Source organism: Alnus glutinosa, chromosome 1 (genome assembly GCF_958979055.1).
Source record: "Alnus glutinosa chromosome 1, dhAlnGlut1.1, whole genome shotgun sequence".
Classification (NCBI taxonomy): domain Eukaryota; kingdom Viridiplantae; phylum Streptophyta; class Magnoliopsida; order Fagales; family Betulaceae; genus Alnus; species Alnus glutinosa.
In genome coordinates this window covers 15,706,423-15,778,511 of record NC_084886.1, presented here as the reverse complement: position 1 = coordinate 15,778,511, position 72,089 = coordinate 15,706,423, and the positions used below count along the sequence as shown (strand labels likewise).

Here is a 72,089-nt window from a genome sequence, read left to right as displayed (position 1 = left end):
CCGCTAATTAGCGGCGCTTATAAGCTATACAAACGCCGCTAACATGGTAGCGGCGTTTACTCCATAAGCGCCGCTAAATGCGCGACGCTTCACCCAAAAGCGTCGCGAATTTATTTTCTCGATTGGACTATCGCGGCATAACACAAACGTCACGAATTAAATGTCGCAAATTAGTTAACGACGCTTATAGAGAATTAAACGCCGCTAATTAAACGACGCCAAATTGTCTTTTTTTTGTAGTGTATAGGACACCGTTGGAAGACCTGATTAGATTGATGATTAAAGTCGTTTCACATATAACTACTACTACGAGATATGTTATTTGCACAATTTTTATACAATAATTGAACAACAATACTGATGTGTCCAGTATTTTTTTAAAAAAAAATAAAATAAAATAAAATTTGTTGGACACATCAACATTATTGTACAATTGTTGTGTAAAATTGTTATGCGGCTAACATATTTCAACTACAACCCCTTGCCTGGAATAATTAAATGTAACATCCACATGTTGGTGTCTATATTTTTTTTTGAAACTTAAATGAAATACATAAATAATAATTCCCAGAGCACTAACACTCATTAATAACTTATACAACACGAGTTGTATAACTGCAATCTACGGTATTGTTTGTAAGGAATTCAATATTTTTATTTTTTTATCTAAGTTTTTTCTGAGGATTTATATATATAACAGTTTTCTATTGTTAAAAAAAATAAAATTAAAAAACTTATACATAATTTTTGTTCATATGTTCTATACGTAACATCAAAATGGCTCTAACCTAGTCCTGACCCTAATATTAAAATATTCAAGTGTGTCTTTGTCCATGGGTCTCCAAAAGTTATGACTCCAAAATCGATCCTACGATGCGTACTTACCCTCAAGCTCATTAATGCCTACCGCTAATATATATAACTGTAAATTTAAGCAATTTTACAAAATTATGTGTGCAGATGTAACCCTAGCTTGTTGAGACAAAGCTTCTATCTCTTTTGTTTAACTAGAAACATAAAATACGTACAAATCTGTACGTATTTTTCTCCAGAAATCAAGGTAAAACTTTTCTTAACATAGATGTTCACTTTTCAGAAAGCTTAATACAATGAGACGATTTTTGCGGTAACTTAATTTTGTGTAAAATGTCTTTCCTTCAAATCAAAATGAGAGAGATTTTTCTACGAACTTGAAAGAGTACACTAACACTGAAATTATTACTAGCTTTTCTATCAAAACGTCAAACCGGCCACATGCGTGTATATACTGATAACATGCTTTACAAACTCAACTATATATATATATATATATATATCCTTATATTAAGTACTTAATTTTGTTCGGGCTTTTGATCTTAACTCTTCTTCTAGCTTTCTGAATGTTTTAACCATTTCTAAATTAGGGTGATTTTTTCCTGATCGCACAGAAAACATCATAGAAAATCGTGACCTACACAACTACAAATCGTGACAGTACACCAGACCGTCAACACAAGCGATTCCCACACGACTGCGCACCAAATCGTCACCATGAGAAATCCACCACGCAATGAACACACGCCAAACCATCACCATGGGCGATCACTTATAACTCGAGACCATGATCGTACACCTGACTGTCGCCACTACCGATTCCTCTATGCCTACACATCAGATCGTCTTTAAAGGGGTGTCGGGTTCCTACTAACTCTTTAACATTTTTTTTTCCTAGCGTTTCTTTTAACATTATTTTATTATATACTTTAAAATTTAAAACAAAAAACAAACAAAACCTAAACTTTAAAACCTTAATTTCTTAACTGCATAGTCATGACCTTCATCCATATTCCAACTACCAAAAGGACCCACCATTCATGCCCTACATCATTCCCCCTCCAGTTTGTTGTTGTGTGATATATTTAAAGGAAAAATATATCAATAATAAATTAAATTACTTGTAATAGAACGAATTTTTGTAGAACAAGACTATAGAAAGGATTTCGAATCTCAAAGACTAGTTATTAAGTTTATAAAGATTAAAAATAACTAAAGAAAAGATTTGTTGATTTTGTTTTTTACGAAAGTGCATAAAATAAACATAAAAAATAATTGAAATATAAGAGAGAGAGAGAGAGAGAGAGAGAGAGAGTAGTATTAACTTCACTACTATCCGCACTATATCAATGGTTAATCATATTTAATCAGGGAAATTCATTTTATAAATGTTATAAATAAACAAGAAATTACCTTATTAAAGAATAAGTATAATCCATCTTCGGTTGGCACGGACCGTCAACCTAACTACTAAGATGCGTTACGACCCTTCTTCCATAGGTATGGATTATCTAATTCTTTAATAGGATACATACAATTAATAGAATAGTATAACTCATCTTTGGTTGGCACATACCGTCTACCTAAATTACACTAGACTTGAGTATAGTACGATTCGTCTTCCTTAGGCATAGCCTATCTAATTGTTTCGATCATATATCAATTAAAACACGTTGTATAATCATTATTCTTATAATCATAGAAAATAAAAATTATTTGAGTTCAATAAAGGTGTAAGACAAAAGAAGAATTTCACAAAATATTGGTTTTGAATTTCAGAACAATTGTATTAAAACATGAAGAACAATATCAAATTGTAGGAATTCTCATAATTATACAACCAACATGCATAAACTGAAAAACTTTAAATTGAGACACAATCGAACCATTGTGCTTCGATAGGGCTACTTCAATACCCTACAAAGGGTTTTAGCCGCTCATGACACTGCTGCGATGGCCTCCTGTCATGATTACTCCTCTTCAACTTTTCAAGCCTTCAAGAAGTATTTTATTGAATTTGATCTAGGTAGCAATGTGTATTTCTTCAATGTTTAGAAGCTTATTTATAGAGATTAGGAGAGGCCTAGAAGCCTTATGAATCCTAGAAAAATCGTAAATAAGTCTCCTAGTCCAAGTAGAATAAGAAAAACTCTTTTCCTTTTCTGAAATTTCAATTCAAGTTGAAAAATGACTCATGTCGTGTACTGTAATCCTGCATACGCTCGAGCCCAAGGGATATGCGCTCGAAAGTATGTGAGCTCGAGCCTAAAGGATGTACACTCGAGCGTATGTGTGCTCAAGCATAGGTAGTGGGGTGCTCGAGCGCTGGTGCGCTCGAGCCCTTCTAATGGTGTGCTCCATCCCAGGGTCTTCAACATGCTTTCAAAGTGTCATTTTAAACCCAATTTTCATGAAATTCTCGCATCTATCATATAAAGTTCTGAAACATGAAAACAAAACAAAATTAAATAAATAATAATGCAAATGAATTAACATATAAAAGTTAAGAGGCTTGAATGTGCAACAGAGTAATATTACATACCACACAAATATCCCACAAATATTTCATAAAACTAACGTGAGAAGTCTACCAACCCTTGGATTAGCCATGTTGAAATATATATATATATATATATATATATATATGGCTACTAAATCTTGTCACTAATCAACTTTGTGAGTTATATATGATATGTAACATTAATTATTTTCTATTAAATAAAAAATTTAATAATCTAAAGGGTTGTTAAATTGGGTCCAGTTTAGTGGAAAAACTGTCCGAGTTAATTCTCGGTCTAGTTACTTTTTATTATTATTAAGGGGAAAATACATATATTCATTTCAAACTATCACTCAATTGTCAATGTATTACTCAAACTACTTATTGTGTCAATGTCCCTCCTAAATTATCAAAAAAAAAAAATTATTATTATTACTTTTATATACTTTTCAGTTTGGGCCACCCTTGGTTTTTCATTTTTCTCGTTTTTAATTTTTTTTTTCAATGTTTCGATTTTATTTTATTTTTTTTATCTTTTTTTTGTTTAATTTTTTGTTTTTTTTAGTTTTTTTTTTTTTTTCAAATTTATAAAGATAGATTTGTCTTATTGAAAAAAATCTAGGGTTATTTTTGTCTTTTTATTGGCTTTATGGGGCACATTGACTTTTTTTTATAGTTTAGAGGGGATAATGACATAATTGGTAACATTGACAATGGAATGATAGCTACATGAAAATATGTATACTTTTTTCTATTAATTTAAAGTTTGGGCCTCTAAAAGTTAGATACAGTACAAGAAATAATCTTCATTCGAAGTTGTCCCAATTTCCATTGATTGCGTTTGGCAGGTTATGTTTGGGAAATCATCTCTTTTTTTCTTCTTCTTCTTCTTCTTTCTTTTTTTTTTTTTCTTTTTTTTTTTATAAAAAAAATCAACTCCAAAATATTTAAGTTTTTATATCACATAAATCACTTTTTGATAACTTCACTTTTTATATCACATCAATTACTTTTTTCTTTTTTCTTTTTTTTTTCACTTTTTCTTACAAAAAGTTCAAAACTTCTCCCTACTTTATATCACAATAATCACTTCCTATTATTAAAGTGTCTTACATCGCCAAGAGATACATGACCTGAGAACTTTATAAACCATTGTGTCCCATTCTCTCTCAATAAATCTTTTAAGAGTGAGTAAGACTCATAGACTTTTACATGGTATCAGAACAGGTTTTTTGGACGATGATGAGCATTCCATTCCGATGTTGAACACATGTTTGGCCAAAGTTGTAACACGTGAAGGAGCGTGTTAAAGTATCCCACATCTTCTAAGGAACCTGCTCTAACACCATGTGAAAGTTCATATGTCTTACTCACTCTCAAAAGATGTCTTGAGAGAGTACGTAAGGGACACCATGACTTATAAAGTACTAAGGTTATGTATATCTTGGCAATGTAAGACACTTTAACACGCCCCTCACGTGTGGCAACTTTGGCCAAACATGTGTTTAACATTGGGAATGAAAAGTTCATCATCATCCAAGGAACCCACTTACCACCTAATTGACAATATCACCCCAAAGTTTCAATTGAGACAATACCCCCACAAAAAAAAAAAAAAAAAAAAAAAAAAAAAAAAAAACTACCAAAATATTGTTAATTTCCCTCAATGCCAGTAAAAAGACAAAAATACCTTACAATTTTTTTAATAAAACAAAAAATACCCCAATAAATTCAAAAAAAAAAATTGAGAAAAAATGAAATTTTTATTGAAAAAAAAAAAAACCAAAATTTTTTTTTTTAAAAATGAAAATTTTTAATTTCTTAAAAAAAAGGAAAACTTTTAGTTTTTCATTTAATATTTAATTTTTTCCACCCTTGATTTTTATGTATTTCTTTTTTAATTTTTTTATATTTTTAGTTTTTCTTTTTTCTTTCTGAATTTGCAGTATTTTTTATTTTATTGAGGGTATTTTCGTCGTTGGAGAGAACATTGACAATTTTTGGTAATTTGAGGGGACATTATCAATTGAGTAGTAGTTTAAGAGGTACGTGAACTTTACCCTTAAAAAAAGGGTTAAATACATTCCACTCCATGTGGTTTAACTCCTTTATTTTTTACCTCCTGTGGTTTATTTCATATCGCAAATGATACCTTAATTTTGGTGAAAGACAGAGATCGTAGTTTCGTGCAAACTTCCGTCCAAAAATTAAAGAAAGTCCAAGTTAGTGCCTCAGCACCTCTCAAGTGTTGACACGTGTCCCATGCATTAAAAAAATGAAAAAATTGAAAATAATAAAACTTTTAAAAAATAAAAACATTAACAAATTAAAAAAAAATGAAAAAAAAAATTAGAAGTGGGTGGCTCGAGCTACCCCCATGGCCGGTTTGAGGGTAGCCGAACCACCCCCATGACCCAAAAGGGGTGGTCAGAGAAAATGGAGGTGGTCAAAACCACTCCTAAAAGCCTTGAGCCACTCCCATTTGGCCTGGGGGTGGGTACGACCACCCCCAGGCCGGCCAATCTAGGGGTGGCCAAACCACCCCCGTGGGCCATGGGGGTGGTTCAGCCACCTCCACAAGGTCAAAGAGATAAAATAATAATAATAATAATAATAATAATAATAATAATAATTAAAAAAAAAACTTTAGGGGTGGCCAAACCACCCGGTTGATCTGGGGGGTGGGGGTGGTTCAACTATCCCACAATGCTAAAGAGCCAAAAAGGGGGGGGGGGGGGGGGGGGGGGGTGGGGAGTTTGGCTCGCCGAACCACCCTTGTGGCCCATGAGATGGTTCGACCACCCCCACAAGGACAAAGAGCAAAAAAAAAAAAAAAAAAAAAAAAAAAAGCTTAAGAGGGTTTGGCCCTTAGGGTGGCCGAACCACCCTTGTAGCCCACGGGGGGTGGTTCGGCCACCCTTAAGGCTTTTGGAGTGGTTTTGACCACTCCCATATTCTTTTTGGGGGTAGTTGAACCACCCCTTTTCGTCAAGACCAATATACTATTTATAATATAAAATAAACTATAAAAGGGACAAAAAAAAAATAAAGTCGCTAAAACAACTGAAAACAAAAATATATTTCAACCTAAAAAAAAATCTAGAACCCAAATGCTGACTGACGTAATTCAACACGTTTCATTATTAATCATAAGGCTATGAGCGTTACACGAAGCACTTTGGTACTAATTAAGAAGTTACCAAGGATTAATTGCAGCAGACTCACAGCCGTCCTAGAAAGTAGCTCACTTTCTAGCTTGAACCCGCCAAACTTCGCAAACATTTTTCTGGTTCAGTACGATCTTTTGATTTTCAAAAGGCAACGTTGTACGTTGATATTCATTATTATAATAGAAAAATAATGAATAATTCGTTTCTTTTATTCTAATAGAATAGTGAAGTGTTATAAAAGAAAAAAATAAAGAAAGTGTATTTATCCTTAAGTTGTCGGATCAAGCGAGAACAACAATGACTTTATGCCTGTCAAAATCAGACCATTAATGAGTATAAAATGCTATGACTCATAAAATTTGTATAAATTGTCGCAAAGTTGTTGTATAAAAAAATTGGAGAGTGATTTCTACAATTCTTTTTTTTAAACAAAAATTATGTAAAACTTGTACTTATAGGCCTTGTTTGCTAAGAGAATTAAAAATTCTCCTTCTCCCTCTTTACTTATCCTAAAAACAATTAACTTCAAAACATTTTAATTTTATATCACATTAATAATTTTTTTATTATTATTTAAATAAAAAAAATTCACTACAATACAAAATTTTTTCATTTTTCTATATAAATTCTTTTTACTTTATATCATATCTATCACTTCTAAACCCCACTACCAATTCTCTTTCCCTTACCAAACAAGGCCATAATTCTCTGATTCAGAAAAAATGGTGATAGATTTTGTATAGATTTTTTTATTCAAATTTTGAAAAAAGTTGAACAATGAAAAAGCTCTTAATTAAAAATGAAAAATATGAGGGACCTCAAAAAAATTGAAAAAAAATAGCTAGCAATGCTCTAAAAAACCCTTGTTATTATCACAAAGAAATATGATACATTGTCATCCCAAGAGACACAATTCTTAACAATCTTTGTTCACATGACAACTTTTTAAAAAAATTTTTTTTTTATTATTTTGTTAAGAAAAAAACTCTAAAATTAGCTAGAAGACTACATTGACACATAGATAAAATAATCAAAAATTGTGTCTTCAAATGACAAAATAGCATATCTCTATCACAAATGCAACCAAAATAATGCTACTATAGCAAAAGAATTTTAAAAAACTTGTGGCACGTAAAATGCACAGCAAGTAGGGATCATATATATATATATATTAGAAAAAAAGACTGATATTAGAGTTATTACAATTTTTACTACGTACAAAATTATTTACAAATTGATGTGATAATTTAAAATCAGTAAAATAATTAAAAAAAAAATTAGAATTATCAATTTCTCTTATTTCTTTAAATAGATATCTTTCAGGCAAAATTTTCTACGTACAGTATTAATTGTAGAATAATTATAGGACAAAAAGTGCTTAAAGACAGTGCATGCATGAGGTATATATGTTTCCAAAAATTAAACAAAAATTGATCGGACCATTAACGGTGCATGAGTTAATTTCCACCAATTAATGTCAATAAAAAGTCAAAAATACCTTATAATTTTTCAATAAAACAAAAATATTCTTATAAAATACCCCTATGACATAATTGTGATGATGTAATTCAACACGTTTCATTATGCCATATGACATAATTGGTACTAATTAAGAAGTTAACAAGGATTAATTGCAGCCGACTCACAAGCCGCCCTAGAAAGTAGCTCACTTTCTAGAGCCCGCCAAATTTCACAAACATTTTTTCTGGTTCAGTACGAAGTTTTGATTTTCAAAAGGCAACGTTGTACACGTAGATATTCATTACATAAATTACGTACGAACTAATTAACTCCAACCCTTTTATCCCGGAAAGAAGAACAACCTTGAAGAACTTTCAAACTTTTTAGGCTAAAAGAATAATAAATCAATCTGACAAATTTGTGGTAAAATTAATTCTACATCTAACGCTAATTAGTAATTACCTCCATATATAGAGATATTTATGTCACTGACATATTAGCAAACTGTTGTTTCAACCTTCCTAAAGCTTGATTTTTCAAACCAGAGACGGAGCCAAACATTTTAATGAGAGGGGGCCAAATAATTTTTTTTCTTAAGTAGGGTTAAAGTATAGAGTAATGCTACACATCATCCCTTTGCCCTCCTTTTGTCCCTCCAAAATTGATGTAACTCTTAAAATCACCATTGAATTTTTGATATATGACTATTAGATTTTGATCCAATGGTGATTTTTAGAGCCACATCAATTTTAGGAGGACAAGGGGATGATGTGTAGCATTTTTTTAAAGTATATATATAAATACAAATTTTAAGTAAATTAAACATAACCCAATTTTGATATTTTTATTATAACATTCAAATTAAAAAACAATAAGCAAAAGTAAAAAGAGTTTTTAGAAAGAAAAAAATAATAAATAAAAAATAAAGAAAACCGCTGTCCAAAGATTCTTCAGAAAAAAAAAAAAAAAAAAAAAAAAAAAAAAAAAAAGGTCTCAGTTATTTTTTTCACACATTCTTAAAAAATCGAGCTTGGTCAAGCTTGTGACTCCTCAAATCCACACCTGTCTTCTTCTAATGCACTACTTTACTAAACCCTTTTCGTTTACCTTCTCAGACATGTTAATTGCTACATGTGAACTATTAAAGGAAAAAGTTTTGACAATAGTTGAAAAGATGATAAAAGGGAAGGGGCCAAGGAAAAAAAAAATCTTGCTAGGGGCCTATAAGCAAAAAAAAAAAACCTTAATTTGATTCATCTAAAAATAAAATATCTTAATTTAATTTTTTTTGTTTACCTTTAAATTTTATTTTATTTTTATTTTTCTTAAGAGTTGAGGGGGGGGGCCATGCCCCCACCGGACCCCCCCCCTCAAACTAAATACTGAACAAATATGACGTTCGTAATGTGACAAGAAAACATAAATCATTTTGAAAGAGAAATTAATTAAGCATCATATGGTTGTTGGAAAATTCTCTCCCTCTTTTTTTTTTTTCTTTCTTTTTTTTTTTTTTTTTTTATTTTTTTTTTATTTTTTATTATACCGCAAGTTAAAACAATGAGAAATGTTACATATATATATATGCTCGTAGTATTTATTCTCTAACGTGATAGTGAAAAATAAAAATCACCATTATATGCTATATATACTTTTATTTATTATTTTATATCCAATAATGATTTTCACTGCCACGTCATAAATTAGGTACTTGAGAGTTTGTGTAGCACTCCATACAAAACATGTATTAAGCCAAACACCACATTTAAAATCACTACAATCCTACAAATTAAAGCATAAAACAAAACAAACACAAGGGATTACTTGGTCATGATGAAATTAAAACATTTTGAAGAACTCTTCAAAAGTAATTAAATCACTCTCGGAGCAGTTAATTTCAAAAATATTTACTTTGGAAGATTTACGTTACTAATAAAGTCAACATGCAAAACCTATCTCAATTTATTATTTTTCAGCTATTTAAGTTTTTAAAATAAACAATCATTTTTCGTGATATGATAATAAGTAGTAATTGTAATCTTTACGTTTATTTATTACATTTATTTTACACCAATTATCTAATCAAATTTTAATTAATTTTTCATGTCGGCTATTTAAAAAATTAAAAAAAAAAAACTATTTAATAATATCACATCAATAAATATATAATAAATCGGTGTTGGTGTGAAAAGTATAATTATTAGTTTCTCTTATTCTACCTCCCTTTTAAAGTTAAAATGTTTCGCATTTTGATGTGAGTTTATACGGAACAAAAAAAAAAAAATGAGGTAAAAGAATAATGAAGTATTTATCCTTAAGTTGTCGGATCAAGCGAGAACAACAACGACTTTATACCTGTCAAAATCAGACCATTAACGAGTATAAAATTCTATGACTCATAAAATTTGTATAAATTGTCGCAAAGTTGTTGTACAAAAAAATTGGAGAGTAATTTCTACAATTTTTTTTTTTCGAAATATATATATATATATATTGATCGGACCATTGAGATATGTTTCAATCCATATGCTTTCCAGTTTCCACCGCTAGATGATTATTATCAGTGGACCAGCTTAATTAATTAACTTGTTGCTTGTGACCATATTCCGGTACCGGTGCTGACGGCTATAAATATGGGCCAGGCTATTGCACAACCCAAGCCAACTTCGATCTCTTCTCTTCCGCAAGCCTAAAAGTTTCTGTGAACACAAGACTATGGCCAGCAAGTTGCTCATTGCCGCCGCAAAGCCAGCCATTAACGGTGAGCTGAGCGTACTAAGCATGTCCGACGAGCAGATCATGAATCAAATTTATGCAACCCATGTTCATGCCGACGAAAAGTTTGACGCTGACTCTCTATTCGTCGTCGTCGAAAACGTTCTTAAGCGTGCCACCCTTATTGTTGACAATGTTGTGATGGTGAATATATATATATATCTTTCTACCCTACGTAGTCTTTATAATAATAATTTTTTTTTCTTCTACTCACATTTCTGATCTTCTGTATATTAATTGCAAAGGTTGGGATACACTGTAGTACTACTGGTAACTCTTCCTATTTCAATTAACCTCCTCAGCCTTGTCCTCTTGAAATGGCAGAGAGCTGAGCATTAATTGAGATTTAACAAATTTATTCTGGAAGTGAGAACAAAAATAGATGGGATAATTTTATTTATTTTTTTAGTTTAAATTGAGGCAGGAACGAAGAATACGTATTCCATTTCTTTAATATATATCTCCATATGCATATCTTTTGAGTTTTCTCATTAATTGATAAATACTTGATCACTTACTGTAGGGTACCCAAGATCACCTGGAGAATTTGGAGGACAAGGCGCCCAAGGCCAGCTTTAGTCCACCATTGTGCACCCTCAAACAACTTTCTTCTGAGGTAATTAATATATATATATATATATAAGTAAGAAAATTTTATTAAAAAAAAACGTAAGACGCTCTTAAGTAGATAGGTAGTATACACAAGAATAATCTAGCTAACCCACAAAATAAACCCAAAAAAACTCACAAAGACCCACAACACTCAAAGCACATATAGCCTACATAAAACCCAAAAAACAGAAGAAGCCTCTATCGTACACCCAAACTAGCCCCGAAACTACCCCAACCCAACGAACCCCCCCAAACCCACTAGAAACCCCAAACTACCCTCTCAAAAAACAACAAAAAAATCCAAAACCCGAGCCGACAAAAGCCGAAAAAGAACAAACCCAAAATACAAAGAAAAAGGCAGCAAAAAAAAAAAACCAAAGACGGTGGTGCGTGGAGCCACACGTGCATCGGCACGTGGCGTCCCTCACGTTGGCGCGGTGCGAAACTAGCCAAAAAGACCACTGGAAGGAGCGAAAAACGCCGGAGCTAGAAGCCACTAGAAAGGTGCGTGCTTGAAGAATAGGTCCCAAATGCTATAGATCTAGCACCCAAAAATCGAAAACTCCCTCGACCACGCATGCCGAAACAGCACGTGGCGGCCACCTGCAACTGCGCCAACGGCTAGGAAGAGCTGGACCACAATAGGTAGTCCCCCGGTGAGGCACGTGCACGGAGAGGAGGTCCCAAAACCCTAAGATCTATAACCCAAGATGTGAGTGAACCAAATAGCACACACAATAGCACAACGACCATCCATAGAATTGGCGTTGACAAAGAGGACCAGAACAAGCCAACGAGGTCTCGGGCAGGACGCAAGCGCGCCGGAAAAGACCCTACCACCGAAGATCTACTCCCAACAAGAAGAAAAACCCAAAACTAAAAGACCTAAGATCGAAAAGAAGAAAAATAGAGGACCAATACCGGATGGGAACCGTTGTACATCTCCATACAATTTTTCTTTTTTATCAAATCAATCATTGAATTTGTCGAGATTCATATGTAAGTGCATAAGTTTCACAAATTTAATGGTTAATTTGCAAAAGAGACGGACAATAGGATGATAGTTAACATATCTCTTTTTTAATATATCAATATCTAACTTGTTGCATGAACTAGTATGAATATGAATGTGATCACTCTGTTGTACAGTTCAATTAGAAGTTTTGACAATAATAAATATTGTGTAATTCAGATGGCATGCAAGGCTCCGGGTGAGGAAATTGCGCACAAAACTACTATGTCGATTCTTAACAAACTCTCAACCTATTCATGGGATGCGAAAGCAGTGCTGACGCTTGCTGCTTTTGCTTTGGACTACGGAGATTTCTGGCTCTTAGCCCAACTTCACTCTTCGGACCAACTCGCCAAATCAATGGGGATTCTAAGACGAGTACCTACCATCTTAAAGCGTCCAGTCCTTCCGAAATACGGGAAAGAGATTGTTGAAGTTAACAATCTAATCAAGGCCACATTGGAAGTCATCGAGTCCATCTTTGAGTTGGAGAAACTATCAATCTATGACACAAAGGATGTACCAGCATTATCAACTGCCATGGACCGTATCCCAGTGGACGCCTATTGGGCTATCATAACTATTGTAGCTTGCATGACACAAATGTGTTGTCTCACTAGCGATGAGTAAGTTCATGTCCTTGACATATGTTATATATACTGAAATCCTCCAAGTAGAATTCACTACCACATCACAGTTATAAGCTGTCTGTTATGCTTATTGTCCGATTTATAGGTTTCTAAATGCATGGTTGCCTAATTTCAGGAACAAGAGACAGGAATTATCTCCTTTTGCTCAGAAAATCAATATCACCCTCAACTTTCTAAAGATGCAGATAAAACTTTGCCATCAACAAATAGGTTAGCCACTAGGACGATTTTCATTCACACTACCTTGAATCTGTAGCATATGCAATACAATGTCTTAAAAATGGGTGAAAGTGTTGACCAAGGATTCTTATTCACTACAGATGAACTTGAGGCTTATAGGAAACTCAAGAAACTCTTGCGAACACCTACCGAAATCATGGAGGTTTTCAAGGCACTGGTTTTCGCCAAGGATAATGTGCAACAGCTTATTGATGGTTCTACAAACAAGTTGGTTAGTCTTGTAGCATACTTTTCTAGCGTTTTTTTTTTTTTTTTTTTTACATTACTTTAGGGGGGGGGGGGGGGGGGGGTATTTAACAGTTTACCTAATTTTCATCATTATGTTCCACAAACAGGTTAGCATTGATGTGCTGAAAAAGAAGAATGTAGTATTGTTCCTCTCGGGCCTGGACGTCTCAATTGATGAGATCTCGATCTTGAAGCCAATTTATGACGGAATAAGGAAGAATGAGCAATATAAAATTGTATGGATTCCAATTGTGGAGGAATGGACTGATGACTTGCGAAAAAAGTTCGAGATTCTGCGGAATAAGATGCCGTGGTACATAGTGCAATACTTTTCACCAGTAGTAGGCATCAAGTTCATTAAGGAGGAGTGGAACTTCAAGAATAAGGCAATCGCTGTGGTGATGAACCCACAAGGGAAAGTGGAACACCCAAATGCACTACACATGATTCGGGTATGGGGAATGAAGGCCTTCCCTTTCACTACCATAGCTGAAGAAACTATATCGAGCAAAGGGTTTTTGATGGAAAGCATTTGGAGTGACAGTAATCCGAACCTAAATGCATGGGTAACGTTATTTTCACAATCCTAAATGCATATACATACATAAATCACACACGTGCACATATTCATGCATGCAAATTTAAGGAAACTTCATAATTTGAGGTTTGGCAATATATATATTTTTATCAATCAGATCCAAGAGGAGAAGTACATTTTCTTCTATGGAGGTAAGGACAACGAGTGGATCCAACAATTTACAAAGAAAGCAACTGCCCTGGCGAATGATCCAGTTATAAAGGGTGCAAGGATTTCAATAGAGTTGTTTTGCGTTGGGAAAGGCAGCAAAGGGGAGGATGATATCGGCATCCTAGGGCATTTCTGGAATTGCATAGAGAGCTTTTTCTTCTCAAGGACTCACAAGAAGACCGACTCGGATCCTCTAACGCAGGAAATCCAGAAGTTGCTTTCCTACAAGAATGAAAGTGGATGGATTGTGCTCAGCAAAGGGTCTAGAGTGGTTGCAACTGGTCATGGGACAACAATTATGAAGGTCTTGGATGAGTTTGAGAAATGGAAGGGGTACGCTCGTGAGATTGGCGTCGAAATTTGTTTCAAAGAGTACCATGACAAGCTTATTGAAATGGATCGCCCATGCTGTCGTTTTGACGTCCCAATCACTGCTGGAAAAATCCCTGAGCATATGAAATGCCCTCACTGTCCCCGCGTTATGCAGACTTTTATCAGCTTCAAGTGCTGCCACCTTGACGGTGCTCCGAACGCACTGCATTAGTTGGCCGCGTCTGCCGACCAATGTTTTCACCAAATAATAATGTATGTCTTAAGTTTGTTTGTGACGAGTGTTTACTAGTACTATAAGAAAATCTACAATAAAGAGCATCATGATTACATTTGTAATCCGATGCTAATGTTACCGAAGACTATCTATGTACTCATCGTCTGATGTTCATGTAGCAATTGAAAGTCGTTTTCCTTTTTTTTTTTCGCTTTATCTTCTGTTTAGGTTTCTTCATGGGGCATGCATGTACTTTCACAGAGAAAGTGGTTTAACGTAAGATTATAATAAAGATATGAATGGTCACTAACTTGCTTGCTACATAACAAATTCCATAATATATACTTACATGCATGGTAGTTGTTGACATTTGGGAAAGGTTTTCGAGCAGTCAAAATCGAGTAATAAGACTGAAAGAACAATATTAATTTTTTAATTGCCTCCTTATTTAAGAGCATTCTTAGTAGCCTCACCAAAATAGTTTTTTAGCTATTTTGGTGAGCTAATTTGATGAAAATCCTGAAAAACAACTCCTAGCAGTCTCACCATTTTAACTAAAAAAATTTGATGACTGAAATTACCAACCAAATTAGATGAGACATTTTCACTCAATAACACACTCACCAAATTTTGTTTCACATTTCTCTCTCACATGATCAGCACACTTTTTTTCTTTTTTTCTCTCATTTTCTTCTCTCATCTCCCATCTCTCATACGATAATGTCCTTATTTCATGGATATGAAAGATTTTTTGTAAAAAGATTATATAGAAAAAGAATAAATAAATATGAAAAAAATATTATTTGGTGAGTAAAATTTGATAAGGCTACTAGGAATGCTCTAAACAATTTCTTAAAATCGGATTAAAAGATTGGACTAGACTATTGGGAAGATTAATAATAGGAGAATCTTCTAATGACACCATGTTGAGATACCATGTCACTACCCAATTAGAAACCTTTATTTATATAACGCTATCACTTCAAAAAGACTAATTAAATTGCAATTTGAGCTCTTTAAAATAATTTATCTAGTCCACTCTTACTTAATAAAAAAAATTAATATGAAAATTAACACCTATAAACACTTTTATAATCTACCTATTTAATTTGAGCAATCCACCCACCCAAGGTGGAAGTAAGTTTTGGGGATTCACAAAATCCCCCACGCTAATCCTTGGCCGTTGTGGATCTTTTATGTTATATACCGTTATGGGCCTCTTTGAATTGCATGTTGATATTATGGACTCTCCTATATATATGGACACATATATGTTGCACACTTTGCACTATGAAGGGTCTTGCACCATTTTGGAAAGAATCTTGCAAAAAAAAAAAAAAAAAAAAAAGAAAAAATGAACTCTTCTAGTTACTGTTGTAGACATATGAGGATGCTGGACCATTATGGAATTTCCTATATGAGAGAAATTGTACCGTTGGACTGTTGTAGTATTTCCTTATAGAATCTAAAATGCACGCATGACATGACATGTATAGAAGTGCTAAGCTTTCCTTTTGTATGCCCCTCCAATATATAAAAGAATTATATGGATGGATCACTCATATTTTTTATTAATTAACAATTTCTCATTCCTAAACCAAGTTTGTTATTTTCTTCGTGGTAGTAGAGTCTTAAAGCTCTTTACACACAGACAAATGGCTCAATCATCAACATCCTTCACATTTTCTATGTTTTCAATCTCCATAACCTTATCGCAGCAATTTGAGATAAACACAACTCCAAAAATTATCTTGTAAATGATCATTCTTCCATTAATCCAAAATCTCAAATTGATGAATCATTTTACTCATGATCAGCCTGAGGCAACAACAACAAATTAGGCAAATAAATAAGTACCCAATCCTAAGTATGAAAAATGGCAATCCACAGATCTACTGCTATGCAGTTGGATTGTAGAAATATTGTGATGACTCTTTTATTTTCATTTTTTATAGAAATGATCATCGCAGTGTTATGACTACATGCCATGAACCAAACATAAAAAGCTAACATATCTCATAGCATAAGCATATCATATCAGAGGTTATACATAGCAGCGGAATTTACATAATATTAGATGACGAGAACTATATATAACACATAGAGTTAATTAAAACATCTATATGATTAAAGCTTGATCATTGTTTCTCTTACATCACAAAAAATAGCTATACAAAAGATGTCACATATGACACAGTGCCAATAGTATACCAATCTAAATTCTAACAAAATTTGCCCAATACATGAAGGGACTAAAGTATAACCCGAGGTAAAGCTTCGGCATCAAAAACATCACCAATTATAATAGCCCAAATACAAGGCCACAGGGTCTTCATACATTTCCTCAATAAGTGCATCAACAACATGACCTATGTGATCATAGCGTTAACCACATTCACATAGGTGGATTAATGAGTCCACCATCTCAGTGAGAATAGAAACCACTAGGTGTTCGCATAGAGCCAACTTTTTTTTCTTTCTACCATACTTTACAATAACGGCTACCTTATAAATAAATACTTCTCTTTTAAAGGTTTTGTAGCTAATGAGGAAAATATTGGCCTATTATAAATACATGAAACTATACTACTTAGCTATAAATATATGAATAGGGATAATTGTACCGTTGGTCCCTGTGATATGCCATAATTATTTTTCATTCCCTATGGTTTAAAAAGTTCATGAGAGATCCCTATGTTATGCAATAATTACGTTATACTCCCTGGGTCGATTTTCCGTCCACAATTTTGACAGAATCTGTTAGCCCTACACGTCAGCGACACGTGTCGCCATCTTATTGGCGACACGTGTCCATCTTAATAAAAAAAATATAAATTTATTGAAAAAAAAACTTATTTTTTTTTTAAAAAAAAAAACAAAAAAAGAAAAAAAAGAAAAAAGGGCAGGCTTGGGGTGGCTGGGCCACCCCTTGGGGGGTGGCCACGCCGGCCACAGAGGCCGCCGGGGGTGGCCCAGCCACCCCCTTGCCCCATTTTTGTTTTTTTTTTTTTGTGAATTTTATTTTTTTAAAAAAAAATAAGTATTTTAAATTATTTTTTAATAAATTTATATTATTTTATTAAGATTGGACATGTCAGCGCCACGTGTCACCAATAAGATGACGACACGTGACGCTGACGTGGCATTTGACGGAATCTGTTAAAAATTTTAACAGAATTTGACGCCAGGGATCGATTTGTAATTATTGCATACGATAGGGATCTCTCATGAACTTTTTAAATCATAGGGAGTAAAAAATAATTATGACATACCACAGGGACCAACGGTACAATTATCCCATATGAATATGTTCCAATCTCTTGCTTGGACGCTTAGAAGCATGTAGACATAGGCCCACCTACATCATACATGTATGTATGTCATATATCTCAGTTATGCTCATATACGTACAAACACTTCACAACTTAGAAAATATAAGCAAACAGACACATCTAAGCAAGTAACCTTTTAAGTCATCATATGCAAATTAGTCGCAACGGTATACATATGCTCTGTCCCATTCAGGCTCATATGCATACTGATATTCTCCAAGTCTCCAAACAAAAAAGCATCATCTACTGTGCAAAAAAAAAAGAAAGTGTATTGATGTTGAATTGACATGCTATCACAATTTATGACGAGAAACCCCTCCAAGACAAGGCCACTTCGCGTAACCACCCATGTTAGGCAAACCTCGGATCCATGTAATGCGCCCCCTCCACACAGATTGGGTAATACTACTGCTTCGCCAGCAAATTGGTCCCAAAGAATTGTTTGAACCCAAGGGGATTCAAATTTTAGACCTCATGGGACTACTACAAAGACCAAGACACTTACCACTTGAGCCAACCCCTTGGGGTTACCTCATCGGCTTGTTATGCTTTTTTCTTTTTCCTTTTGTTTTATAAAAAATAAAAATAAATAAAGAAAAAAGAAAAAAGAAAAAAGGAAAAATCTCAATGAAAACACAAACACAACATCATAAGAGTAGGTGAAGGTCGTCCACATGTAGCACTATCTCATGAGGAGAAATGATTCTTATACAACTTTCGTACAATTTTTATACAATTCTAACAATTTTATTTATTTATTTATTTATGATCAACCATTGGATGTATTTTCTCATATGTAGACCCTAAATATCCAATGGTTGATCTTAAAAAAAAAGTTGTTAAAATTGTACAAAAGTTATGCAAGAAACATTACTCATCCCATAAGTGGGTCCTAAGTAGATTCTCATATTAAAGATTAAATTTTTTTAAATAAGGGGATTAGAAAATGACTCAAATATACTAAACAAGTAAATAGTATATCTTTTATACGAGTACCATTTAAAAGGGATATTATTTATTTTATCATTAGATTAAAAATTAGTGTATTTAATAATGTATATAATTTTTTTATTATTTATTTTAAAAAAAAAAATACATTTCATGATATATATTGTTAATATATCAATTTTAAATCATAATTATAAAAACAAATACTTTCTGGGGAGGGATACTATTCCCTATGGGATTTTCTCACACGAAAGGAAGATGTCTTGTTAACGCTTATTTATTTATTTTTAAAAAAAAAACAAAAACAATAATAAATTTATTTATAAAAAAAAAATTAAATATGTTTTTACTTTTAAGTTATATTAGAACAAACTTTTAAATATATATATATATATTAAAAAAAAAAAAAAAAAAAAAAAAAAAAAAAAAACCGCAAAAGAGGATTAAACAAAGGAAGTCATGTTTAGTTTTACATATAAAAATGAGAAATGCTAAAAGTATAAAAATGATGTGGAAGTTTTATTAATTGTTTTGATCTTCTCTAATGAATAAGCTCTACATTATTTTGGTCCTTATTTATTTGTAAAAGATTTGGTACTCCTAACATTTATCTATAAAAATAAATAAATAAATAAAGTTTAACATATCTATGTCACTGCAAACACTTAGCACAACAATGTGAAATATGAAATAATAACAAAGTTTCATTGCTATGAGAGGAATGTCGTTACACGCACTTGTACTTTTAGGTACCCATTTCTTTCTTTATACTCTTAGGTGTCTTTTAAAACTATTATTGACTTTGATATGAATCTTTGTTGGATTTTAATCCAATAATGGTTTTAAAAATCACTTAAGAGTATGGGGAAATGGGTGTAGAAAAGGGAGATATGTTATTTGCACAACTTTTAGATAACAATTGTACAACAATGTTAATGTGTCTAGCATTTTAAAAATAAAATAAAAAATAAAAATGCTAGATACATCAACATTATTGTAATAATGATTTTAAAAAGAGTAATGATTCACTACCACCTAAATATACAACTTTCTACCACCTTGTCTATGTGGTAAGGTGGTCCCCCACTTTAATTTATTTTTAAAAAATAAAAAAACTCAAAAAATAGTGGGGGACCACCTTGCCACATAAGCAAGGTGGTGAAAAGTTGTATATTTAGGTGGTATTGAATCATTATTCTTTTAAAAATTACCTAAAAGTGTGGGGAAATGGGTGTAGAAAAATGGAGATATGTTATTTGCACAACTTTTAGATAATAATTGTACAACAATGTTGATGTGTCTAGCATTTTAAAAATAAAATAAAAATGCTAGACACATCAACATTATTGTAATAATGATTTTAAAAATTACCTAAAAGTGTGGGGAAATGGGTGTAGAAAAGTGGAGATATGTTATTTGCACAACTTTTAGACAACAATTGTAAAACAATGTTGATGTGTCTAGCATTTTAAAAATAAAATAAAATAAAAAATAAAAATGCTAGACACATTAACATTATTGTGCAAGTATTATACAAAAATGGGAATTTATGTAGTATTTAAGTATTACTCTTGCTTTATAATGCACGTTCGTATTGGGATTCATGTAGGCGGTAAGATAGATAGGACAAAGAAAATGAGAGGTTAGAGCACTAGCAGCGGACACTCAACCATTTTTTCTAAATTTAGATAATAAAATTACTTTTTACTTCTCTATTTAAAAACACTTCACAATAGTTTCCCTTAATTTTTTTCTAAACTATTAAAATATTATTTTTTTTACTTTTACTTTATTATAAGGAGAGAGAAGAGAAGGGGAAGAGAGGTGAGTGGAGAGAGAATCGAGTTTATGAATATAATAATCATAGGAAAGCTCTTCTGGTTTCCTACACATTGGGAAGCACTATACTGTAGCATTCTCAATTAGGCTTGGCAATTTTGACACGACCCGCAAATCCGACACGAACACGACACGAATATATAGGGTTTGGGTTTAGGCTATAACCCGTTTATGACCCGTCAACCCGTTTATAATATATTTATGACGCGATAACTATACAATTTTTTGAGGCTCTACTAGACCCTCACCTTTTTTTTTTGGGGGGGGGGGAAAAAGGCATCGATTTGTCACATTTATGTGGTCACAGGCTCGCGTGCAGGTGGCCATTGTTGTGACTTCAGGGAACAGCTCTCTAGGGCTATGAAAAATGTTGTTGCACAACTACAGAACTACTTATCCAATTCAATATATATTGAATGCATGTTGAATCCATATGTATGAATTGATGGAGTTGCACAATAAAGACATTCCTACAATTATACCATTTACGGTCAACTTTTCAGACTTGTTTTCTCACGTGATAGTCGTATAATAGTTGTGTGTAGTTGATAATTGTCCACATTCTACATCTATAATTAATTATCTAAACGACGAACAAAACTTTTCTTATAATTGTGTCTATGTAGACAACGAACAAAACTACAGCTGGCAGAGAAGATGAATTCACATCACGTGAATAATGACGAAAGGTACGATCGATGTTCTCATGTTTCTGCTCAAATAAAGGTAATTATTGTTGTTAAAATAATCATCAAGTCCACAGCTAGCAGAGATAGCCATGGACCATATGTCCCCAATATTTTATCTATAATCCTACACATCAATTTAATGCTTTCACAAGCAAGGCATAAGAACGTGCTACACGTACAAAAATCTGTGATATTTTTCACCCTTATAAATTTAAAGAAAAAAATAAAATAAGACGTGTAACACGTGAACTAACCGACCAAACCCATCTACTTAAATTAAAGGTACTAAATGCTTCCTTTTTTTTTTCACTTTTTTTTTTTTTTAATATGTGGTAAAGGCCTAAATTAAACGGTTTAAAAAATATTGCATGTAATAAATATCGTTTAACTAAATACCGACTTGCACCTTTTGTCCCTCTCTCTTTTTTCTTTTTTTTTTTTTTCTTTTTTTTATTTTATTTTATTTTATTTTATTTAGGATTAAATACACCTTTAGTTCCTAAATTTTAAAAACTTTATCCTGAGTTTCAATTCATATCATAGATAATACCTCAATTTTTAGAAATAACCTAATTAGTACCTTGATTAACTTATCCATCTAAAAACTAACGGTCTGCCACGTCACTACCACTTAGCAACACTAGGAATGCGACACCTGTTCAGTCAGGCATGTCAGCATCCACTTAATTTCCAAATTATCCAAACACATCCACATCACACACCTACGTCATTTTGTTTATCTTGGAGGAAAAATATTTTCTGCAATTTAAGAAACTGTAACTCAAATATTTCAAACTAAAAATTGAAATCATTGTTCATTTAAAAAAGAAATCAAAAAGAAATTGCCGAAGAGAATATGTTTTCACTACTTGAATTCAATTGAACCGTATGTGCAATATAAATAAGCTTTACAAGATAGAAAGTATGGCTAAGTTAGCACTGTTACAAGTTCAAAATTCAAGCTATGTTTATCTATAACAATATTGAAACTAACACTAATCTTGAGTATCTTCATAAGTGGAAGATAGTGTTGGAGATGAGGTGAACTACTTGCTTATTCAAATCATTCAAATTTACTCTGATCTTGAGTATCTTGGTTGGTGGATGATGAGGTAGACTCATTGTCTATCACGGGGTCTTCAATACTCCCCCGCAATCGCAACGGGAGAATGTGAATGTTAAGATTGTCACGAAGAGTAACAAATCGAGCATGTGATAAAGGCTTTGTGAGAATGTCAGCCTTTTGGTCTTTGCTTGAGATAAAGCGGACAGTAAGTTCTTTGGATGCAACACAATCACGCACAAAATGAAAATCAATTTCAATATGCTTGGTTCGTGCGTGGTAGATTGGATTTGATGACAAATAAAACTCCAACATTATCACACCATAGTGTTGGATTTTGAGTGAGTGGAAACCCAAGGTCACTGAGGAGTTGCTTAATCCATTGAAGTTCAGCCGCGGCATTCGCTAGTGCCTTATATTCAGCTTCAGTGCTACTACGTGCAACCGTTTGTTGTTTTCGTGAACTCCATGAGATGAGAGTATTTCCCAAAAAAATACAATAAGCACTTGTGGATCGACGATCATCTTGATCTCCAGTCCAATCAGAGTCAGAATAAGCGGATAAATTCATATGGAATTTTCGGGTAATGAGCAACCCATGAGAAATTGTTTGATTCAAATATCGCAAAATACGTTTAACAGCCTGCTAATGAGGGAGTAGAGGCTAATGCATAAATTGACAAACTCGATTTATGGAAAATGCAATATCTGGTCTTGTAAATGACAAGTATTGTAAGCCACCAACAATACTGTGATATAATGTGGGATCCTCAAATATTTCTCCTGTGTAGGCTGAAAGTTTGCAGGTTGAGGACATTGGTGTGCTGGCTGGTTTTGCAAGAGACATTTTGCTGCGTATTAGAAGATTAGCTGTGTATTTTCGTTGGGTGAGATACAACCCATTGGAAACCGGTAATGCCTCAATGCCCAAGAAGAAGTGCAAATCGCCAAGATCTTTTACAGCAAAGTCAGCATTGAGCTTGGTGATGATCAAATTTACAGCAGCTGTGTTGGATCCGGTTACTATTATGTCATCCACATAAATGAGAAAATAGATAACCAAGTTGCCTTGCCGATATATAAATAGAGAGGTATCGGCCTTTGAGCTGATGAATCCAAGTGCTAGAAGGCTATTACTAAGCCGAGAGAATCAAGCACGAGGGGCTTGTTTAAGTCCATAAAGGGCCTTCCGAAGATGACAGACATGATTTGGCATTTGAGGATGACTGAAACCCGATGGTTGAATCATAAAAACTTGTTCATCAAGAAAGCCATGAAGGAAGGCGTTTTGAATGTCAATTTGTCTCAAACACCATCCGGATGAGACTGCAATAGAGAGGACAGTCTTGACTGTCGTTGGTTTAATAACTGGGCTGTAAGTCTTGTGAAAATCCACTCCTTGGTGCTGAAGATAGCCTTTGGCTACTAGACGAGCTTTATACCGCTCAATGGACCCATCCGCCTTTCGTTTCACGCGAAACACCTATATGCATCCAACTACATTTTGATGAGAAGATGGGGCAACAAGAGACCATGTACCATTGCGAAGAAGGGCATCAAATTCCACATTCATTGCTTCACGCCAATGAGGATGCTTTATTGCCTCAGTGTAACAGGTTGGTTCTTGGGTCATATGAGAATTTTCTGCAATGAGAGCTCGTGGCAGAGGATATTTGATGGTGCCGTCATGGTGTGTTTTGAGCTTGAAAATATTATCTCTAGCGCGTGTAATCATGGGATGATTAGAGGAAGATCTTGCAGTTGTTGCTTCTGGGACGTGTGGATGTGCGTCAGATATGGGGACAGGAGATATGTCTTCCATTGCAACTGCATGAGATGTGGAAGCAATTGTGGGTTCAGTTTCCACATGTTGAGCTACAAATTCTGGTGTGGGTCCCACATTAGGAGCAGCAAATGATGGCTGGATATGAGGCTCCATATGAGAAGCAATGACATCCGGAGAATCAATGACATCTTGAGAGTATGATTCACGTGGCATCACATTTGATGGAGGAAAATCCCTTGCTGTTGAGTCATGAGGATTTAATGACACACTAGGCATTGAAGTGGGCAAGAGTATATTTTGTAAAAAAGAGTTAGTAGAAGTAGATTCTGGGGAGTGTGATGCATTTTCAGAATTGTTTGAGAAGGGACATGATATATATGGCTATGTTGATGGTTCCATTTCATCACCACCAAAGCTCATAGCTGCTGCTGCGACCAACACTAGCCCTTCAATTATGGTTCCTTATCCAACTTATAAATGTTGGTTTCAACATGACCAACTTCTACTAAGCACAATCATGTCTTCCTTGACTGACAATGTGCCTGCCCAAATGGTTAGGTATGACACCTCCAAGGACGTCTGGATGGCTCTTGAGAGGATGTACACCTCTAAATCTCGATCTCGTATTTTTCAAATACGGACTCAACTTGCGACGTTGAGCAAAGGTAATGCTACAATTTCAGAATATTTTCAATGTGTCAAGAGCCTAAGCGACACGCTTGCAGCTGCCGACAAGCTGGAAAAATACAAGAAGGGAAGCAGTTGTTGTTTCCAAGAAGGATAGTTGTCACGTCGAAGTTTGACGTATGTAAAAGTAGGTGCAGAAGAAATGGTTGGTAAGGTAGAAGATGAAGCGGATGATGAAGAATCAGACATGGTGACGTTAGTCAATAAAGGCTCTGATACCATAAAGAGAATGAGACAATTCTTTTGTGAATATGTTTTCACTACTTAAATTCAATTGAACCGTATGTGCAATATAAATAAGCTTTACAAGATAAAAAGTATGGCTAAGTTAGGATTGTTACAAATTCAAAATTTAAACTATGTTTATCTATAACAATATTGAAACTAACACTGATCTTGAGTATCTTCATAAGTGGAAGATAGTGTTGGAGATGAGGTGAACTACTTGCTTATTCAAATGATTCAAATTTACTCTAATCTTGAGTATCTTGGTTGGTGGATGATGAGGTAGACTCCTTGTCTATCACGGAGTCTTCAATAGGGCTGGCGTATGGCAGAGCTGAGAGGATTCAAAAAAATTGAGAAGTGAGGAGTTTATAGAATTTTAAATCTCTTCACGCAGATCAATGACGTGGCTCCTATTTGAGCCGTTGATATAAATAAACAGCTAATATTGTAACTATTGCTGCCACAGCAATTTTTAAAAATTGCCGTGGATCTTGATCCTCGCTTGTGAGGCAACAAAGTTGAGTCGTGCTCGCAACAACAGTTACAATAGCCCAGAAAACATCAACTGGGATATGGTCCATGCCTGTTGACAATGCTGGTATATCCTTTGTGTCATATTGATTTGACAGCTTCTCCAGTTCAAAGATGCATTCAATCACTTTCTAGAGTGGATTTGATGACAGTGTTAAGTTCAATGAGTGCCGCCTGCCTGTGTTTCTGCAGGGTTGGGAGCTTTAAGAGTACAGATACCCGTCCCCTCAGGGTTCCCACAGATTTGGCGAGTTGGTCAGTTGATTGGCTTTGGGCAAACAGCCAGAACTCGCCAGAGTCCAAAGCAAAAGCGGCGAGAGTCAGCACTGCTTTTTTTTTTTTCCCCCTCAAAATAACACAAACACTTGATTAAGTGGATATATGCAGATTTCTCTTTTCTTTTCTTTTCTTGTTTTTTTTTTTTTTTTTTTTAACTTGGTCTCCAAGCATATTGCTTGGACCCAAATTATGAGTTTACATGTAAAACTAGGCCAGACCAATAACATAAAACTAAAGCACATCGTAGTAAATCCCTTAAACCTGAACCAATTCTAGATTGAACTTGAATAATCCTAACACCCCCAAAAGTAGTTAAACAAAAAAGTCAATAAACAATGAAACTGATAACTTCTAATTTCAATGAACCAGCCCCAGAGTTTTCTTTTGAAGCCCCTTTGTACATTTTTCTAATTTACAAGGCGTGCATCAATCTTGATTGCATCAATGATGAAGACTAGCAATACTTACTGCTTATGATATGCGTTATGTAGATACATCATACATCCAGCCCATCAGCAAGAAAGACGCACAAAAAAAGAAAAGAAAAAACTACGAAGAAGGCATGCTAAACAATCATACATATCTGTCCTCGCCGTTGGTACCTCATTGGGGATATGGAGAGAGGAGATCAATTTTCCAAAGATCAATTTCTAGAAGCGAGTCTGCGAGAGGAGCTGGAGATCTGAAGGGACTTGCTTGTGTCGGTGGGTGGATGGCGTGAGGACTGAAGAACGAAAAGCTCAAAGAGAAGAGATGGGCGTTGAGTTGGGCGTGAGGATTGAGGTATGCAGCAATTTTCAGAAGCGAGAGAGACGAGATGGAGATGGGAAGGGGACTGAGCGTGTTTCAGCGTGATGGTGATGTCGGTGTGTTGATGGCGTGAGAAGAATGAAAGGAAAGTTGTGAGAAGAGGGGATGGGCGTTGAGTTGCTGAGGCGCACATTAGTTCTGCTGAGGTGAAATGGTCTGGGCGGGAGGACCTAGTCTTCAACGGGAGGAAAATTCAAAGAGGAGGACAGTGTGGTAGTATTTTGTCTCCAAGTGTCACTGTTGGTGATGGGCAAAAAGGCAATGGGTTTAAATGGGATTTGGTTACCAAACGAGTTCATTGATAACTTGTTAAGTATTGACAGGGTTGTTTTGTAAGCAGTTTCCTCTCCCGGAGCCTTGCATTGCATCTTATATTTACAGATTATATTTTTTGATATTATAAAAATGTCAATGTCATTAATTAAAGGGTTAAATACATTTTTAGTCCATGAGTTTTGAAAAATCTATTTTGTAGCCCTTAAGTTTCAATTCGCATCACAGATTATACCTCAATTTTAAAAAAATACCAAATTAATACCTCATTTAAGTTTTCCGTTCAAAAACTAATGGCCCCCCACATGTCAACTCCTGAGGATTGACTCTTGTTGTAGTAAAAAAAAAAAAAAACTTTAAAAATTAATTAAAAATTTTAAAATTTGAAAAGAAAAAAGAAAAAAGAAGAGAGGTGGCTGAGCCACCCCTTGGCCAAAATAAGGGTGGCCGAACCAGCCCCAAGGGCCACAAGAGGTGGTTCGGCCACCCCATGACAGAAAAAATAAAAACAATAATAAAAAAATAATAATAAAAATCAAGGGTTTTGGCCCTTGTGGGGTGGCCGAACCATCCCCATGGGCCAAAACACTTCAATTTTTTTTATTTTTTATTTTTTATCATAGGGTGGCCGAACCACCCATGGGGGTTGTTCAGCCACCCTAGGCTGGTCATGGAAGCCACCCTCTTCTTTTTCTTTTTCTTTTTCATTGTTTTTTTTTTTTTAAAAAAAAAAAAAGGTTTTTAATAATTTCTTTTAGGTTTTTTTTTTTTTAAAAAAAATATAATTATTTTTTAAAATTTTTTATTTTTTATTTTTGTAATTTGTTATATTGTGACATATGTCAACCCTCAATGGTTGACACGTGACGGACCGTTGGTTTTTTGACGAAAAACTTGACTGAGAAACTAGCTAATTTAGTCTTTTTTAAAAAAAAAAACCGAGGTATCATCTGTGATGCGAATTAAAATTTAAAAAATAAAAAATAAAATTTTCAAAACTCAGGACTAGAAGCATATTTAACCCTTAATTAAATAAAAACCAAAAGGTGCTAGCTTTTCGGGAAAGGAAAAAAGAAAAAGGAAAAGATCATGCTTTATTATTACCTCACAGGAAATGCTCTTCAGCGTACACAAGGGTGGGGGCTAAAACCTGCTTTGGGGGTCTTCTCCTCCAAGTGTTCCCCTGTTGCTGGGGTACGTACCCTGCAGGTAGCAAACTAAAAATGACTCCATGTCATGAACTACATTTCCTAATCTTGAATAAATGTGCAAAAAGCTGTTTTTATCTTTAGAACTTCACCAATTAACTAGACTAAATTCTGCTTTCATTATGGACCAAAAATAACAAGTTTTTAACTTCAAAAGCAGAAATGTGGAACCATATATATACCAGCACAACGTTATCAACGATCAACGTTATCAACCATATAGATTTGATTCATGATCTCGAGGTCCGACAAGGAGAACAAGCTCAGGTCACCCTTCTTGGGTTGCTGTGAAGAAGCTTACACCACATTGCTGGCCATATTTGAGTTACACACAAAAACAAAAGAAGGGTTTGAAGCTCTTTGGGTTTAGAGGGGGGAGAGGCAAAGATGGTTTATAGGGTTTGCTGCAACCTGCTGGGCTCGTCCACTTATGTAGCCATAAGAGCGGTAAATGCACTTCGGTCGAAACATAGCTCGTACATCTCTCCCTTGTTTCCGCACTTGCTGTATGATTCAACAACCAATTATACCGTTATGAAATGAGTCACTTGGCCAGAAACCACAGGATTCAAGAATTAGTACATTTAAGAAAAAAAAAATGCTTTTACACTACAGAAAAGAAAACGATTGATAATAAACGTCGAAAATGAGAAAATGGTAAAGTACAACTTTTTAAAATATAGCTAAGTATCGTTAAAGTATTGATTAAATAATTAAATTTATCTCTTCCTATATATTAGCTTAAGCCTTTGGGACAAGTGGTGACTTAACATGGTATTAGAGCCAAAGGTCATGAGTTCAAACCCTACAGACTCCATCATTCACCCAATTTTCAATTAAATATTCTACGTGTTGGGCCTGACATATTAAAAGGGAATTTGAGCCCATACGTAAGCGGGAGTGTTAAAGTATTGATTAAATGATTAAATTTATTTATTCCTATAAAATGCCCATTTATAGGCCATATAGATGTACAATATAAGCCGTAACGACTAGGGAAACCTTGTAGCTAGGGGTGTAAGATGAGCCCGGCCGCTTGTGAACTCGGCTCGGTTCGGTTCGGTCAAACTCGATTCGGTCTCGGTTTAAATAATAAATGAGCCGTTCGTGAACATAATAATATGTTTAAATATTAAACGAGACATACTCATATAAATTCAGCTCAACTCGAATAAGCTTGTATAAATTTGTATAACTTCATTTTTACAAAAAAAAAAAAAATCATATTATTTAATTTTGTAATAAGAACATCTTAAGTAAAAATGAATCATCTTCTATGAACCATCTTCCTAATATGATAGATATAGTTTGAATTACTATTGTGAGTTTAATTTTATAGATTTGTGTGTACATGAGTGTGTTTGTAAGTATGTGTAGTTATATGTGTGTGCATGCACACATGTAATTTGTGTATGTGCATAATGAATTTATATACGTACATATAAACTCGAGATTATATTATTTAAGATTCAAGTTAATTTATTTAATGAACTCCAATGATAAAATTGTAACAATACTTAATTAATTAATGATTAGTATGGATTTATGAAAATATAAACAATCATGATATTTACTTTATATAAGAAATTAATAAGTTAATTGAGTAGCTCATGATAAGATCGAGTTTGACTCATGTTCGAAATAAAATTAAACGAGTCAAGCTTGAACAGAATATCTCGTTCGATGATAAATTCGAGCTTGACTCTTGTTCGAAATAAAATTAAATGAGTCAAACTTAAACATTCAATATTCGACTCAACTCGGCTCGAATATAGCAATACTTGTAGCCACATTGTGGTATCACCTTAAAATGACTAGTCAATTTAAAGTTTCATTGAAATCAGTTATAAAACTCAATTTCACTTAGTAAGTAAGAAATATGGTACTTATCATCAATGAGTGTCTTTATAAACCACACATTCTATGTAAGCTACTTATATTCTAAATGTAGGACCGAAGTTTTAAGCTTCCCCCTAAATCTGTGACGTTCACGTCAATTCCATGTCAGATAGTGCTCCAGTACTACATGGTACTGTTACTAGGTGATTCGAATACCATTTGTAATGACCCAGGAAAATTGTTAGCCATATATACTACACTATTACTGTAACACCCCCAGTCCCATATTGGGAAGAGATGAATAGTTCACAGAGTGAGTAGTTTATAAAGATACTCATGGGTGCTAAGTCCCACATTGCCTAGTTACTAGGTGAAACTGGGCTTTATAATAGATTCTAAGGAAGCTTCAAATTGACTAGTCCTTTTGGAGTGATAGCGCAGATGTGGCTAGCGCTTTTCCTTGGGTCGTTACAATTACCTCAAAAGAAATAATCAATTTAGAGTTCCCTTATAATCACTTATAAAACTCAATTTCACCTAATAAGTAAGCAATGTGGGACTCGGAACCCATAAATGTCTTTATAAACCACTTATTCTATGTACGCTACCCAGTTTTTCAATATAGGATCGAAGTGTTACATAGAATGTAAATCCCATGATAATGATCAGATTCTAACCTTATTAAATTAATTATTAGATTAATTATGATATCATATGATAAGAAAATAATACAATTTACTTATAGAAAGGATATCCTATGAATTCAAATGTCCCCTCAAACTGATCAACCTGGCATGGAAGCTAGAGTAGCCTCTTTTTTTTTTTTTTTTTTTTGGTCCTACGTTCAGGGGAGAGGAAGATTGGAAGTTGAGTTTGTAAGGAAAATGGTTGGCAATTTTTTTTTTTTTTTTTTTTAATTTTTTTATTATGGCAATTTTTTTTTTTGTTCATTTCAAACTAAGTCAACTCATATTGAGTTGGCTTAGTGAGTTGCTTTACCTCTTTCTTTTTCTCTTTTTTTTTTTCCATTCGTATGAAAGATATTTGGGAAAAATAAATGCTCAGCCCCAGCCTCCTCTAGCTAAACAGGGCTTTGTTATTAATTCTGTTAGCATTTTTTTGTCAAATTGAAAAAAAAATGTGTCACATTACTTACAAATGCTTTTTCCAGACATAAAATGCCCAAAGTGCCCCATTTTCGGTTCGTTTGTTTGAAGTTTTGAGAAGTTGAAGGACGTCCTTATATAACTCCATATGGACCCTTTTTTCAGGTCGCGTGGTTGTCGAAGTGATCATTTGGACTCCTTCTCAAAGCGTGTACCTCGTTCGGGTTGCACACCGGCCAGGTCGATCATACTCGAGGCTCAGCTTTCCGGGGAGGTTCAACTTCCCCAAGCCGAGGGTACGGACACCTCAACCTCTCGCACTTGATGGAGGAGAGGATTTTTTGTGCTACATCCTTAGATTTGTGCCACGTTGCAAGCCGAGCGAACAGGTCAGCCTCTCTAATACGGCTCCAGCCGCGAGCTAGCACTACAAAAAAAAGACAATTTGACGTCGTTTTTATTAGCGTCAGTTATGAGAAACGTCGCTAAATTTAGTACTTTGCGTCGTTTAAAACATAAGCGACATTATTTTACGGCTCTTTATAAAAGCGCCGTAAAATAAAGTTGTTTATTTTTGAAATGACGCTAATATCTTTTTAGCGTCGGTTATTTTTGAAATGACGACAAATTGGTACCGAAAATTAATTCAGTAACCCTGGCCTGCGCGAAAACTCGCGCGTATTTTAATTAGCTTCTTCCCCTTTCTTTTCACACATCACGCTGCCCAGCTGCTTCTCCCTCCCTTTTTTTTTTCTTCCCATTTTCCCTCTTTCGGCTGCTCTTTGGTTTCAATCAGTGTGGCTAAACCAAGCAATTTTTTCAAGTAATCAAAGATCCTTTTGCAAAGGTATGAACAAACAATACAGGTAATCAAACATTTTAAATGGAAATAGCAAACTATGGCTGGTATTTTTAACCAGATTAGCGTCTTTTTTTTCGCGACGCATAACAAGCGCCGCTAATTAGCGGCGCTTATAAGCTATACAAACGCCGCTAACATGGTAGCGGCGTTTACTCCATAAGCGCCGCTAAATGCGCGACGCTTCACCCAAAAGCGTCGCGAATTTATTTTCTCGATTGGACTATCGCGGCATAACACAAACGTCACGAATTAAATGTCACAAATTAGTTAACGACGCTTATAGAGAATTAAACGCCGCTAATTAAACGACGCCAAATTGTCTTTTTTTTGTAGTGCCTCCCAACATATAATTTAAGCCCTTCATACGTCACATATATCAAATCAATCCCACCAGCACGCACACTTCACATATATGGTACACTTCATAAGAAAATAGCATCATTATCAAATTTGACATAATCTAAATGAGAGTTATCTTGACACTTTTTTTTTTTTTTTTTGGATGAATAATTTTTATTGACACAAACAAAGAATACAAAGAAATAACAAATCAAACTTCTGAGAAGACAACAAAGCACTATACAATCCAGAACAAAAAAAACACGAAAACAAAGAAATAACAAATCTATACAACATCAACTCAATTCAACAACTAAAGCCCCGGCCAACAAATTTAAACCTCTGTCAACCATCTGAGGCAGAGTAAAAGCCAACATCAACAATAACATTGCAAAATCTCATCTCCAAGCCACAGAAGCAAGAGGCAAGTTCTGCACTTCATTTTTACTTGTTCCTGCAAGTTTAACAACCATTAGCACTTCCACAAATGACTAACAACAGTGTCATTCTTATGTTCACATCAAAGTTGGCTCCTCCGAGTGCATGATTAGAGCATGGTTAAGGGAAAAAAGATAGCAGCACCACAAGTCCTATCAGAAGTACATCATCATGCTTAAGAACTACATTAAAAGGGTCCTAGGTTAACTTTTGACAAACAGTAGCCTCTTAGTATATTGTAAACTCCTAAGATCGTGTAAACATCTAAATTTTGTGTCTACATGCAGAGATTTAAAATTTCATGTCCACAAATGTTTCTGCAAAATTTACAAATCAAGAATGTTTGGCATCCAAGCTACTAGATCTTTTGGGTGCAACACCTTCAAACTTTTAATACCCTAATGAGGCAACTAATGATATGTTTAAGAGTTTATCAAAGACAAGGACACTGCTTGGTGGGAGAGGGAAAGGTGGGGGGAAAATGAAAAATTGGGGGAGAGAAACGCTGTTATAGTTTTTCTTTTATTTTATTTTATTTTAATAGAAAAAAGCTGGTTAACCCCGATTGGGTTAACCAGAAAAATCGTGGCCTTTAGATGCGACCAACGGCTATGATTTTGAAATTTGAGACCCTTAGATTCTTTGAAATCTGAGGGGATCCGGATCCCATCTGCAATATCTAGGAAGATAAAGGGCTAAAATAAAACAAAAGTAAAGAAATATGTGGGACGTGTGGCATGATCGAGAGTAACAGAAAACAAAATCCAACCCTTCATGCCATACATGTAAAACCTTCTATATAGGAACAAAAAGGAAATAAAAAGAAAGGTTAAATACCTTTTTATCCCCTGTCGTTTTGATGTAGCGGAAGCGATAGAACATAAAAATTGTTCTCAATACACAAAAACCAACACATGTTGATAAAGAAAACTAAGATATTATTGATAATATAAACTTCAATGAATTTCAAATACAACTATTCCTCTATTTGTAAGGAAATAAATTTCTTGCAAACGAAAACAAAACAAAACAAAAGAAAGAAGAATAAGCTAGTTATGACAAAACTTGGTGCCAAAGAAAATAAACAAGTTATGGTAAAACTTGGAATCAAAGAAAATTTTATTATATGAGTTATTCTTTAATCGTCACCTCATTCGGCTCTTTCAATTCATTTCTTGATCAATATTTTACAATAATTTGTCCTTACTTGGCTCTTTTCTTTTTTTATTACTATTTTGCAATAATCTGTCCTACATCAGGTTTAAAGACTTTATTTTTTCTCTTATGCTTTATTTGATGGTACTTCGTTTATGGTTAAAGACGGAGATGATACTTCAAAATTAATTGAAGTCTACGTCAACACCCTTAAGAAACTGACACGTATCTTATGTCCCCTTAAAAATAAAATTAAACAATAAAACAGTTAAAAAACTATAAAATTTAAAAACATTAAAAAAAATACTTTCTAAACAAAAATAAAATAAAACAGAAGGGTGGCTCGGGCTACCCTATGGCCCTATGGTCTAGATGTGGTTTTTTAATTAAAGTTTAGAAAAATGCTAGCTTGGATCCGCCATACACATGAATACCGATCATGGAAACCTTAATGAACGAAAAGGAAATAAAAGAACTGAAATGCTAGCTTGAATAGTACTGATTTGGAAACCATTTTCACTCCAACTGAAGTGTAAAAATGCATTTATAATGTACCAATATCCTTGACAGCAAACTCAAGACAAAGCTGCTGGGGAAGGTCACCGGCCAATAGGGAACAGATGCAGTAATTATTTTGTACTGACTTGTTTGGTAATACAGTAAAAATGCCTATTTATAGGCCATATAGATGTACAGTATAAGCTATAACAACGCAGGGCAAACGGTAATCAATTTGAAGCTTTATTACAGTCGCTTATAAATCTCATTTTCATCTAGTAAGTCTTTTTTCAATTCATTTGTTTGAAGTATCTAGTAAGTTCTTATTTTTTTAGAAGCTTTTAGAAGTTTCACTATTGCCAAGCCAAAGGAATTGAGCATTTTGATTCTCCTACATATCTTTTATCCAATTATGTATAAGAAATTTGTAAATTCATGCACCATTGAATTTGTGAGACCCGTGTGTGGATTTTACAGATTTAACAATGATTTTTTTTTTTTTTTTTTTTTTTTTTTAAAAAAAAGGATGGATAAGAAATTGTAGAAAAATGACATATATCAAACACATCTCTCTTAATTCATTTTTGTATTGATAGCTTCCTTATAGGAGTAAATTTTTCTTAGTATTTAAATGCAATATTAATTAGTGATTGTACAAAGAGAATAAAATAAAATAAAATAAGGAAATAATATTTAAATAGAATAGTAAAAGCAGATGGCAAAAATAGATAGCAGAGATAGAAGCTTAGGAAAGTGAAAATGTGAATAGTTAAAATAATGAGTAAAAAATAATAATTATTTTGGTAAAGTAGCAGGATCAACGCCCTGCGTAATTTCCATATGGTGTCGTGGGAATCGGTGGCGAATTGAAAGAAAGGAAAAACTTTAGAAAGAATGACCCAGTTGAAACACAACTCGGGTCCTAATAGACTTTGCTAGTAGACAGAGACGTACTCCTAGGGATTGAAGGTGAATATCATACTAAAACACATAATTAGTATTTAATACAAAGTTTCACATTATTTAATTAGTAGTACAAATCCGAAGAAAAGTAGCCACTTAATGCACTCCATTCGCAGCCGCAGCACCATCAATGTAGCAGCACTTAAAACTGATATATGTCTCCATGATGCGAAGACAGTCGGAGCATTTCATGTTCTCTGGAATTCTTTCACTACTGGTGTTTGAAATGTCAATGCGGCAGCAAATGTGGGCAGTGCGAAGAACCTTCTTAAGGTACTCTTTAAATGTGAATTCGAAGCCCTTCTCGCACACAAACTCCTTCCATTTGTCAAACTCCCCCACCACCTTCAACATAGTTGTGCCGTGGCCACTGAGCACCACTTTAGATCCTTTGCTTAGCACAGCCCATCCGCTTTCATTCTTGTAGGAAAACAGTTTCTGGATTTCTAGTGTCCCAGAGTCGTCGTCAGTCTTCCTATGAGTCTTTGAAATTAACATGCTCTCAATGCCAGTCCAGAATCTCCCGAGGATGCCGAGGTTGTCCTCTCCTTTGCTGCCCTTTCCAACGCATACCAACTCTACGGAAATCCGTGCTTCCTTTATCGCCGCATCATTGACAAGAGCAGTTGCTCTTTTAGTAAATTGTTGGATCCACTCGTCGTCCTTGCCTCCGTAGAAAAATATGTTCTTTTGATCTTTGATCTGATTCAACAACATATTTCAAACCTCAGTAACATATTTTTTTTTCGCAAAATGTGTTAGAATTAGATTTGTGAAGTGAATTTACCCAGTTATCAATATTTGGGTGAACGTTGGTTGCTATGGAGCCAATCCAATCCCTTCCATTCGACAAAGTTTCTTCGTCTAAAGTGGTGAAGGGGAAGGCCTTGATTCCCCATACTCTGATCATGTGGATTGCATTCTCATGTTCCACCTTTCCTTGCGGGTTCAACACCACAACGGAGGGCTTGCCCTTGAAGTGCCACTTCTCTCTTTTTCACAAATCGGATGCCTGCTATTGGTGAAAAGCACTGCCCCACGTACCATGGCATATTAGACCGCAGGAATTCAAACTTCTTTTGCAGGTCATCAGTCCATTGATCCACAATTGGGATCCAAACAATCTTATACTGATCATCCTTATTGAATCATAAATTGGCCTAAGAATTGAAATGTAATCATCGGATATGTCTAGCCAGAAATGAACAATAAGACATTCTTCCTCTTCAGCACATCAATGTTTACCTGTTTTTGCCATACCATTAATTAATGGATATCAAGAAGCTTGTGTTAGCAACGATTTCAAACATGAAGAATAAGACAATTCTTCACACATTAATTGTGTATCTATAATATATCAGAGCATACATACCGGTTTTTTGGTAGAACCATCAATCAGGGGCTGCACGTTGTCCTTGGAATAAATAAGTCCCTTAAATACCTCCATAATCTCCATAGGGGTTCGGAAAAGCTTACTGAGCTTCCCAGTAAGCCTCTGTCTCCTTTACACTAAACCAAGATCTCTCATCATACGAGTAGTCCACTTTTCGTTTGTTTTGATATAAAATGTTTTTAGTCGTAAAATATTTTTAATGAAATAATTTTTCAGAAAAATTGATTTTTGTCAAAATATATTCTAGCATTTGGCTCGATCATACCCAAAAAAAAAAAAAAAAAAAAAAAAAAAAAAAAAAAAAAAACCAACTGCGAAAAAACATCAGTAATGAGATTCCGTCACTGGCTGGTAGAATTTCGGCCACTTTCACTGAATTTCGGCTACTGCTGTTAGATTCTTGCAACAATGATCAGATTCTGGCAAGTTTTGCTGAAATCTGAATTAGCCAAATTCTAGTCAATTTAGCTGGAATCCAGGGAAGATAGCTGGATGTCGCCAGATTCTATAGCAAATTACCAAATTTTGGCCTGTTTTGCCAGAATCTGGGTTGCCAGATTCCGGCAGTAGACGCCATATTCCAGCGATTGTCACTAGAATCCGGCAATCGAATACCAAAATTTGGGGACCTTTGACGGTAGATTCGGGTTACCAACAAACTCAAATGCCTAGCGGTAGTGGATTTTCACAAACGTGTGTGCAAGAATGAAAAGTTTAAATTTAAAAAACGATTTATGATTTTTAAAATCGTAAATCATTTTCCAAGAATTAAAGAAGCATTTACGATCAAACTGAAAATTATTTCTATTAACTATTATTTTCAATTGCACCAAACACCGGACATTATCAAAAATATTTTCCAAAAAATATTTTACGTCCAAACAAATGAAACACGAATCTGCAAAATACATCCAAGGGAACTTGCATCCTTTCAAATGAAACCGCAAAGAAACTGACCTATTTGTTGCCTGCAAATTGTTATCAGCGTCTTAAGTTTGGTGAGGATGACATTGAGCTTCTGAGAAAATTGGTATAGTTCCTCCTTGTCAGTACTATAAATCGGGCCAGCCATGGTCAACTTTCGTTAGAAAAAAGTAACCGAAAGCAGAAAAACGAAATGCTCTTAAGGTGCGTTAGAATATTGCATTCCTTAAGAAATTATTTGTACCTACTAGAAATGATATGCAAAAGGTTATAACAAAAAAATTTCCAAGATACTAAGAAGCCGTTATTGTTTAGTTGCGTTTTATACAAACGAAAGAATACCCTCATATTTTACTATTATAGCAAGTACAAACAGTATAAGAGAGAAACAAAAGATGAGAGAATTGTACTTTTTTTAATAACTGGACTGCAATATATTATATATTGTGTTGAATAGCATTTATTTATGTCTCTTTGCTAACGATCACTTTATTTCATTATTAACTGTTAATCCAATAGTCATAAAAATTCTGACTATCATATCAAAAATTTATCAATGATTATTTAATAATAACCACTAAATCGTAATTATTTAATATCAACCGTTAGATAAAAGTTGATTTAAAGACCTTATAGTTTACTTTAGTGATAGTCCAGTAAATCTAAACACTGGATCTACCTAAGAAGCATGTTATGGTTTAGATCAAACCACCAAATCGAATAATTTGAATTGTCCAAAATTGAATGGTCAGAATTAGATTGCTCCGATGCTTCGTGTCAAGTGCGCCACTAGCACCCTAGCGTGTAGTGGCATCCGCGTTCAGTGCGAAGCATACACCCAAGCATTACTTTAAGTGCTTAAAATGTATTGGGTCTTATAAATACTAACTACATTTTTTCTTTTTCTTATACATGACTCTCTTCATTAATTATTCTTTAATACATTCCATTTAAAAACATTCTCAAAACACTAAATAAATAAATATATACATATTATTTTTGAAAATAATTCAACAATTTTAATGCTAGTGAGATGGTAAATGAATTATTTCGCTATTTTTGTATTACCATTAACAATAACAAGACTTACGAGCATTTTCGCAAGCCTTAAGATTGTGATATGTTAAGGCCACCTAATATTGAAGGATATGGACATCCATCCCATCAGTACTTGCCAAGAAAGGAAAAAAAGAAAAAGAAGAAAGAACTTACTCATCGCTTGTGGGATCAGGATCTTAGAAATTGCCGGATCAGCAATTTTAACATCAACGGCCAGAATCATGCCACGTTAAGTTACATGCAAAACAAAAATTACGACTGCCAGACCATTTTCTTTCTTTCTTTCTATTCACTTTCCCCACACTTCTTCTTCTTCTTCTCATTTTCTTGCCATTAGTTTTTCATATTACGTATGATTTTTTTCTTCAGGGTTCAGAAAAGACAGCCATGGGGATGGGGTTCTTTGTTTAGGACCCATCTGATCCTTTAAGCTCCATCAAAGGTGTTGTAATTTCTAGTCCAAATAAATGCCAAATAAACAAGGATTCAAAACACACAGGAGTTCCATGCTAAAGAGTTTTTTTTTTTTTTTTTGTTCAAATGATTGTCACATAAGATTGGGTTAAAAACGATTCTTTAAGCTCCATCACAAGATTAGGCATCGCCATTGCAGATCTGGGCTCTTCGTTGCCTAGATCTGTGCATATCTTGGCCGTGCCAAAACGCGCCACCTCTCATCCGCAGCTTGAAGGCAAACGTAAAACGGCATATTCCGGCGGGGAAGAGGGACTTTTTTTGGTGGTCTGATTTTTTTTTTTTTAGGTCTCTCTTCTTTTTCCTGTTCCGTGCTGGATCCCTTGAGAGCTGAGTTGAGAACAATGCGAAGAAGAAGACAAGATCTGCACTTTTCACTCAAATTCTTCTTCGGAGAGCTAAATGGAAGGAGAAAAAAAAATGGAGAGTTTTATTGGAGAAGAGATGGTCTGATAGATGGGGGCTTAAAGAGAATGAGACAATTCTTTTGTGAATATGTTTTCACTACTTGAATTCAATTGAACCGTATGTGCAATATAAATAAGCTTTACAAGATAGAAAGTATGGCTAAGTTAGCACTGTTACAAGTTCAAAATTCAAGCTATGTTTATCTATAACAATATTGAAACTAACACTAATCTTGAGTATCTTCATAAGTGGAAGATAGTGTTGGAGATGAGGTGAACTACTTGCTTATTCAAATCATTCAAATTTACTCTGATCTTGAGTATCTTGGTTGGTGGATGATGAGGTAGACTCATTGTCTATCACGGGGTCTTCAATACTCCCCCGCAATCGCAACGGGAGAATGTGAATGTTAAGATTGTCACGAAGAGTAACAAATCGAGCATGTGATAAAGGCTTTGTGAGAATGTCAGCCTTTTGGTCTTTGCTTGAGATAAAGCGGACAGTAAGTTCTTTGGATGCAACACAATCACGCACAAAATGAAAATCAATTTCAATATGCTTGGTTCGTGCGTGGTAGATTGGATTTGATGACAAATAAAACTCCAACATTATCACACCATAGTGTTGGATTTTGAGTGAGTGGAAACCCAAGGTCACTGAGGAGTTGCTTAATCCATTGAAGTTCAGCCGCGGCATTCGCTAGTGCCTTATATTCAGCTTCAGTGCTACTACGTGCAACCGTTTGTTGTTTTCGTGAACTCCATGAGATGAGAGTATTTCCCAAAAAAATACAATAAGCACTTGTGGATCGACGATCATCTTGATCTCCAGTCCAATCGGAGTCAGAATAAGCGGATAAATTCATATGGAATTTTCGGGTAATGAGCAACCCATGAGAAATTGTTTGATTCAAATATCGCAAAATACGTTTAACAGCCTGCTAATGAGGGAGTAGAGGCTAATGCATAAATTGACAAACTCGATTTATGGAAAATGCAATATCTGGTCTTGTAAATGACAAGTATTGTAAGCCACCAACAATACTGTGATATAATGTGGGATCCTCAAATATTTCTCCTGTGTAGGCTGAAAGTTTGCAGGTTGAGGACATTGGTGTGCTGGCTGGTTTTGCAAGAGACATTTTGCTGCGTATTAGAAGATTAGCTGTGTATTTTCGTTGGGTGAGATACAACCCATTGGAAACCGGTAATGCCTCAATGCCCAAGAAGAAGTGCAAATCGCCAAGATCTTTTACAGCAAAGTCAGCATTGAGCTTGGTGATGATCAAATTTACAGCAGCTGTGTTGGATCCGGTTACTATTATGTCATCCACATAAATGAGAAAATAGATAACCAAGTTGCCTTGCCGATATATAAATAGAGAGGTATCGGCCTTTGAGCTGATGAATCCAAGTGCTAGAAGGCTATTACTAAGCCGAGAGAATCAAGCACGAGGGGCTTGTTTAAGTCCATAAAGGGCCTTCCGAAGATGACAGACATGATTTGGCATTTGAGGATGACTGAAACCCGATGGTTGAATCATAAAAACTTGTTCATCAAGAAAGCCATGAAGGAAGGCGTTTTGAATGTCAATTTGTCTCAAACACCATCCGGATGAGACTGCAATAGAGAGGACAGTCTTGACTGTCGTTGGTTTAATAACTGGGCTGTAAGTCTTGTGAAAATCCACTCCTTGGTGCTGAAGATAGCCTTTGGCTACTAGACGAGCTTTATACCGCTCAATGGACCCATCCGCCTTTCGTTTCACGCGAAACACCTATATGCATCCAACTACATTTTGATGAGAAGATGGGGCAACAAGAGACCATGTACCATTGCGAAGAAGGGCATCAAATTCCACATTCATTGCTTCACGCCAATGAGGATGCTTTATTGCCTCAGTGTAACAGGTTGGTTCTTGGGTCATATGAGAATTTTCTGCAATGAGAGCTCGTGGCAGAGGATATTTGATGGTGCCGTCATGGTGTGTTTTGAGCTTGAAAATATTATCTCTAGCGCGTGTAATCATGGGATGATTAGAGGAAGATCTTGCAGTTGTTGCTTCTGGGACGTGTGGATGTGCGTCAGATATGGGGACAGGAGATATGTCTTCCATTGCAACTGCATGAGATGTGGAAGCAATTGTGGGTTCAGTTTCCACATGTTGAGCTACAAATTCTGGTGTGGGTCCCACATTAGGAGCAGCAAATGATGGCTGGATATGAGGCTCCATATGAGAAGCAATGACATCCGGAGAATCAATGACATCTTGAGAGTATGATTCACGTGGCATCACATTTGATGGAGGAAAATCCCTTGCTGTTGAGTCATGAGGATTTAATGACACACTAGGCATTGAAGTGGGCAAGAGTATATTTTGTAAAAAAGAGTTAGTAGAAGTAGATTCTGGGGAGTGTGATGCATTTTCAGAATTGTTTGAGAAGGGACATGATATATATGGCTATGTTGATGGTTCCATTTCATCACCACCAAAGCTCATAGCTGCTGCTGCGACCAACACTAGCCCTTCAATTATGGTTCCTTATCCAACTTATAAATGTTGGTTTCAACATGACCAACTTCTACTAAGCACAATCATGTCTTCCTTGACTGACAATGTGCCTGCCCAAATGGTTGGGTATGACACCTCCAAGGACGTCTGGATGGCTCTTGAGAGGATGTACACCTCTAAATCTCGATCTCGTATTTTTCAAATACGGACTCAACTTGCGACGTTGAGCAAAGGTAATGCTACAATTTCAGAATATTTTCAATGTGTCAAGAGCCTAAGCGACACGCTTGCAGCTGCCGACAAGCTGGAAAAATACAAGAAGGGAAGCAGTTGTTGTTTCCAAGAAGGATAGTTGTCACGTCGAAGTTTGACGTATGTAAAAGTAGGTGCAGAAGAAATGGTTGGTAAGGTAGAAGATGAAGCGGATGATGAAGAATCAGACATGGTGACGTTAGTCAATAAAGGCTCTGATACCATAAAGAGAATGAGACAATTCTTTTGTGAATATGTTTTCACTACTTAAATTCAATTGAACCGTATGTGCAATATAAATAAGCTTTACAAGATAAAAAGTATGGCTAAGTTAGGATTGTTACAAATTCAAAATTTAAACTATGTTTATCTATAACAATATTGAAACTAACACTGATCTTGAGTATCTTCATAAGTGGAAGATAGTGTTGGAGATGAGGTGAACTACTTGCTTATTCAAATGATTCAAATTTACTCTAATCTTGAGTATCTTGGTTGGTGGATGATGAGGTAGACTCCTTGTCTATCACGGAGTCTTCAATAGGGCTGGCGTATGGCAGAGCTGAGAGGATTCAAAAAAATTGAGAAGTGAGGAGTTTATAGAATTTTAAATCTCTTCACGCAGATCAATGACGTGGCTCCTATTTGAGCCGTTGATATAAATAAACAGCTAATATTGTAACTATTGCTGCCACAGCAATTTTTAAAAATTGCCGTGGATCTTGATCCTCGCTTGTGAGGCAACAAAGTTGAGTCGTGCTCGCAACAACAGTTACAATAGCCCAGAAAACATCAACTGGGATATGGTCCATGCCTGTTGACAATGCTGGTATATCCTTTGTGTCATATTGATTTGACAGCTTCTCCAGTTCAAAGATGCATTCAATCACTTTCTAGAGTGGATTTGATGACAGTGTTAAGTTCAATGAGTGCCGCCTGCCTGTGTTTCTGCAGGGTTGGGAGCTTTAAGAGTACAGATACCCGTCCCCTCAGGGTTCCCACAGATTTGGCGAGTTGGTCAGTTGATTGGCTTTGGGCAAACAGCCAGAACTCGCCAGAGTCCAAAGCAAAAGCGGCGAGAGTCAGCACTGCTTTTTTTTTTTCCCCCTCAAAATAACACAAACACTTGATTAAGTGGATATATGCAGATTTCTCTTTTCTTTTCTTTTCTTGTTTTTTTTTTTTTTTTTTTTTAACTTGGTCTCCAAGCATATTGCTTGGACCCAAATTATGAGTTTACATGTAAAACTAGGCCAGACCAATAACATAAAACTAAAGCACATCGTAGTAAATCCCTTAAACCTGAACCAATTCTAGATTGAACTTGAATAATCCTAACACCCCCAAAAGTAGTTAAACAAAAAAGTCAATAAACAATGAAACTGATAACTTCTAATTTCAATGAACCAGCCCCAGAGTTTTCTTTTGAAGCCCCTTTGTACATTTTTCTAATTTACAAGGCGTGCATCAATCTTGATTGCATCAATGATGAAGACTAGCAATACTTACTGCTTATGATATGCGTTATGTAGATACATCATACATCCAGCCCATCAGCAAGAAAGACGCACAAAAAAAGAAAAGAAAAAACTACGAAGAAGGCATGCTAAACAATCATACATATCTGTCCTCGCCGTTGGTACCTCATTGGGGATATGGAGAGAGGAGATCAATTTTCCAAAGATCAATTTCTAGAAGCGAGTCTGCGAGAGGAGCTGGAGATCTGAAGGGACTTGCTTGTGTCGGTGGGTGGATGGCGTGAGGACTGAAGAACGAAAAGCTCAAAGAGAAGAGATGGGCGTTGAGTTGGGCGTGAGGATTGAGGTATGCAGCAATTTTCAGAAGCGAGAGAGACGAGATGGAGATGGGAAGGGGACTGAGCGTGTTTCAGCGTGATGGTGATGTCGGTGTGTTGATGGCGTGAGAAGAATGAAAGGAAAGTTGTGAGAAGAGGGGATGGGCGTTGAGTTGCTGAGGCGCACATTAGTTCTGCTGAGGTGAAATGGTCTGGGCGGGAGGACCTAGTCTTCAACGGGAGGAAAATTCAAAGAGGAGGACAGTGTGGTAGTATTTTGTCTCCAAGTGTCACTGTTGGTGATGGGCAAAAAGGCAATGGGTTTAAATGGGATTTGGTTACCAAACGAGTTCATTGATAACTTGTTAAGTATTGACAGGGTTGTTTTGTAAGCAGTTTCCTCTCCCGGAGCCTTGCATTGCATCTTATATTTACAGATTATATTTTTTGATATTATAAAAATGTCAATGTCATTAATTAAAGGGTTAAATACATTTTTAGTCCATGAGTTTTGAAAAATCTATTTTGTAGCCCTTAAGTTTCAATTCGCATCACAGATTATACCTCAATTTTAAAAAAATACCAAATTAATACCTCATTTAAGTTTTCCGTTCAAAAACTAATGGCCCCCCACATGTCAACTCCTGAGGATTGACTCTTGTTGTAGTAAAAAAAAAAAAAAAACTTTAAAAATTAATTAAAAATTTTAAAATTTGAAAAGAAAAAAGAAAAAAGAAGAGAGGTGGCTGAGCCACCCCTTGGCCAAAATAAGGGTGGCCGAACCAGCCCCAAGGGCCACAAGAGGTGGTTCGGCCACCCCATGACAGAAAAAATAAAAACAATAATAAAAAAATAATAATAAAAATCAAGGGTTTTGGCCCTTGTGGGGTGGCCGAACCATCCCCATGGGCCAAAACACTTCAATTTTTTTTATTTTTTATTTTTTATCATAGGGTGGCCGAACCACCCATGGGGGTTGTTCAGCCACCCTAGGCTGGTCATGGAAGCCACCCTCTTCTTTTTCTTTTTCTTTTTCATTGTTTTTTTTTTTTTTAAAAAAAAAAAAAGGTTTTTAATAATTTCTTTTAGGTTTTTTTTTTTTAAAAAAAAATATAATTATTTTTTAAAATTTTTTATTTTTTATTTTTGTAATTTGTTATATTGTGACATATGTCAACCCTCAATGGTTGACACGTGACGGACCGTTGGTTTTTTGACGAAAAACTTGACTGAGAAACTAGCTAATTTAGTCTTTTTTTAAAAAAAAAACTGAGGTATCATCTGTGATGCGAATTAAAATTTAAAAAATAAAAAATAAAATTTTCAAAACTCAGGACTAGAAGCATATTTAACCCTTAATTAAATAAAAACCAAAAGGTGCTAGCTTTTCGGGAAAGGAAAAAAGAAAAAGGAAAAGATCATGCTTTATTATTACCTCACAGGAAATGCTCTTCAGCGTACACAAGGGTGGGGGCTAAAACCTGCTTTGGGGGTCTTCTCCTCCAAGTGTTCCCCTGTTGCTGGGGTACGTACCCTGCAGGTAGCAAACTAAAAATGACTCCATGTCATGAACTACATTTCCTAATCTTGAATAAATGTGCAAAAAGCTGTTTTTATCTTTAGAACTTCACCAATTAACTAGACTAAATTCTGCTTTCATTATGGACCAAAAATAACAAGTTTTTAACTTCAAAAGCAGAAATGTGGAACCATATATATACCAGCACAACGTTATCAACGATCAACGTTATCAACCATATAGATTTGATTCATGATCTCGAGGTCCGACAAGGAGAACAAGCTCAGGTCACCCTTCTTGGGTTGCTGTGAAGAAGCTTACACCACATTGCTGGCCATATTTGAGTTACACACAAAAACAAAAGAAGGGTTTGAAGCTCTTTGGGTTTAGAGGGGGGAGAGGCAAAGATGGTTTATAGGGTTTGCTGCAACCTGCTGGGCTCGTCCACTTATGTAGCCATAAGAGCGGTAAATGCACTTCGGTCGAAACATAGCTCGTACATCTCTCCCTTGTTTCCGCACTTGCTGTATGATTCAACAACCAATTATACCGTTATGAAATGAGTCACTTGGCCAGAAACCACAGGATTCAAGAATTAGTACATTTAAGAAAAAAAAAATGCTTTTACACTACAGAAAAGAAAACGATTGATAATAAACGTCGAAAATGAGAAAATGGTAAAGTACAACTTTTTAAAATATAGCTAAGTATCGTTAAAGTATTGATTAAATAATTAAATTTATCTCTTCCTATATATTAGCTTAAGCCTTTGGGACAAGTGGTGACTTAACATGGTATTAGAGCCAAAGGTCATGAGTTCAAACCCTACAGACTCCATCATTCACCCAATTTTCAATTAAATATTCCACGTGTTGGGCCTGACATATTAAAAGGGAATTTGAGCCCATACGTAAGCGGGAGTGTTAAAGTATTGATTAAATGATTAAATTTATTTATTCCTATAAAATGCCCATTTATAGGCCATATAGATGTACAATATAAGCCGTAACGACTAGGGAAACCTTGTAGCTAGGGGTGTAAGATGAGCCCAGCCGCTTGTGAACTCGGCTCGGTTCGGTTCGGTCAAACTCGATTCGGTCTCGGTTTAAATAATAAATGAGCCGTTCGTGAACATAATAATATGTTTAAATATTAAACGAGACATACTCATATAAATTCGGCTCAACTCGAATAAGTTTGTATAAATTTGTATAACTTCATTTTTACAAAAAAAAGAAAAATCATATTATTTAATTTTGTAATAAGAACATCTTAAGTAAAAATGAATCATCTTCTATGAACCATCTTCCTAATATGATAGATATAGTTTGAATTACTATTGTGAGTTTAATTTTATAGATTTGTGTGTACATGAGTGTGTTTGTAAGTATGTGTAGTTATATGTGTGTGCATGCACACATGTAATTTGTGTATGTGCATAATGAATTTATATACGTACATATAAACTCGAGATTATATTATTTAAGATTCAAGTTAATTTATTTAATGAACTCCAATGATAAAATTGTAACAATACTTAATTAATTAATGATTAGTATGGATTTATGAAAATATAAACAATCATGATATTTACTTTATATAAGAAATTAATAAGTTAATTGAGTAGCTCATGATAAGATCGAGTTTGACTCATGTTCGAAATAAAATTAAACGAGTCAAGCTTGAACAGAATATCTCGTTCGATGATAAATTCGAGCTTGACTCTTGTTCGAAATAAAATTAAATGAGTCAAACTTAAACATTCAATATTCGACTCAACTCGGCTCGAATATAGCAATACTTGTAGCCACATTGTGGTATCACCTTAAAATGACTAGTCAATTTAAAGTTTCATTGAAATCAGATATAAAACTCAATTTCACTTAGTAAGTAAGAAATATGGTACTTATCATCAATGAGTGTCTTTATAAACCACACATTCTATGTAAGCTACTTATATTCTAAATGTAGGACCGAAGTTTTAAGCTTCCCCCTAAATCTGTGACGTTCACGTCAATTCCATGTCAGATAGTGCTCCAGTACTACATGGTACTGTTACTAGGTGATTCGAATACCATTTGTAATGACCCAGGAAAATTGTTAGCCATATATACTACACTATTACTGTAACACCCCCAGTCCCATATTGGGAAGAGATGAATAGTTCACAGAGTGAGTAGTTTATAAAGATACTCATGGGTGCTAAGTCCCACATTGCCTAGTTACTAGGTGAAACTGGGCTTTATAATAGATTCTAAGGAAGCTTCAAATTGACTAGTCCTTTTGGAGTGATAGCGCAGATGTGGCTAGCGCTTTTCCTTGGGTCGTTACAAATGGTATCAGAGCCACCTAGTAACGCCAAGTCATGTGGTACTGGAGCACTGCATGACATGGCCCTGACGAGGACGTCAGTGGTTTAAGGGGGGGAGTTTGTAACACCCCCAGTCCCATATTGGGAAGAGATGAATAGTTCACAGAGTGAGTAGTTTATAAAGATACTCATGGGTGCTAAGTCCCACATTGCCTAGTTACTAGGTGAAACTGGGTTTTATAATAGATTCTAAGGAAGCTTCAAATTGACTAGTCCTTTTGGAGTGATAGCGCAGATGTGGCTAGCGCTTTTCCTTGGGTCGTTACAATTACCTCAAAAGAAATAATCAATTTAGAGTTCCCTTATAATCACTTATAAAACTCAATTTCACCTAATAAGTAAGCAATGTGGGACTCGGAACCCATAAATGTCTTTATAAACCACTTATTCTATGTACGCTACCCAGTTTTTCAATATATGATCGAAGTGTTACATAGAATGTAAATCCCATGATAATGATCAGATTCTAACCTTATTAAATTAATTATTAGATTAATTATGATATCATATGATAAGAAAATAATACAATTTACTTATAGAAAGGATATCCTATGAATTCAAATGTCCCCTCAAACTGATCAACCTGGCATGGAAGCTAGAGTAGCCTCTTTTTTTTTTTTTTTTTTTTTGGTCCTACGTTCAGGGGAGAGGAAGATTGGAAGTTGAGTTTGTAAGGAAAATGGTTGGCAATTTTTATTTTTTTTTTTTATTTTTATTTTTTTATTATGGCAATTTTTTTTTTTGTTCATTTCAAACTAAGTCAACTCATATTGAGTTGGCTTAGTGAGTTGCTTTACCTCTTTCTTTTTCTCTTTTTTTTTTTCCATTCGTATGAAAGATATTTGGGAAAAATAAATGCTCAGCCCCAGCCTCCTCTAGCTAAACAGGGCTTTGTTATTAATTCTGTTAGCATTTTTTTGTCAAATTGAAAAAAAAATGTGTCACATTACTTACAAATGCTTTTTCCAGACATAAAATGCCCAAAGTGCCCCATTTTCGGTTCGTTTGTTTGAAGTTTTGAGAAGTTGAAGGACGTCCTTATATAACTCCATATGGACCCTTTTTTCAGGTCGCGTGGTTGTCGAAGTGATCATTTGGACTCCTTCTCAAAGCGTGTACCTCGTTCGGGTTGCACACCGGCCAGGTCGATCATACTCGAGGCTCAGCTTTCCGGGGAGGTTCAACTTCCCCAAGCCGAGGGTACGGACACCTCAACCTCTCGCACTTGATGGAGGAGAGGATTTTTTGTGCTACATCCTTAGATTTGTGCCACGTTGCAAGCCGAGCGAACAGGTCAGCCTCTCTAATAGGGCTCCAGCCGCGAGCTAGATATGACACCGTTGGAAGACCTGATTAGATTGATGATTAAAGTCGTTTCACATATAACTACTACTACGAGATATGTTATTTGCACAATTTTTATACAATAATTGAACAACAATACTGATGTGTCCAGTATTTTTTTAAAAAAAAATAAAATAAAATAAAATTTGTTGGACACATCAACATTATTGTACAATTGTTGTGTAAAATTGTTATGCGGCTAACATATTTCAACTACAACCCCTTGCCTGGAATAATTAAATGTAACATCCACATGTTGGTGTCTATATTTTTTTTTGAAACTTAAATGAAATACATAAATAATAATTCCCAGAGCACTAACACTCATTAATAACTTATACAACACGAGTTGTATAACTGCAATCTACGGTATTGTTTGTAAGGAATTCAATATTTTTATTTTTTTATCTAAGTTTTTTCTGAGGATTTATATATATAACAGTTTTCTATTGTTAAAAAAAATAAAATTAAAAAACTTATACATAATTTTTGTTCATATGTTCTATACGTAACATCAAAATGGCTCTAACCTAGTCCTGACCCTAATATTAAAATATTCAAGTGTGTCTTTGTCCATGGGTCTCCAAAAGTTATGACTCCAAAATCGATCCTACGATGCGTACTTACCCTCAAGCTCATTAATGCCTACCGCTAATATATATAACTGTAAATTTAAGCAATTTTACAAAATTATGTGTGCAGATGTAACCCTAGCTTGTTGAGACAAAGCTTCTATCTCTTTTGTTTAACTAGAAACATAAAATACGTACAAATCTGTACGTATTTTTCTCCAGAAATCAAGGTAAAACTTTTCTTAACATAGATGTTCACTTTTCAGAAAGCTTAATACAATGAGACGATTTTTGCGGTAACTTAATTTTGTGTAAAATGTCTTTCCTTCAAATCAAAATGAGAGAGATTTTTCTACGAACTTGAAAGAGTACACTAACACTGAAATTATTACTAGCTTTTCTATCAAAACGTCAAACCGGCCACATGCGTGTATATACTGATAACATGCTTTACAAACTCAACTATATATATATATATATATATATCCTTATATTAAGTACTTAATTTTGTTCGGGCTTTTGATCTTAACTCTTCTTCTAGCTTTCTGAATGTTTTAACCATTTCTAAATTAGGGTGATTTTTTCCTGATCGCACAGAAAACATCATAGAAAATCGTGACCTACACAACTACAAATCGTGACAGTACACCAGACCGTCAACACAAGCGATTCCCACACGACTGCGCACCAAATCGTCACCATGAGAAATCCACCACGCAATGAACACACGCCAAACCATCACCATGGGCGATCACTTATAACTCGAGACCATGATCGTACACCTGACTGTCGCCACTACCGATTCCTCTATGCCTACACATCAGATCGTCTTTAAAGGGGTGTCGGGTTCCTACTAACTCTTTAACATTTTTTTTTCCTAGCGTTTCTTTTAACATTATTTTATTATATACTTTAAAATTTAAAACAAAAAACAAACAAAACCTAAACTTTAAAACCTTAATTTCTTAACTGCATAGTCATGACCTTCATCCATATTCCAACTACCAAAAGGACCCACCATTCATGCCCTACATCATTCCCCCTCCAGTTTGTTGTTGTGTGATATATTTAAAGGAAAAATATATCAATAATAAATTAAATTACTTGTAATAGAACGAATTTTTGTAGAACAAGACTATAGAAAGGATTTCGAATCTCAAAGACTAGTTATTAAGTTTATAAAGATTAAAAATAACTAAAGAAAAGATTTGTTGATTTTGTTTTTTACGAAAGTGCATAAAATAAACATAAAAAATAATTGAAATATAAGAGAGAGAGAGAGAGAGAGAGAGAGAGAGAGTAGTATTAACTTCACTACTATCCGCACTATATCAATGGTTAATCATATTTAATCAGGGAAATTCATTTTATAAATGTTATAAATAAACAAGAAATTACCTTATTAAAGAATAAGTATAATCCATCTTCGGTTGGCACGGACCGTCAACCTAACTACTAAGATGCGTTACGACCCTTCTTCCCTAGGTATGGATTATCTAATTCTTTAATAGGATACATACAATTAATAGAATAGTATAACTCATCTTTGGTTGGCACATACCGTCTACCTAAATTACACTAGACTTGAGTATAGTACGATTCGTCTTCCTTAGGCATAGCCTATCTAATTGTTTCGATCATATATCAATTAAAACACGTTGTATAATCATTATTCTTATAATCATAGAAAATAAGAATTATTTGAGTTCAATAAAGGTGTAAGACAAAAGAAGAATTTCACAAAATATTGGTTTTGAATTTCAGAACAATTGTATTAAAACATGAAGAACAATATCAAATTGTAGGAATTCTCATAATTATACAACCAACATGCATAAACTGAAAAACTTTAAATTGAGACACAATCGAACCATTGTGCTTCGATAGGGCTACTTCAATACCCTACAAAGGGTTTTAGCCGCTCATGACACTGCTGCGATGGCCTCCTGTCATGATTACTCCTCTTCAACTTTTCAAGCCTTCAAGAAGTATTTTATTGAATTTGATCTAGGTAGCAATGTGTATTTCTTCAATGTTTAGAAGCTTATTTATAGAGATTAGGAGAGGCCTAGAAGCCTTATGAATCCTAGAAAAATCGTAAATAAGTCTCCTAGTCCAAGTAGAATAAGAAAAACTCTTTTCCTTTTCTGAAATTTCAATTCAAGTTGAAAAATGACTCATGTCGTGTACTGTAATCCTGCATACGCTCGAGCCCAAGGGATATGCGCTCGAAAGTATGTGAGCTCGAGCCTAAAGGATGTACACTCGAGCGTATGTGTGCTCAAGCATAGGTAGTGGGGTGCTCGAGCGCTGGTGCGCTCGAGCCCTTCTAATGGTGTGCTCCATCCCAGGGTCTTCAACATGCTTTCAAAGTGTCATTTTAAACCCAATTTTCATGAAATTCTCGCATCTATCATATAAAGTTCTGAAACATGAAAACAAAACAAAATTAAATAAATAATAATGCAAATGAATTAACATATAAAAGTTAAGAGGCTTGAATGTGCAACAGAGTAATATTACATACCACACAAATATCCCACAAATATTTCATAAAACTAACGTGAGAAGTCTACCAACCCTTGGATTAGCCATGTTGAAATATATATATATATATATATATATATATATATATATATATATATATATATATATATATATATATATATATATATATATGGCTACTAAATCTTGTCACTAATCAACTTTGTGAGTTATATATGATATGTAACATTAATTATTTTCTATTAAATAAAAAATTTAATAATCTAAAGGGTTGTTAAATTGGGTCCAGTTTAGTGGAAAAACTGTCCGAGTTAATTCTCGGTCTAGTTACTTTTTATTATTATTAAGGGGAAAATACATATATTCCTTTCAAACTATCACTCAATTGTCAATGTATTACTCAAACTACTTATTGTGTCAATGTCCCTCCTAAATTATCAAAAAAAAAAAATTATTATTATTACTTTTATATACTTTTCAGTTTGGGCCACCCTTGGTTTTTCATTTTTCTCGTTTTTAATTTTTTTTTTCAATGTTTCGATTTTTTTTTATTTTTTTTATCTTTTTTTTGTTTAATTTTTTGTTTTTTTTAGTTTTTTTTTTTTTTTTTCAAATTTATAAAGATAGATTTGTCTTATTGAAAAAAATCTAGGGTTATTTTTGTCTTTTTATTGGCTTTATGGGGCACATTGACTTTTTTTTATAGTTTAGAGGGGATAATGACATAATTGGTAACATTGACAATGGAATGATAGCTACATGAAAATATGTATACTTTTTTCTATTAATTTAAAGTTTGGGCCTCTAAAAGTTAGATACAGTACAAGAAATAATCTTCATTCGAAGTTGTCCCAATTTCCATTGATTGCGTTTGGCAGGTTATGTTTGGGAAATCATCTCTTTTTTTCTTCTTCTTCTTCTTCTTTCTTTCTTCTTCTTTTTTTTTTTTTTTTTTTTTTTTTTTTAAAAAAAATCAACTCCAAAATATTTAAGTTTTTATATCACATAAATCACTTTTTGATAACTTCACTTTTTATATCACATCAATTACTTTTTTCTTTTTTCTTTTTTTTTTTTCACTTTTTCTTACAAAAAGTTCAAAACTTCTCCCTACTTTATATCACAATAATCACTTCCTATTATTAAAGTGTCTTACATCGCCAAGAGATACATGACCTGAGAACTTTATAAACCATTGTGTCCCATTCTCTCTCAATAAATCTTTTAAGAGTGAGTAAGACTCATAGACTTTTACATGGTATCAGAACAGGTTTTTTGGACGATGATGAGCATTCCATTCCGATATTGAACACATGTTTGGCCAAAGTTGTAACACGTGAAGGAGCGTGTTAAAGTATCCCACATCTTCTAAGGAACCTGCTCTAACACCATGTGAAAGTTCATATGTCTTACTCACTCTCAAAAGATGTCTTGAGAGAGTACGTAAGGGACACCATGACTTATAAAGTACTAAGGTTATGTATATCTTGGCAATGTAAGACACTTTAACACGCCCCTCACGTGTGGCAACTTTGGCCAAACATGTGTTTAACATTGGGAATGAAAAGTTCATCATCATCCAAGGAACCCACTTACCACCTAATTGACAATATCACCCCAAAGTTTCAATTGAGACAATACCCCCACAAAAAAAAAAAAAAAAAAAAAAAAAAAAACTACCAAAATATTGTTAATTTCCCTCAATGCCAGTAAAAAGACAAAAATACCTTACAATTTTTTTAATAAAACAAAAAATACCCCAATAAATTCAAAAAAAAAAAAAATTGAGAAAAAATGAAATTTTTATTGAAAAAAAAAAAAACCAAAATTTTTTTTTTTAAAAATGAAAATTTTTAATTTCTTAAAAAAAGGAAAACTTTTAGTTTTTCATTTAATATTTAATTTTTTCCACCCTTGATTTTTATGTATTTCTTTTTTAATTTTTTTATATTTTTAGTTTTTCTTTTTTCTTTCTGAATTTGCAGTATTTTTTATTTTATTGAGGGTATTTTCGTCGTTGGAGAGAACATTGACAATTTTTGGTAATTTGAGGGGACATTATCAATTGAGTAGTAGTTTAAGAGGTACGTGAACTTTACCCTTAAAAAAAGGGTTAAATACATTCCACTCCATGTGGTTTAACTCCTTTATTTTTTACCTCCTGTGGTTTATTTCATATCGCAAATGATACCTTAATTTTGGTGAAAGACAGAGATCGTAGTTTCGTGCAAACTTCCGTCCAAAAATTAAAGAAAGTCCAAGTTAGTGCCTCAGCACCTCTCAAGTGTTGACACGTGTCCCATGCATTAAAAAAATGAAAAAATTGAAAATAATAAAACTTTTAAAAAATAAAAACATTAACAAATTAAAAAAAAATGAAAAAAAAAATTAGAAGTGGGTGGCTCGAGCTACCCCCATGGCCGGTTTGAGGGTAGCCGAACCACCCCCATGACCCAAAAGGGGTGGTCAGAGAAAATGGAGGTGGTCAAAACCACTCCTAAAAGCCTTGAGCCACTCCCATTTGGCCTGGGGGTGGGTACGACCACCCCCAGGCCGGCCAATCTAGGGGTGGCCAAACCACCCCCGTGGGCCATGGGGGTGGTTCAGCCACCTCCACAAGGTCAAAGAGATAAAATAATAATAATAATAATAATAATAATAATAATAATAATTAAAAAAAAAACTTTAGGGGTGGCCAAACCACCCGGTTGATCTGGGGGGTGGGGGTGGTTCAACTATCCCACAATGCTAAAGAGCCAAAAAGGGGGGGGGGGGGGGGGGGGGGGTGGGGAGTTTGGCTCGCCGAACCACCCTTGTGGCCCATGAGATGGTTCGACCACCCCCACAAGGACAAAGAGCAAAAAAAAAAAAAAAAAAAAAAAAAAAAGCTTAAGAGGGTTTGGCCCTTAGGGTGGCCGAACCACCCTTGTAGCCCACGGGGGGTGGTTCGGCCACCCTTAAGGCTTTTGGAGTGGTTTTGACCACTCCCATATTCTTTTTGGGGGTAGTTGAACCACCCCTTTTCGTCAAGACCAATATACTATTTATAATATAAAATAAACTATAAAAGGGACAAAAAAAAAATAAAGTCGCTAAAACAACTGAAAACAAAAATATATTTCAACCTAAAAAAAAATCTAGAACCCAAATGCTGACTGACGTAATTCAACACGTTTCATTATTAATCATAAGGCTATGAGCGTTACACGAAGCACTTTGGTACTAATTAAGAAGTTACCAAGGATTAATTGCAGCAGACTCACAGCCGTCCTAGAAAGTAGCTCACTTTCTAGCTTGAACCCGCCAAACTTCGCAAACATTTTTCTGGTTCAGTACGATCTTTTGATTTTCAAAAGGCAACGTTGTACGTTGATATTCATTATTATAATAGAAAAATAATGAATAATTCGTTTCTTTTATTCTAATAGAATAGTGAAGTGTTATAAAAGAAAAAAATAAAGAAAGTGTATTTATCCTTAAGTTGTCGGATCAAGCGAGAACAACAATGACTTTATGCCTGTCAAAATCAGACCATTAATGAGTATAAAATGCTATGACTCATAAAATTTGTATAAATTGTCGCAAAGTTGTTGTATAAAAAAATTGGAGAGTGATTTCTACAATTCTTTTTTTTAAACAAAAATTATGTAAAACTTGTACTTATAGGCCTTGTTTGCTAAGAGAATTAAAAATTCTCCTTCTCCCTCTTTACTTATCCTAAAAACAATTAACTTCAAAACATTTTAATTTTATATCACATTAATAATTTTTTTATTATTATTTAAATAAAAAAAATTCACTACAATACAAAATTTTTTCATTTTTCTATATAAATTCTTTTTACTTTATATCATATCTATCACTTCTAAACCCCACTACCAATTCTCTTTCCCTTACCAAACAAGGCCATAATTCTCTGATTCAGAAAAAATGGTGATAGATTTTGTATAGATTTTTTTATTCAAATTTTGAAAAAAGTTGAACAATGAAAAAGCTCTTAATTAAAAATGAAAAATATGAGGGACCTCAAAAAAATTGAAAAAAAATAGCTAGCAATGCTCTAAAAAACCCTTGTTATTATCACAAAGAAATATGATACATTGTCATCCCAAGAGACACAATTCTTAACAATCTTTGTTCACATGACAACTTTTTAAAAAAATTTTTTTTTTATTATTTTGTTAAGAAAAAAACTCTAAAATTAGCTAGAAGACTACATTGACACATAGATAAAATAATCAAAAATTGTGTCTTCAAATGACAAAATAGCATATCTCTATCACAAATGCAACCAAAATAATGCTACTATAGCAAAAGAATTTTAAAAAACTTGTGGCACGTAAAATGCACAGCAAGTAGGGATCATATATATATATATATTAGAAAAAAAGACTGATATTAGAGTTATTACAATTTTTACTACGTACAAAATTATTTACAAATTGATGTGATAATTTAAAATCAGTAAAATAATTAAAAAAAAAATTAGAATTATCAATTTCTCTTATTTCTTTAAATAGATATCTTTCAGGCAAAATTTTCTACGTACAGTATTAATTGTAGAATAATTATAGGACAAAAAGTGCTTAAAGACAGTGCATGCATGAGGTATATATGTTTCCAAAAATTAAACAAAAATTGATCGGACCATTAACGGTGCATGAGTTAATTTCCACCAATTAATGTCAATAAAAAGTCAAAAATACCTTATAATTTTTCAATAAAACAAAAATATTCTTATAAAATACCCCTATGACATAATTGTGATGATGTAATTCAACACGTTTCATTATGCCATATGACATAATTGGTACTAATTAAGAAGTTAACAAGGATTAATTGCAGCCGACTCACAAGCCGCCCTAGAAAGTAGCTCACTTTCTAGAGCCCGCCAAATTTCACAAACATTTTTTCTGGTTCAGTACGAAGTTTTGATTTTCAAAAGGCAACGTTGTACACGTAGATATTCATTACATAAATTACGTACGAACTAATTAACTCCAACCCTTTTATCCCGGAAAGAAGAACAACCTTGAAGAACTTTCAAACTTTTTAGGCTAAAAGAATAATAAATCAATCTGACAAATTTGTGGTAAAATTAATTCTACATCTAACGCTAATTAGTAATTACCTCCATATATAGAGATATTTATGTCACTGACATATTAGCAAACTGTTGTTTCAACCTTCCTAAAGCTTGATTTTTCAAACCAGAGACGGAGCCAAACATTTTAATGAGAGGGGGCCAAATAATTTTTTTTCTTAAGTAGGGTTAAAGTATAGAGTAATGCTACACATCATCCCTTTGCCCTCCTTTTGTCCCTCCAAAATTGATGTAACTCTTAAAATCACCATTGAATTTTTGATATATGACTATTAGATTTTGATCCAATGGTGATTTTTAGAGCCACATCAATTTTAGGAGGACAAGGGGATGATGTGTAGCATTTTTTTAAAGTATATATATAAATACAAATTTTAAGTAAATTAAACATAACCCAATTTTGATATTTTTATTATAACATTCAAATTAAAAAACAATAAGCAAAAGTAAAAAGAGTTTTTAGAAAGAAAAAAATAATAAATAAAAAATAAAGAAAACCGCTGTCCAAAGATTCTTCAGAAAAAAAAAAAAAAAAAAAAAAAAAAAAAAAAAAAGGTCTCAGTTATTTTTTTCACACATTCTTAAAAAATCGAGCTTGGTCAAGCTTGTGACTCCTCAAATCCACACCTGTCTTCTTCTAATGCACTACTTTACTAAACCCTTTTCGTTTACCTTCTCAGACATGTTAATTGCTACATGTGAACTATTAAAGGAAAAAGTTTTGACAATAGTTGAAAAGATGATAAAAGGGAAGGGGCCAAGGAAAAAAAAAATCTTGCTAGGGGCCTATAAGCAAAAAAAAAAAACCTTAATTTGATTCATCTAAAAATAAAATATCTTAATTTAATTTTTTTTGTTTACCTTTAAATTTTATTTTATTTTTATTTTTCTTAAGAGTTGAGGGGGGGGGCCATGCCCCCACCGGACCCCCCCCCTCAAACTAAATACTGAACAAATATGACGTTCGTAATGTGACAAGAAAACATAAATCATTTTGAAAGAGAAATTAATTAAGCATCATATGGTTGTTGGAAAATTCTCTCCCTCTTTTTTTTTTTTCTTTCTTTTTTTTTTTTTTTTTTTATTTTTTTTTTATTTTTTATTATACCGCAAGTTAAAACAATGAGAAATGTTACATATATATATATGCTCGTAGTATTTATTCTCTAACGTGATAGTGAAAAATAAAAATCACCATTATATGCTATATATACTTTTATTTATTATTTTATATCCAATAATGATTTTCACTGCCACGTCATAAATTAGGTACTTGAGAGTTTGTGTAGCACTCCATACAAAACATGTATTAAGCCAAACACCACATTTAAAATCACTACAATCCTACAAATTAAAGCATAAAACAAAACAAACACAAGGGATTACTTGGTCATGATGAAATTAAAACATTTTGAAGAACTCTTCAAAAGTAATTAAATCACTCTCGGAGCAGTTAATTTCAAAAATATTTACTTTGGAAGATTTACGTTACTAATAAAGTCAACATGCAAAACCTATCTCAATTTATTATTTTTCAGCTATTTAAGTTTTTAAAATAAACAATCATTTTTCGTGATATGATAATAAGTAGTAATTGTAATCTTTACGTTTATTTATTACATTTATTTTACACCAATTATCTAATCAAATTTTAATTAATTTTTCATGTCGGCTATTTAAAAAATTAAAAAAAAAAAACTATTTAATAATATCACATCAATAAATATATAATAAATCGGTGTTGGTGTGAAAAGTATAATTATTAGTTTCTCTTATTCTACCTCCCTTTTAAAGTTAAAATGTTTCGCATTTTGATGTGAGTTTATACGGAACAAAAAAAAAAAAATGAGGTAAAAGAATAATGAAGTATTTATCCTTAAGTTGTCGGATCAAGCGAGAACAACAACGACTTTATACCTGTCAAAATCAGACCATTAACGAGTATAAAATTCTATGACTCATAAAATTTGTATAAATTGTCGCAAAGTTGTTGTACAAAAAAATTGGAGAGTAATTTCTACAATTTTTTTTTTTCGAAATATATATATATATATATTGATCGGACCATTGAGATATGTTTCAATCCATATGCTTTCCAGTTTCCACCGCTAGATGATTATTATCAGTGGACCAGCTTAATTAATTAACTTGTTGCTTGTGACCATATTCCGGTACCGGTGCTGACGGCTATAAATATGGGCCAGGCTATTGCACAACCCAAGCCAACTTCGATCTCTTCTCTTCCGCAAGCCTAAAAGTTTCTGTGAACACAAGACTATGGCCAGCAAGTTGCTCATTGCCGCCGCAAAGCCAGCCATTAACGGTGAGCTGAGCGTACTAAGCATGTCCGACGAGCAGATCATGAATCAAATTTATGCAACCCATGTTCATGCCGACGAAAAGTTTGACGCTGACTCTCTATTCGTCGTCGTCGAAAACGTTCTTAAGCGTGCCACCCTTATTGTTGACAATGTTGTGATGGTGAATATATATATATATCTTTCTACCCTACGTAGTCTTTATAATAATAATTTTTTTTTCTTCTACTCACATTTCTGATCTTCTGTATATTAATTGCAAAGGTTGGGATACACTGTAGTACTACTGGTAACTCTTCCTATTTCAATTAACCTCCTCAGCCTTGTCCTCTTGAAATGGCAGAGAGCTGAGCATTAATTGAGATTTAACAAATTTATTCTGGAAGTGAGAACAAAAATAGATGGGATAATTTTATTTATTTTTTTAGTTTAAATTGAGGCAGGAACGAAGAATACGTATTCCATTTCTTTAATATATATCTCCATATGCATATCTTTTGAGTTTTCTCATTAATTGATAAATACTTGATCACTTACTGTAGGGTACCCAAGATCACCTGGAGAATTTGGAGGACAAGGCGCCCAAGGCCAGCTTTAGTCCACCATTGTGCACCCTCAAACAACTTTCTTCTGAGGTAATTAATATATATATATATATATAAGTAAGAAAATTTTATTAAAAAAAAACGTAAGACGCTCTTAAGTAGATAGGTAGTATACACAAGAATAATCTAGCTAACCCACAAAATAAACCCAAAAAAACTCACAAAGACCCACAACACTCAAAGCACATATAGCCTACATAAAACCCAAAAAACAGAAGAAGCCTCTATCGTACACCCAAACTAGCCCCGAAACTACCCCAACCCAACGAACCCCCCCAAACCCACTAGAAACCCCAAACTACCCTCTCAAAAAACAACAAAAAAATCCAAAACCCGAGCCGACAAAAGCCGAAAAAGAACAAACCCAAAATACAAAGAAAAAGGCAGCAAAAAAAAAAAACCAAAGACGGTGGTGCGTGGAGCCACACGTGCATCGGCACGTGGCGTCCCTCACGTTGGCGCGGTGCGAAACTAGCCAAAAAGACCACTGGAAGGAGCGAAAAACGCCGGAGCTAGAAGCCACTAGAAAGGTGCGTGCTTGAAGAATAGGTCCCAAATGCTATAGATCTAGCACCCAAAAATCGAAAACTCCCTCGACCACGCATGCCGAAACAGCACGTGGCGGCCACCTGCAACTGCGCCAACGGCTAGGAAGAGCTGGACCACAATAGGTAGTCCCCCGGTGAGGCACGTGCACGGAGAGGAGGTCCCAAAACCCTAAGATCTATAACCCAAGATGTGAGTGAACCAAATAGCACACACAATAGCACAACGACCATCCATAGAATTGGCGTTGACAAAGAGGACCAGAACAAGCCAACGAGGTCTCGGGCAGGACGCAAGCGCGCCGGAAAAGACCCTACCACCGAAGATCTACTCCCAACAAGAAGAAAAACCCAAAACTAAAAGACCTAAGATCGAAAAGAAGAAAAATAGAGGACCAATACCGGATGGGAACCGTTGTACATCTCCATACAATTTTTCTTTTTTATCAAATCAATCATTGAATTTGTCGAGATTCATATGTAAGTGCATAAGTTTCACAAATTTAATGGTTAATTTGCAAAAGAGACGGACAATAGGATGATAGTTAACATATCTCTTTTTTAATATATCAATATCTAACTTGTTGCATGAACTAGTATGAATATGAATGTGATCACTCTGTTGTACAGTTCAATTAGAAGTTTTGACAATAATAAATATTGTGTAATTCAGATGGCATGCAAGGCTCCGGGTGAGGAAATTGCGCACAAAACTACTATGTCGATTCTTAACAAACTCTCAACCTATTCATGGGATGCGAAAGCAGTGCTGACGCTTGCTGCTTTTGCTTTGGACTACGGAGATTTCTGGCTCTTAGCCCAACTTCACTCTTCGGACCAACTCGCCAAATCAATGGGGATTCTAAGACGAGTACCTACCATCTTAAAGCGTCCAGTCCTTCCGAAATACGGGAAAGAGATTGTTGAAGTTAACAATCTAATCAAGGCCACATTGGAAGTCATCGAGTCCATCTTTGAGTTGGAGAAACTATCAATCTATGACACAAAGGATGTACCAGCATTATCAACTGCCATGGACCGTATCCCAGTGGACGCCTATTGGGCTATCATAACTATTGTAGCTTGCATGACACAAATGTGTTGTCTCACTAGCGATGAGTAAGTTCATGTCCTTGACATATGTTATATATACTGAAATCCTCCAAGTAGAATTCACTACCACATCACAGTTATAAGCTGTCTGTTATGCTTATTGTCCGATTTATAGGTTTCTAAATGCATGGTTGCCTAATTTCAGGAACAAGAGACAGGAATTATCTCCTTTTGCTCAGAAAATCAATATCACCCTCAACTTTCTAAAGATGCAGATAAAACTTTGCCATCAACAAATAGGTTAGCCACTAGGACGATTTTCATTCACACTACCTTGAATCTGTAGCATATGCAATACAATGTCTTAAAAATGGGTGAAAGTGTTGACCAAGGATTCTTATTCACTACAGATGAACTTGAGGCTTATAGGAAACTCAAGAAACTCTTGCGAACACCTACCGAAATCATGGAGGTTTTCAAGGCACTGGTTTTCGCCAAGGATAATGTGCAACAGCTTATTGATGGTTCTACAAACAAGTTGGTTAGTCTTGTAGCATACTTTTCTAGCGTTTTTTTTTTTTTTTTTTTTACATTACTTTAGGGGGGGGGGGGGGGGGGGGTATTTAACAGTTTACCTAATTTTCATCATTATGTTCCACAAACAGGTTAGCATTGATGTGCTGAAAAAGAAGAATGTAGTATTGTTCCTCTCGGGCCTGGACGTCTCAATTGATGAGATCTCGATCTTGAAGCCAATTTATGACGGAATAAGGAAGAATGAGCAATATAAAATTGTATGGATTCCAATTGTGGAGGAATGGACTGATGACTTGCGAAAAAAGTTCGAGATTCTGCGGAATAAGATGCCGTGGTACATAGTGCAATACTTTTCACCAGTAGTAGGCATCAAGTTCATTAAGGAGGAGTGGAACTTCAAGAATAAGGCAATCGCTGTGGTGATGAACCCACAAGGGAAAGTGGAACACCCAAATGCACTACACATGATTCGGGTATGGGGAATGAAGGCCTTCCCTTTCACTACCATAGCTGAAGAAACTATATCGAGCAAAGGGTTTTTGATGGAAAGCATTTGGAGTGACAGTAATCCGAACCTAAATGCATGGGTAACGTTATTTTCACAATCCTAAATGCATATACATACATAAATCACACACGTGCACATATTCATGCATGCAAATTTAAGGAAACTTCATAATTTGAGGTTTGGCAATATATATATTTTTATCAATCAGATCCAAGAGGAGAAGTACATTTTCTTCTATGGAGGTAAGGACAACGAGTGGATCCAACAATTTACAAAGAAAGCAACTGCCCTGGCGAATGATCCAGTTATAAAGGGTGCAAGGATTTCAATAGAGTTGTTTTGCGTTGGGAAAGGCAGCAAAGGGGAGGATGATATCGGCATCCTAGGGCATTTCTGGAATTGCATAGAGAGCTTTTTCTTCTCAAGGACTCACAAGAAGACCGACTCGGATCCTCTAACGCAGGAAATCCAGAAGTTGCTTTCCTACAAGAATGAAAGTGGATGGATTGTGCTCAGCAAAGGGTCTAGAGTGGTTGCAACTGGTCATGGGACAACAATTATGAAGGTCTTGGATGAGTTTGAGAAATGGAAGGGGTACGCTCGTGAGATTGGCGTCGAAATTTGTTTCAAAGAGTACCATGACAAGCTTATTGAAATGGATCGCCCATGCTGTCGTTTTGACGTCCCAATCACTGCTGGAAAAATCCCTGAGCATATGAAATGCCCTCACTGTCCCCGCGTTATGCAGACTTTTATCAGCTTCAAGTGCTGCCACCTTGACGGTGCTCCGAACGCACTGCATTAGTTGGCCGCGTCTGCCGACCAATGTTTTCACCAAATAATAATGTATGTCTTAAGTTTGTTTGTGACGAGTGTTTACTAGTACTATAAGAAAATCTACAATAAAGAGCATCATGATTACATTTGTAATCCGATGCTAATGTTACCGAAGACTATCTATGTACTCATCGTCTGATGTTCATGTAGCAATTGAAAGTCGTTTTCCTTTTTTTTTTTCGCTTTATCTTCTGTTTAGGTTTCTTCATGGGGCATGCATGTACTTTCACAGAGAAAGTGGTTTAACGTAAGATTATAATAAAGATATGAATGGTCACTAACTTGCTTGCTACATAACAAATTCCATAATATATACTTACATGCATGGTAGTTGTTGACATTTGGGAAAGGTTTTCGAGCAGTCAAAATCGAGTAATAAGACTGAAAGAACAATATTAATTTTTTAATTGCCTCCTTATTTAAGAGCATTCTTAGTAGCCTCACCAAAATAGTTTTTTAGCTATTTTGGTGAGCTAATTTGATGAAAATCCTGAAAAACAACTCCTAGCAGTCTCACCATTTTAACTAAAAAAATTTGATGACTGAAATTACCAACCAAATTAGATGAGACATTTTCACTCAATAACACACTCACCAAATTTTGTTTCACATTTCTCTCTCACATGATCAGCACACTTTTTTTCTTTTTTTCTCTCATTTTCTTCTCTCATCTCCCATCTCTCATACGATAATGTCCTTATTTCATGGATATGAAAGATTTTTTGTAAAAAGATTATATAGAAAAAGAATAAATAAATATGAAAAAAATATTATTTGGTGAGTAAAATTTGATAAGGCTACTAGGAATGCTCTAAACAATTTCTTAAAATCGGATTAAAAGATTGGACTAGACTATTGGGAAGATTAATAATAGGAGAATCTTCTAATGACACCATGTTGAGATACCATGTCACTACCCAATTAGAAACCTTTATTTATATAACGCTATCACTTCAAAAAGACTAATTAAATTGCAATTTGAGCTCTTTAAAATAATTTATCTAGTCCACTCTTACTTAATAAAAAAAATTAATATGAAAATTAACACCTATAAACACTTTTATAATCTACCTATTTAATTTGAGCAATCCACCCACCCAAGGTGGAAGTAAGTTTTGGGGATTCACAAAATCCCCCACGCTAATCCTTGGCCGTTGTGGATCTTTTATGTTATATACCGTTATGGGCCTCTTTGAATTGCATGTTGATATTATGGACTCTCCTATATATATGGACACATATATGTTGCACACTTTGCACTATGAAGGGTCTTGCACCATTTTGGAAAGAATCTTGCAAAAAAAAAAAAAAAAAAAAAAGAAAAAATGAACTCTTCTAGTTACTGTTGTAGACATATGAGGATGCTGGACCATTATGGAATTTCCTATATGAGAGAAATTGTACCGTTGGACTGTTGTAGTATTTCCTTATAGAATCTAAAATGCACGCATGACATGACATGTATAGAAGTGCTAAGCTTTCCTTTTGTATGCCCCTCCAATATATAAAAGAATTATATGGATGGATCACTCATATTTTTTATTAATTAACAATTTCTCATTCCTAAACCAAGTTTGTTATTTTCTTCGTGGTAGTAGAGTCTTAAAGCTCTTTACACACAGACAAATGGCTCAATCATCAACATCCTTCACATTTTCTATGTTTTCAATCTCCATAACCTTATCGCAGCAATTTGAGATAAACACAACTCCAAAAATTATCTTGTAAATGATCATTCTTCCATTAATCCAAAATCTCAAATTGATGAATCATTTTACTCATGATCAGCCTGAGGCAACAACAACAAATTAGGCAAATAAATAAGTACCCAATCCTAAGTATGAAAAATGGCAATCCACAGATCTACTGCTATGCAGTTGGATTGTAGAAATATTGTGATGACTCTTTTATTTTCATTTTTTATAGAAATGATCATCGCAGTGTTATGACTACATGCCATGAACCAAACATAAAAAGCTAACATATCTCATAGCATAAGCATATCATATCAGAGGTTATACATAGCAGCGGAATTTACATAATATTAGATGACGAGAACTATATATAACACATAGAGTTAATTAAAACATCTATATGATTAAAGCTTGATCATTGTTTCTCTTACATCACAAAAAATAGCTATACAAAAGATGTCACATATGACACAGTGCCAATAGTATACCAATCTAAATTCTAACAAAATTTGCCCAATACATGAAGGGACTAAAGTATAACCCGAGGTAAAGCTTCGGCATCAAAAACATCACCAATTATAATAGCCCAAATACAAGGCCACAGGGTCTTCATACATTTCCTCAATAAGTGCATCAACAACATGACCTATGTGATCATAGCGTTAACCACATTCACATAGGTGGATTAATGAGTCCACCATCTCAGTGAGAATAGAAACCACTAGGTGTTCGCATAGAGCCAACTTTTTTTTCTTTCTACCATACTTTACAATAACGGCTACCTTATAAATAAATACTTCTCTTTTAAAGGTTTTGTAGCTAATGAGGAAAATATTGGCCTATTATAAATACATGAAACTATACTACTTAGCTATAAATATATGAATAGGGATAATTGTACCGTTGGTCCCTGTGATATGCCATAATTATTTTTCATTCCCTATGGTTTAAAAAGTTCATGAGAGATCCCTATGTTATGCAATAATTACGTTATACTCCCTGGGTCGATTTTCCGTCCACAATTTTGACAGAATCTGTTAGCCCTACACGTCAGCGACACGTGTCGCCATCTTATTGGCGACACGTGTCCATCTTAATAAAAAAAATATAAATTTATTGAAAAAAAAACTTATTTTTTTTTAAAAAAAAAAAACAAAAAAAGAAAAAAAAGAAAAAAGGGCAGGCTTGGGGTGGCTGGGCCACCCCTTGGGGGGTGGCCACGCCGGCCACAGAGGCCGCCGGGGGTGGCCCAGCCACCCCCTTGCCCCATTTTTGTTTTTTTTTTTTTGTGAATTTTATTTTTTTAAAAAAAAATAAGTATTTTAAATTATTTTTTAATAAATTTATATTATTTTATTAAGATTGGACATGTCAGCGCCACGTGTCACCAATAAGATGACGACACGTGACGCTGACGTGGCATTTGACGGAATCTGTTAAAAATTTTAACAGAATTTGACGCCAGGGATCGATTTGTAATTATTGCATACGATAGGGATCTCTCATGAACTTTTTAAATCATAGGGAGTAAAAAATAATTATGACATACCACAGGGACCAACGGTACAATTATCCCATATGAATATGTTCCAATCTCTTGCTTGGACGCTTAGAAGCATGTAGACATAGGCCCACCTACATCATACATGTATGTATGTCATATATCTCAGTTATGCTCATATACGTACAAACACTTCACAACTTAGAAAATATAAGCAAACAGACACATCTAAGCAAGTAACCTTTTAAGTCATCATATGCAAATTAGTCGCAACGGTATACATATGCTCTGTCCCATTCAGGCTCATATGCATACTGATATTCTCCAAGTCTCCAAACAAAAAAGCATCATCTACTGTGCAAAAAAAAAAGAAAGTGTATTGATGTTGAATTGACATGCTATCACAATTTATGACGAGAAACCCCTCCAAGACAAGGCCACTTCGCGTAACCACCCATGTTAGGCAAACCTCGGATCCATGTAATGCGCCCCCTCCACACAGATTGGGTAATACTACTGCTTCGCCAGCAAATTGGTCCCAAAGAATTGTTTGAACCCAAGGGGATTCAAATTTTAGACCTCATGGGACTACTACAAAGACCAAGACACTTACCACTTGAGCCAACCCCTTGGGGTTACCTCATCGGCTTGTTATGCTTTTTTCTTTTTCCTTTTGTTTTATAAAAAATAAAAATAAATAAAGAAAAAAGAAAAAAGAAAAAAGGAAAAATCTCAATGAAAACACAAACACAACATCATAAGAGTAGGTGAAGGTCGTCCACATGTAGCACTATCTCATGAGGAGAAATGATTCTTATACAACTTTCGTACAATTTTTATACAATTCTAACAATTTTATTTATTTATTTATTTATGATCAACCATTGGATGTATTTTCTCATATGTAGACCCTAAATATCCAATGGTTGATCTTAAAAAAAAAGTTGTTAAAATTGTACAAAAGTTATGCAAGAAACATTACTCATCCCATAAGTGGGTCCTAAGTAGATTCTCATATTAAAGATTAAATTTTTTTAAATAAGGGGATTAGAAAATGACTCAAATATACTAAACAAGTAAATAGTATATCTTTTATACGAGTACCATTTAAAAGGGATATTATTTATTTTATCATTAGATTAAAAATTAGTGTATTTAATAATGTATATAATTTTTTTATTATTTATTTTAAAAAAAAAAATACATTTCATGATATATATTGTTAATATATCAATTTTAAATCATAATTATAAAAACAAATACTTTCTGGGGAGGGATACTATTCCCTATGGGATTTTCTCACACGAAAGGAAGATGTCTTGTTAACGCTTATTTATTTATTTTTAAAAAAAAAACAAAAACAATAATAAATTTATTTATAAAAAAAAAATTAAATATGTTTTTACTTTTAAGTTATATTAGAACAAACTTTTAAATATATATATATATATTAAAAAAAAAAAAAAAAAAAAAAAAAAAAAAAAAACCGCAAAAGAGGATTAAACAAAGGAAGTCATGTTTAGTTTTACATATAAAAATGAGAAATGCTAAAAGTATAAAAATGATGTGGAAGTTTTATTAATTGTTTTGATCTTCTCTAATGAATAAGCTCTACATTATTTTGGTCCTTATTTATTTGTAAAAGATTTGGTACTCCTAACATTTATCTATAAAAATAAATAAATAAATAAAGTTTAACATATCTATGTCACTGCAAACACTTAGCACAACAATGTGAAATATGAAATAATAACAAAGTTTCATTGCTATGAGAGGAATGTCGTTACACGCACTTGTACTTTTAGGTACCCATTTCTTTCTTTATACTCTTAGGTGTCTTTTAAAACTATTATTGACTTTGATATGAATCTTTGTTGGATTTTAATCCAATAATGGTTTTAAAAATCACTTAAGAGTATGGGGAAATGGGTGTAGAAAAGGGAGATATGTTATTTGCACAACTTTTAGATAACAATTGTACAACAATGTTAATGTGTCTAGCATTTTAAAAATAAAATAAAAAATAAAAATGCTAGATACATCAACATTATTGTAATAATGATTTTAAAAAGAGTAATGATTCACTACCACCTAAATATACAACTTTCTACCACCTTGTCTATGTGGTAAGGTGGTCCCCCACTTTAATTTATTTTTAAAAAATAAAAAAACTCAAAAAATAGTGGGGGACCACCTTGCCACATAAGCAAGGTGGTGAAAAGTTGTATATTTAGGTGGTATTGAATCATTATTCTTTTAAAAATTACCTAAAAGTGTGGGGAAATGGGTGTAGAAAAATGGAGATATGTTATTTGCACAACTTTTAGATAATAATTGTACAACAATGTTGATGTGTCTAGCATTTTAAAAATAAAATAAAAATGCTAGACACATCAACATTATTGTAATAATGATTTTAAAAATTACCTAAAAGTGTGGGGAAATGGGTGTAGAAAAGTGGAGATATGTTATTTGCACAACTTTTAGACAACAATTGTAAAACAATGTTGATGTGTCTAGCATTTTAAAAATAAAATAAAATAAAAAATAAAAATGCTAGACACATTAACATTATTGTGCAAGTATTATACAAAAATGGGAATTTATGTAGTATTTAAGTATTACTCTTGCTTTATAATGCACGTTCGTATTGGGATTCATGTAGGCGGTAAGATAGATAGGACAAAGAAAATGAGAGGTTAGAGCACTAGCAGCGGACACTCAACCATTTTTTCTAAATTTAGATAATAAAATTACTTTTTACTTCTCTATTTAAAAACACTTCACAATAGTTTCCCTTAATTTTTTTCTAAACTATTAAAATATTATTTTTTTTACTTTTACTTTATTATAAGGAGAGAGAAGAGAAGGGGAAGAGAGGTGAGTGGAGAGAGAATCGAGTTTATGAATATAATAATCATAGGAAAGCTCTTCTGGTTTCCTACACATTGGGAAGCACTATACTGTAGCATTCTCAATTAGGCTTGGCAATTTTGACACGACCCGCAAATCCGACACGAACACGACACGAATATATAGGGTTTGGGTTTAGGCTATAACCCGTTTATGACCCGTCAACCCGTTTATAATATATTTATGACGCGATAACTATACAATTTTTTGAGGCTCTACTAGACCCTCACCTTTTTTTTTTGGGGGGGGGGGAAAAAGGCATCGATTTGTCACATTTATGTGGTCACAGGCTCGCGTGCAGGTGGCCATTGTTGTGACTTCAGGGAACAGCTCTCTAGGGCTATGAAAAATGTTGTTGCACAACTACAGAACTACTTATCCAATTCAATATATATTGAATGCATGTTGAATCCATATGTATGAATTGATGGAGTTGCACAATAAAGACATTCCTACAATTATACCATTTACGGTCAACTTTTCAGACTTGTTTTCTCACGTGATAGTCGTATAATAGTTGTGTGTAGTTGATAATTGTCCACATTCTACATCTATAATTAATTATCTAAACGACGAACAAAACTTTTCTTATAATTGTGTCTATGTAGACAACGAACAAAACTACAGCTGGCAGAGAAGATGAATTCACATCACGTGAATAATGACGAAAGGTACGATCGATGTTCTCATGTTTCTGCTCAAATAAAGGTAATTATTGTTGTTAAAATAATCATCAAGTCCACAGCTAGCAGAGATAGCCATGGACCATATGTCCCCAATATTTTATCTATAATCCTACACATCAATTTAATGCTTTCACAAGCAAGGCATAAGAACGTGCTACACGTACAAAAATCTGTGATATTTTTCACCCTTATAAATTTAAAGAAAAAAATAAAATAAGACGTGTAACACGTGAACTAACCGACCAAACCCATCTACTTAAATTAAAGGTACTAAATGCTTCCTTTTTTTTTTCACTTTTTTTTTTTTTTAATATGTGGTAAAGGCCTAAATTAAACGGTTTAAAAAATATTGCATGTAATAAATATCGTTTAACTAAATACCGACTTGCACCTTTTGTCCCTCTCTCTTTTTTCTTTTTTTTTTTTTTCTTTTTTTTATTTTATTTTATTTTATTTTATTTAGGATTAAATACACCTTTAGTTCCTAAATTTTAAAAACTTTATCCTGAGTTTCAATTCATATCATAGATAATACCTCAATTTTTAGAAATAACCTAATTAGTACCTTGATTAACTTATCCATCTAAAAACTAACGGTCTGCCACGTCACTACCACTTAGCAACACTAGGAATGCGACACCTGTTCAGTCAGGCATGTCAGCATCCACTTAATTTCCAAATTATCCAAACACATCCACATCACACACCTACGTCATTTTGTTTATCTTGGAGGAAAAATATTTTCTGCAATTTAAGAAACTGTAACTCAAATATTTCAAACTAAAAATTGAAATCATTGTTCATTTAAAAAAGAAATCAAAAAGAAATTGCCGAAGAGAATATGTTTTCACTACTTGAATTCAATTGAACCGTATGTGCAATATAAATAAGCTTTACAAGATAGAAAGTATGGCTAAGTTAGCACTGTTACAAGTTCAAAATTCAAGCTATGTTTATCTATAACAATATTGAAACTAACACTAATCTTGAGTATCTTCATAAGTGGAAGATAGTGTTGGAGATGAGGTGAACTA

The 72,089-nt window shown here is 34.3% G+C and overlaps 2 protein-coding genes and 1 pseudogene across 2 annotated transcripts; 2 read left to right on the top strand and 1 right to left on the bottom strand.

Annotated features, from left to right (window-relative positions):
- The first annotated feature begins 10,617 nt into the window (after positions 1–10,617).
- On the top strand, positions 10,618–14,750 carry LOC133858930 (protein SIEVE ELEMENT OCCLUSION B-like). Its single transcript, XM_062294378.1, has 7 exons — positions 10,618–10,860; positions 11,240–11,332; positions 12,521–12,966; positions 13,106–13,200; positions 13,311–13,441; positions 13,566–14,024; positions 14,154–14,750. The coding sequence occupies exons 1-7, from the start codon at positions 10,657–10,659 to the stop codon at positions 14,748–14,750; spliced, it is 2,025 nt and encodes a 674-aa protein (XP_062150362.1). The 5' UTR covers positions 10,618–10,656.
- A 20,972-nt stretch (positions 14,751–35,722) lies between these two features.
- On the bottom strand, positions 35,723–46,300 carry LOC133877294 (protein SIEVE ELEMENT OCCLUSION B-like; annotated as a pseudogene).
- A 13,796-nt stretch (positions 46,301–60,096) lies between these two features.
- Positions 60,097–64,252, top strand: LOC133858924 (protein SIEVE ELEMENT OCCLUSION B-like). The gene is made up of 7 exons (XM_062294373.1): positions 60,097–60,339; positions 60,719–60,811; positions 62,000–62,445; positions 62,585–62,679; positions 62,790–62,920; positions 63,045–63,503; positions 63,633–64,252. The coding sequence occupies exons 1-7, from the start codon at positions 60,136–60,138 to the stop codon at positions 64,227–64,229; spliced, it is 2,025 nt and encodes a 674-aa protein (XP_062150357.1). The 5' UTR covers positions 60,097–60,135; the 3' UTR covers positions 64,230–64,252.
- The last annotated feature ends 7,837 nt before the right edge of the window (positions 64,253–72,089 follow it).

Excerpts from the sequence above, each read along its gene's own strand:
- LOC133858930 (XM_062294378.1), top strand. The coding sequence starts at position 10,657 with ATGGCCAGCAAGTTGCTCATTGCCGCCGCAAAGCCAGCCATTAACGGT. Across the intron at positions 11,333-12,520 it reads TCAAACAACTTTCTTCTGAG|ATGGCATGCAAGGCTCCGGG; the intron begins GTAATTAATATA and ends TGTGTAATTCAG. Across the intron at positions 13,201-13,310 it reads ACTTTGCCATCAACAAATAG|ATGAACTTGAGGCTTATAGG; the intron begins GTTAGCCACTAG and ends TATTCACTACAG.
- LOC133858924 (XM_062294373.1), top strand. The coding sequence starts at position 60,136 with ATGGCCAGCAAGTTGCTCATTGCCGCCGCAAAGCCAGCCATTAACGGT. Across the intron at positions 60,340-60,718 it reads TTGTTGACAATGTTGTGATG|GGTACCCAAGATCACCTGGA; the intron begins GTGAATATATAT and ends CACTTACTGTAG. Across the intron at positions 62,921-63,044 it reads ATGGTTCTACAAACAAGTTG|GTTAGCATTGATGTGCTGAA; the intron begins GTTAGTCTTGTA and ends TTCCACAAACAG.